This window comes from Camponotus vicinus, unplaced genomic scaffold (genome assembly GCF_025532165.1).
Source record: "Camponotus vicinus isolate PSW18456_S1 unplaced genomic scaffold, iyCamVici1.0 SCAF_8, whole genome shotgun sequence".
NCBI classification, from domain to species: domain Eukaryota; kingdom Metazoa; phylum Arthropoda; class Insecta; order Hymenoptera; family Formicidae; genus Camponotus; species Camponotus vicinus.
This window is the reverse complement of record NW_028141980.1, coordinates 664,677-736,765: the sequence shown is the minus strand read 5'-3', so window position 1 is coordinate 736,765 and position 72,089 is coordinate 664,677. Positions and strand designations below refer to the sequence as shown.

The 72,089-nt window shown below is 39.4% G+C and overlaps 2 protein-coding genes and 2 pseudogenes across 2 annotated transcripts; 1 reads left to right on the top strand and 3 right to left on the bottom strand.

The window, feature by feature from the left end:
* Nucleotides 1-20,165: 20,165 nt before the first annotated feature.
* LOC145975919 (uncharacterized) lies at nucleotides 20,166-21,166 on the bottom strand. Its single transcript, XM_083106689.1, has 3 exons — nucleotides 21,160-21,166; nucleotides 20,260-21,009; nucleotides 20,166-20,173 (listed from the first exon to the last, which is right to left on the bottom strand). The coding sequence occupies exons 1-3, from the start codon at nucleotides 21,164-21,166 to the stop codon at nucleotides 20,166-20,168; spliced, it is 765 nt and encodes a 254-aa protein (XP_082962815.1).
* A 3,660-nt stretch (nucleotides 21,167-24,826) lies between these two features.
* Nucleotides 24,827-25,556, top strand: LOC145975918 (uncharacterized). The gene is made up of 3 exons (XM_083106688.1): nucleotides 24,827-25,207; nucleotides 25,270-25,391; nucleotides 25,475-25,556. Exons 1-3 carry the CDS (start codon nucleotides 24,827-24,829, stop codon nucleotides 25,509-25,511), a joined length of 540 nt encoding a protein of 179 aa, XP_082962814.1. The 3' UTR covers nucleotides 25,512-25,556.
* Nucleotides 25,557-27,403: 1,847 nt separating this feature from the next.
* Nucleotides 27,404-55,143, bottom strand: LOC145975917 (uncharacterized; annotated as a pseudogene).
* A 5,112-nt stretch (nucleotides 55,144-60,255) lies between these two features.
* On the bottom strand, nucleotides 60,256-62,000 carry LOC145975728 (uncharacterized; annotated as a pseudogene).
* Between the last annotated feature and the right edge of the window lie 10,089 nt (nucleotides 62,001-72,089).

Sequence of the window (72,089 nt, the reverse complement as noted above, 5' to 3'; positions counted from 1 at the left end):
CCTTGCACACGACGCACTTAGAGGCGTCGGAAGTGTGCTTTGTTAAGTGCGACTTCGTTGACCGTGCGGCATCTTCGGACTTCGCGGCGGACCTTGGCTTGGCGGCATTCAAGGTGAGTATCCTCTTAGCGATAAAGTTTAGCAGGGCGTCATGGTCCGGCGGATCGAAGGAATCGCACGTGGAGGATTCCCATTCGAGTCGAGTGCGCGGATCGAATAGCTCGACAAGGTAGTTGAACAGGTCCATTCCGTGGGAGGCGATGGGCCTATCAATGCTCTCCTGAGCATTCACAGCGGTGGTGACGGCGTTGTAGACGCGGTTCAACTCCTCGGCGGTCTCGGACTTCATCCTCGGCACGACAGTGAACGCGGCGAAGTTGGAGCGGATGAGTTCTCGCTTATTTTCGTAATGTTTGCTCAAAAGTGTCCAAGCTCGCTCATAATTGTTTCCCGTGACTGATAATGGGCTAACCAATCTCTCCGCAGGTCCTTGGAGGCAGGAGCGGAGATAATGGAGCTTTTCGACAACTGATATGGACGAGTTGTCGCCGATTATCGACAAGAACAAGTCGCGGAACGCGAGCCAATCCTCGTACGCGCCCGAGAACGTCTGGAGTTTGATGCGCGGCAACGAGGTTCTTGGAGCCTGCTCTGGACCTGGCTCGCTTTTGGACGCGGTGGGCGCTTCGCCCTTGAGTGTTTCGGCATAACCGGCTAGCGTTGCGTCACGTATGTATTCTCCGCGACATCAATAAAATCGGATTTGGCGTACTCACTCTCATGGTACCTTTCTTTCAGAGCCGCTCGAATGAGCTCGTGCTGAGCCTCGATTTTCCCCCACAGGTTGTCGAGGATGGTGAGACGAGCCTGGATGGCGCCAAGGGTGATGTTGCTGACACCCATCTTCCGCAAATTGTCTACGGAGCGAGATATGCGACCGTGGATGTCGCTTTGCGCCTCCAACAACGTTTTCAAATCGGCACTCATTTTAACTGATTTCTTGTCTTTACAGGAAACTCACTGCACAAAACTAATCGGCACTGTGGATGTCACCCACGAAACTGCGGATGAAGATGATAAAATCCGGCTCGAAGGACCAAAAATGTTCGCGAACGGAATCCGACAGTGCGACGTTAGGAGCGGAAGATGTTAGAGTGAAAAAGTGCGCCACGTTTGACAAAACGAAAAGTGACATTTATTAAAGTCAAAGGTAAAAACAAGAGTGTTCAGTGCAGCGATTGAGTGAATCGCGGAACAGCGGTGTAACGGAGTAAGAGTTCCGCGATCTTCGCGAGCGGAATCGCGAGCGTTGCAGCGAGATAAGAGCTTTTCCGAAGTCGTAAGCGGTCGTATAATGCGGTTAATCAGCGGTTTAATAAAGAGATAGCGGAAGTCCGAGTGAGTAAGCGGTCGTTATAAGCGGTTTTACTATGCGGTTTAACAAAGCGGTTTAACAAAGCGGCGATATCGAAAGAACAGCGGACAGCGCTAACTTTTCGGCGGTCGGCCCCTTTATCGAGGGGTCCCATCGTTGCGAGGGCCAATTAATTTCGAAGATTAGCGGTGATCTCAGGGCGCCGTGTATGATAGGCGGCCGCTGAGGTCTGACGTGTGAAATTTTGCCGTGAGCATGCGTGAGTCAACTTTTGATCAGCTGATTCGCTCACAGCTGATCACGTCACGCGATTGCGCATGCTCAAGCGACGCAAGCGTTGGAATGGCGGTTGGCATTGTTTTGCCAAATTGTTTGGATGAGATGACAAAACACGAGTAGACAATGATGATACGTCCCTTTTTTTTGACGACTCGAATCGTCGAGAAAGTTCGAGCGATACGAAATTTAGATTTAGTTAATAATCTTTTTCTCGATTTCGAACAATTTTTCATATTATTAAATATATTGTTCAATATTAATAAATATTATTAAATATTATTAATATTGTTTGTTTAACTTTATTAATATTACTTATTTAATTTAATTATTATTATTAAATTTGTTTAATTTGATTAATATTATTTAATATTATTTTATTATTTATATTAATATTATATATTTAATTTTATTAATATTGTTTAATGTTATTAATGTTATATAATAAGTTAATTTAACTATAATATTAAATATTATTAAAATATATATTAATTTCTTTATTTTTTTGAACATTATAATATTAATATTCTTTTAAATGTTTTATTAAAAGTTATAGAAAAGACAAAAAAAAGAATTAGATAGAGAGATCTTATTTTGATTTTATTTAATATCTGGAATGGCGCGTGCGTAGCGCGCGCAATGTTATGTTCTAGTTGTTGTAAAAAGTACGTTTAAATTTTTGTTCCAAAACAGGCATGAAAGATGTAGAAATATATTTTCTTAACTTATCAAATTCTAGATCATTGAGATTATAATTACGTTGAAAATAATTATAAATTTTATTAACATCTCTTTCACTCCCTTCTAATACAACATCGCAGAGTACCCTGTTTTTTATGTTGATGTTCTCCATTCGTTCTCCGTTCTTTTTTTTATAAAATGTAACGAGACGATTACTGACTTAATTATCTAACATACACTAAACATACGGAGCTGCTTATAATCCACGCATGAAGTAGGCGTAAATAACACTGCATTTGGTATGTATCAGATGCATCAAACATAAGACGCTTGTGACATAAAGCAATCGCGATATCAATGTATATCAATAAATAATGCGATTCGAGCTGTCCGGACGCGTTCTCGTTTACGAATCATAATTGTATTATTAATCCGTTGTATAATTGTTCGTGTGTGTTCTGTGTTCGCATTAAAGTTCCTTGTTATCTTTAAAAGTGTTAATTTATTTAACGCGATCCGCGACAGCCGTTTTCTTAGTGCGCGTCTTCGATATATCTCGAAGTCTTCGCTCCGGGCGCAACATTTTGGGGGCTCGTCCGGGATCAACCGGATCAACCGGACTATGATTCTGTGCTTGGACGTGAATTTAAACGAGTAAAAAAAATGTCGACAAATAACGACCAACGAGATTTGGCAACGGGCGTCTCAACTCGGAAGAGGATCCGAGCGGCGACTCCGCTTCCGGCTGAGGCTTCGGGACCGACGTTGGAGTCGGCCACGTTTCAGGCGGCGCACAGTGGGACCAACACCCTGTTTGAGTGGACAAAACCTCTTCTTGGTCAAAAATTCGCCATCGCAAATGATTCTAACTTGTAAATTTGTCGAAACATTTTCTGACACTTTCGACAACCTTAGCAACCTATAAAAAAAATCTTTTTTAATATACAGACGCATCAAAAAGTTAAAATCAAAATGACTAAAATCATAACTTTTTTCCTCTTTGAATATATGAAATTTAGATTTTAAATATATTTTAAGAACTGTTTATAAGAATCTTGAACGATAAAAATTGTGCATGCTATTTATAATGATATCTAAATAAATATATACGAAAATATATAAAAGTTTATATCTTATGAACGATTGAGTTTTCGATTTATGCTTACTAAGACCTTTTTTACTCAATATTGTGCGCACTTTTTGTACTCAATATTCTGCATTATCATATAAATACTAAATGCTTTTTTTAACATCCTGTATATATATGTATATATATATATATATATGTGTGTGTGTGTGTGTGTGTGTGCGCGCGCGCGCGCGCGCGTGCGTGTGTATATATATATACAGGGTGTCCCAAAAGTCCCGGAACGGTCGAATATTTCATAAACTATGCACTTTAGGAAGAAATGTTTCAGACAAAAGTTGTATGGCTTGAAGGGGGCCATAAGATGGTGTCATTGGTTTGACCTTGAAAAGTCGTTTGAAGGTCACGTGAAGGTCACCTTCAATTTCTTAAATGAAACCCCTTATTTTTTGTTACTTATTCTTGTAGCTTATCTCGAAAGCTTTCCAAAACACTATAATAAAGTATTTCTTCATTGAGTACTTTTCGAGTTATGAGACTTGAAATAATTTCTTAATTTTACATAAAATATCTAATAAAATATTCATTTTTCGACTAACTTACCTTAATACTTTTATGTACAAAATAATGAGAGGAATCAATTGATGTAAAGAAAATACATAGTTATTTATAAGAAAAAATATGTAATTGTTAATTGCAGATATGTAAATTTCTACACACACACACACACACACACACACACACATATATATAGTGTGTGTGCAGAAATTTACATATTTGACTGCGCCACCATAATTATAGTTACATAGATATTTACTACATTTACCTGTGTAGACACAAATATAGTTACGCAGAAATATTCCCTACAGGTATAATTATATAGTGTCCCATTTTAACTTGGACAGTAAAATATCTCAAAAATTAAGCCCAGCAAACAAAAATGTTTCAGACAAAAGTTGTATGGTTTCGAGGGGGCCAAAAGACGGTACCATTGGTTTAACCTTGAAGAGTTATTTGAAGGTCATATGAAGGTCATCTTCAATTTCTTAAATGGAACGCCCTATATATTTTTGCATATTTTTATAGCTTATCTAGAGAGCTTTCCAAAACACTATAATTAAGTACCTTTTCGTTAAGTACTTTTTGAGTTATGAGGCTTGAAATAATTTCTTAATTTTACATAAACGGTAAAATATCTTGTAAAATATTCATTTTTCGATTATCTTACCTTAATACTTTTACGTACAAAATAATGAGAGGAATCAATTGGTGTAAAGAAAACACATAGTTGTTTTGAAGAAAAAATATGTAATTTGCAATTAACAATTCCATATTTTTTATTAAAAACAACTATGTGTTTTCTTTACACCAATTGATTCCTCTCATTATTTTGTACATAAAAATAAGTAGTAAGACTAAGCCGGTTCTAACGCAGGGGCTCCGAGGGGGGTGGGGGGCGAGGGGGAACCGTGAGCGGGGGGTGACGTCACGCGGGGGGTGACGTCACGCGGGGGGGAGGGGGGGTGATGACGTCACGCGGGGGTGACGTCACGCGGGGGGGGGGGGTGATGACGTCACGCGGGGATGATGACGTTACGCGGGGGATGATGACGTCACGCGGGGGATGATGACGTCACATGCGGGGAAGGGGGGATCGCGGCGCGACCGGTGGACGAGGGGGTCCGCGCGGGTAGGGGGATCCGCGGCGCGAACGATGGACGAGGGGGTCCGCGCGGATAGGGGGGATCCGCGGCGCGAGCGATGGACGAGGGGGTCCGCGCGGGTAGGGGGGATCCGCGGAAAGAAGACGGTGGTGTGAGAAGAATAGCGCTACGTGTGGGAAAAGGATAGCGTAAAGTGTTTGTGAAGAGGACAGTGCGACAAGGATGGCATCAACGTGCGACAAGGATGGCGTCAACGTGGGACAAGGATGATGCATTGTAAGATGCCACATAGGTGGGAGCAGGACGACGCAAAGGTAAGTGAGTGAGTGATAGCGGCGAGCTTGTGAATGAGAGAGAACGATAATAGCGCGAAGAGAACGCATACGAAAGAGAACTATAATATCGCGAGAACAACGTGTGCGAGAGAAAACGATAATAGCTAAGATAACGCGTGCGAGCGAGAACGAAGATATCGCGAGACTTACAACTAACGCGAGACTTATTGTTGGAACGATAGCGCGTACGAAAGAGAGAGAGAACGATATCGCTATACTTACAACTAGCGCAAGAGAGACGCAAGGGATGGGAACGCAAGGAGAGGCGCGTAAATAAATACATTTCTTTTCAATACTAAATATAACATTTATTTTAAAATGTGTGCGTGTATTATACAATTTGTGTTGTGTGTGTGTGTGTGTGTGTGTGTGTGTGTCTAATAAAATAATAATATAATAATATAAAATTTAAAATTTAAAAAATATAATAAAAATATAAAATTTAAAAAATATAATAAAAAATATATAAAACATATAAAATATAAAATTTAACGGTCATCGAACGGAAACGAACGACTGTCGAACGCAAACGAACGGTCATCGAACGGAAATGAACGGTCGTCGAACGGTAATTGAACGGTCATCGAACGCAAACGAACGCTCGTCGAACGGAATTGAACGGTCATCGAACGCCCGTCGAACGGAAACGAACGCTCGTTGAACGGTCGTCGAACGGTAATTGAACGATCATCGAACGGAAATGAACGGTCATCGAACGGAATTGAACGGTAATCGAACGGAATTGAACGGTAATTGAACACCCGTCGAACGGAAACGAACGCCCGTCGAACGGTAATCGAACGGAAACGAACGGTAATCGAACGGAATTGAACGGTAATTGAACGCCCGTCGAACGGAAACGAATGCCCGTTGAACGGTAATCGAACGGAAACGAACGCCCGTTGAACGGTCATCGAACGGTAATTGAACGGTAATCGAACGGAAACAAACGCTCGTCGAACGGTAATTGAACGGTAATCGAACGGAAACGAACGCCCGTCGAACGGAAACAAACGCTCGTCGAACGGGAATGAACGCTCGTCGAACGGTCATCGAACGTAAAACTATATTCAATTATCAAATATTTAAATGTTTTATCATGTACCACAATGTAGTATCGAAATACAATATCTGTGGCAGCTGTGTCGCGTACGGAAACACGATACTGCACACGTACATAGATAGAGATGAGGAAAGAAAGGAGAGAATAAGAAAGACGATAAAAATATATTGCATCATCAATTTATTATAAATATGGATTCGATGAATCATGATGTTTCAACCACCAATTATAAATCTTAAATACATTTTCTAAAGCGCAATTTTTTACATGATTTTCACAACGTACAGTATTCTTAACATCTAACTTATTTAAAGAAGCTACATCCTCATAATCTGCATCCAAAGTTTCGATAATCACATCGTTTCTTGCATCATTGTCCAGTATATCGGCTAGCCATTGCCGTTTTTCATGCCCTTTAACGTACACGAGAGGTGACGCATCATCATCCTCCCCCGTTGCACCCATTACCGCTGTCGTAATTAAACGTTTCGATTTCCAATATGAAACGTGTCCATCATTCCACGATAATCCATGGTGATTTTTCATCAACCATAAAACCTGACATCTCTCAGATTTTGTGAGCATGTGCCATGGTTCGGGACATGTAAAAATATAATGAGAAAGTACGGATCCCTTTCTCAGAACAGCAGCTTCCTTCACGACAAAATTTTTCCCAACGATAAATCCTTGTAGATCCACAAACGTTGGCACAGCCATGATGACAAGATCCGATCGCAGACTGATGTCGATCGTCAAACATCTCAATCTTTTATATTTTTTCATATGCAATGGAGGGGATATTTGCTGACTTATGTAATTTTGCGGACTACATTGGTCAATGGATTATATTCGACAATCCGATCGTGCAAGATGAGACAGTAGGCGGTAGTATTCGCCGGTATATTTTCCCTGCATTCAAACTCTATTCTCACGTCCACGGTAGCAGTTTTGACAGACTCGTTTTGTCGCGAGCAATCAATGACCGCGAGAGGACCGCAATGTAGAAACTTTGAAATGGTTAATAGCGTTGCATTATCATCGCATCCATAATAAGATTTGCGAAAACGAGAGTACATGTTGAATAGAACGGCGAATCTATTTTTTTCAAAATCTAAATTTAAATCATCATAGGGATAAAATTCCGAGTTTAAATAGAGTTTAACGTTGTTCAATTTGCAGTCATCGAATAATGTAACATCTTGTGACACTGAATTCTTTTTACCAGTTTGCAGTGCAAAGATCACATATCGTGGTTTCTCTAGCTGGGAGGCGGCTTTCACGGTCCATGAATGCTTAGTCGTGCTATGCAGCAGAGGAAATTCATATAGATACCAAGATCTGAAACTCATGTTCAAGTATCGTCCGCTTTCCAACATTCGCAACATCGACAATTTATTAATCTCGTTCAATATTACATGAGGCATACGCCACTGTATCTTGAGTAATTCAATCTCAGCTTCCGACGATGGGTGTCCGAATAGACAATTATTATCGTTGCGCGAACGTATCAAAATCAATTCGTGATGAGCGTTAATCACAACGCGTTTATAATCTTCGCAAAATCCCAGCAGCATGTTGAGCGGTACGCAATAGTTGAAATAATTTTTGTCACCATTGTACGTCAAATCCCACGCAGCGTTCTTCAAGTTTATACTTTTCTGGTGCGTTAGAGAGACATAATTTTTGAGCGTCGAAGTTATTCCAACATTTCTGTTGCGATCAATCTCTACTCTGTCGAGTTCGTATCGAAGCTCATCAAACATGAATGCGACGCAATTGTTTCCCAATACAACCTTCATTTCGTCATTCGCTTTACGCACATTAAACCTTCCCTCGATGTAAAGAAAACTTTCGCACGGTAACGTGTACAAATCCTGATGTTGTATAGGTATTCGTATCTCATCGCTGTATCCAAGCGTCGTATTGGCATACGGATTGTACGTATGAGTCTCAATCTTGACGATGCGATCGTCAAAGATTGGCTCACCTCCGATATTCAAAATATCAATCATTCTTTTCGTACGATGAATCCCAATGATTTTAAAAATTCACGATTCAACGCGCTCAGCTTCTTCTTAATGGCTATCTTATTATTGTCACCCGATACCGCAATAGTATTGTCCCTCGTAAAAGTGTTGTATCTCGCGTGCTCCGTTTCGTTCAGCACGAGCATACTATGTTTGTCGCCGCCGTATATGCAATCTTACGGTAATTTCCTCTCCTCGAAAATCGAGCAATCGACCTCTTTGAACCACAATACGTATCGTTAAATCCGTAATGCTCCGTACGATGATCGGCAGATAAATGATCTGTGCCGGCGTTTCCGATATCTTATATCCTGGCGGTACGCTCGGTGAAAATTCATGTATCGTGTGTACGCGCATGCCATTGCTGTACGCACCAGTAGTCACGTTACATTCTATACGAATAATATTTACGTTTATAATATTAACCGGTTCGTCCGATTCGTACCACTCGCGAGGTTGCAATATACGATTCGACGAGAATCCAAGCAAGGATCCTACATTGTCGGGTTTGGTAAAGTTTATTCTGTAGGCACATTTGATTTCGCTCTTTAGCGTGCTATGATTGGCGCGAAGCGCTATTGGATATTCCTCATCATAATCGTTTCCAACATCTCTGGAAAGGTGTTCATCTTGCAAAATTGCACGTTTGAGATAGCCATTTATAGCGTGCAATTCGTACGATCCTTCGGGAATCGTAATTTCCTTGTCGTCGTTGCCAAAGTAAAATTTATTATTCGAAAAATTTACGTTTGGAATCGTATGATAAGTTTCAAAATCCGTTAATCCAAGCTCGTAATCGGCATCAGTCAAATCTATAGCGGGAAAATAGCTTACAGCGAGAACGCTGCTTCTGCCAGTCAACGTAAGTGTCAGTGACATGTCGAACGAATACTGAGTCGTGACGATGGATTGTCAGGCTTTAAATTGATCGTCGACTGTTTGAAGAAATTTTAAACACAACTGTCCACAGATGCTCTGATTGTAACTTTGATAAGATGCATAATTGTATTCAATTTTCACTCGTCCGAAATATCGCACAAGTTCCTTGGGTGGTCGAAGGTTTCCAAAACTGTCGAAATATACGACACGATCTCCCCTCTTTGCGTACGCTACCCAATGAGTACCGGGACCATCAACGTCATCCAAATTGACGATACCGCTCTCGTTTCGTCGTACACCGCTTATTGGTAAATTATTGCGCATGAAAACACCTCTAAAGAACGGTATGTGCATACGTTTCGCCAATTTTTCCAATTGCACGTTAGTTGTCGCAACCGTAGGCATTTTTAATGTTTTTTCGACGTTTTTTTTTCTCTTAGACTTTGTTGAGAATCCCTGTCCACGCTTGTACGGAGCGAGATAAAGTCCGCGACCTTCCATAGCGCGATTGTGACGCTGCAACTCTTCCAGCTGACGTTGCGCCGCCTTGCTATCGTTTACCGCCTTTGCGATTCCCGCCGCACCGCCGGCCAAAGAACCGACAACTCCCAACAACGGTAAAAGTGGTAAAATACCACCGCGTTTCGCTACTGGAAGTATTCGTTTTTTCCTTCTCTTTGTCGTCGATGGCTTTTTCATCCCCATGCCGAGTTTTGTCTTTGCCTTCATTGCCGCCCAAACAGTTGTAGCGGCTGCTTTTTCGCCAAGAGTCGAATCCCTCGCGGTAATGCGTTCTCGCGCTCTTGCAGCTAGTATGCGATCCGCGACGTGTCGTTGACCGAGGTCGTTGCTTCGCGAGTAAGCAATGTCGTGCTCGCGACAAGCGGCGTCCAATGGATTGATGCCTCGATCGCCTCTAGCCAATCGTTTCTCTAATCGAGTTCCCGGGCCGCAAAACTGATAACCGGGAATATGTAATTCGATGGGAAGCGCGTTTATCGCACGATTTAAGAGACCGCTACCTCTTACGATTCTCGCTGACATTCGTAGCAATCTTTTATTAACGGTGGCGGACCATCGATGTGCGTTCGCTGCCACGGCTGATTGTAATGTCGCATGCACGAACGATATAGTCGAACCTCCGAATCAGCCTTTATATATTCTGGAAGCTTGTCCCACAATCGTTCCACGTAATCACCAAAATTTTGTAGTAAAACAATCTTTGGGATATACTGCAGTTGTTCAGCGGTAAGCCGGAAAATGTCTCTTTCATCCGACAGAAGGAGAAACATTTTGATACTGAACGGTTTCGAGTTGAGACACCTCTATAAATAGGTCTCCCCCCTCGTGATCATTAGCAAAATTGATTCGAAAGAGAAAACATGCGGTTCGTGCGACAAGCGCGGATAATCAAAGTATCAAATTTCGACGATAGACTAATATCGGAGAAAAAAGTACGCAAGCATGGAAACATGCTACCGACTACTGTACGCGGTATCGTTTGCGGCCCTTCAAACTGCGGTAAGACAAACGTGTTGATTAGTTTGATAGAAAGTCCGTACGGTGTACGTTTCGAGAACGCGTACGTATACTCGAAATCGCTTCAACAATCGAAATATAAATACTTGGAAAATTTACTAGCACCTATAGACGAAATTGGTTATTTTACATTCTCTAATAACTGCGATGTCATTACACCGAGCGAGGCGCTTCCGAATTCCATCTTTATCTTTGATGACGTGGCATGTGACAAGCAAGATGCGATAAGAGAGTACTTTGCAATGGGTCGACACTCGAGCGTCGACTGTTTCTATCTTTGTCAAACGTACGCCAAGATACCTAAGCATCTTATACGCGACAATGCGAATCTTTTGATTTTATTTAAACAAGACGGCACAAACTTGAAACATATGTACAACGATCATGTAAATACCGACATGTCTTACGATGATTTCCGCGCATTGTGTCAGAAATGTTGGCAACGCAAATATGGCTTCGTAGTCATTGATAAAGACAGCACGTTGATCAATGGACGATATAGAAGAGGATTTAATGATTTCGCGATACAGTAAAGCGATCAGTCGTCATCGACATATCGATCGAGCATCATGAACAGCGAGTGAAAAGATTGCGAGAGAGATTGCAAAAACGAGCGAATCAATTCGCAAGAAATATCGCGCTTTGAAAACTGGTAAAATGGAGGAAAACGTTGCATTGGAAAGACAATTTAAGCCAATTACCGAACTTTTAAAACAGCTTATCGAAAATACTGTGGAATCTAATGCGCCGAAAATCGAGCCATTGAGTTTGACGTTTGGAGAGAAGCACGAGGAAAAAATAAAAGAGTTAAAGCAAGGAATAAAGCGAGCACGGATAAATATGCCGATAAACGATTCGCCGATATATTCGACACCGAATCGATCAAAACGAAGGAAACAATTTTCTAATATGGCTACTGTTTCTACTCCGATAAAAGTACAACCGCGTCAAACAATGCCATCCCCATCCGTCGAAGAAATTTACGAGACCACGCCTGATTCGTTTGTAACATCGGTCCGACATGAATTAGAAACGTCCGAAGGTCAGAAAACGTTCCGAGATCATTTTGGTCCACTAGCGCAAAAATATATAGGAGCTATCATGAGTGTTGATAAAAATAAGAGTATGGATTACGTCTACGGTTAAATTTACCAGTGAAGGAATGATGCTCGGTGATAAACGTTTCGATGTGGACATGGAAGATAATATAATTATCGATGGAATAAAATATACGGGAACCGAAGGTATCTACGATTTGATTTTTAAAAATGTTCCCAATCATAAAAAATACACTCAAGACGATTTGTATAAATATCAAAGTATATTAAAAGCAACAAATGCGCATAAACGTGACAACAAAGTTAATAATCCTATTAAAAGTAATAAAGGATACAAGTACAAATATATAATTGCACCATTATTCCCCGATAGAAAGGTGGGAAGAGGTATAGACGCGCCGCGCACCATGACGCTAAGCGACAACATGATCGATTACGTGCATTGGAACGATCCCAACGAATTGGTAGATCGTTTGCGATTGCTGGACGCCTCGCGTCGAGCCGGCAACAATGCTCACGACAATGAAATCTTGTCAATTATCGAAGAACTTCGCGAGGCTGGCATTATTATAAATTAAACTATGCGTCGACGATACGTGTCATTCGGTCAAAGTTCTCGGTACCGAAATGTCGATTAATAAATTTGGATTATCGCTCGGAACGTCGAATAATTTGTACTATCAATGGAATGGATTATTGAGAAATTACGTTCGCGATAACGCTCTCTGCCAGACTACTACCGGCTTTGACGCAAGGTCGCGCAAGATTCAACATGTAGCGCAACCGGAAACTGATACTGACGCCGTCAACAAACGATACGTGGATAAACTTTTGAGAGATCGACAGGGAGAAATTGAGCAAAAAATTATCACGCTTGAAACACACGTGCAGGCGCTACGAATAATGATGGACGAGATAAAGAATGTGCTGAGATATGCAACATCTGACTCGACACAGTAAACGAGAGATACTAATATGGCAATATTAATTATGCCTCGATCAAACGTGCGAAAGAAGATAAACACCTCCGAAAAGCGACAACTTGTCGAGGAACTACATGCTCCGGCGAGAAGAAATTTTCCACGAAGACGCGTCATTGCACGCGGATACGACGATCTGTGGCAGGCGGACGTGGTCGACATGCGTTCGTATTCTCGACTCAACAAGGGTCATAAATACATACTCACAGTTATCGATGTGTTGAGCAAGTATGCGTGGGCCGTACCGCTCAAGAGTAAGAGCTGAAACGAAATGTCCGAAACGATTGCAAAGATTATTGGAGACGATAAAAGGTGTCCGAAAAATTTTCAAACCGACAGAGGAAAAGAATTTTACAACGCGAGTGTGCAGAAACTCATGAAGAAACACAACATTAATCATTACTCTACGTATTCCATTATGAAAGCCTCGGTCGTGGAACGATTCAACCGTACTTTGAAAAACAATATGTGGAAAATGTTTACGCTCAACGGAAATTACAAATGGATCGACGAGCTATCTTTAGACAAAATTTAAAGTAGGCGATTCGGTATGCGTAAGCAAATACAAGACCATCTTTGAAAAATGTTTCACACCTAATTGGACGACCGAAGTTTTTAAGATTGTCGAGGTGCAGAAAACTAATCCCGCGACATTCATACTCGAAGATTCGCGTGGAGATCCCGTCGCTGGAGGATTCTACGAATACGAATTACAATGCGTCGCTAATCCCGACGTATATCTCGTGGAAAAAATTTTGCGGGAAAAGGGTGATGACGTATATGTGAAATGGTTGGGAATGGATAAATCATACAACTCTTGGATACATAAAAATAGTGTATTATAAATATTTATTAAAATAATATACATATAAACTATATAAATAATTTAATATATAAATATTTAATAATATAAAAATATATAAAATGTATTAAATATAAAAATATATACATGGTTATGTACAAAATATACAATTAATAATAAATAAAATATACATTTATTTACAATGGTATTCTATAATGTCCCCATGGTAACGTATCGGTGGTTTCGATTACGATATACCGCTTATCGTCGTACGGACTCAGAGCAATTTTCGTCTCGCAGATCGTGTATACTTGGTGCAGTTTAGATCGTATACACGACTGCTGACGCGTCATTTCAATTTCTTCTTTCAAACACCGCGTGTAGTCGTCAAACGTTATCGTTCTCGCAACAATGTTACTCTTGACACCTTTAACTTTCTTCGTGTCCTTTTTTCCATTCACTCGTAACGCGTACATCTTTGCTCTGAGCCCGACGAATTCGGTCATTATGGTACCGTTGTTTTCGTCCTTCATCAGGCCCGGTACCTTTTTATTTACAAGCGGTATACCGTACGCATTATCCACTGCATAATCGCTCGTGTCGAATCTGATGATATCGCGCTTCATATTCTCATACACATCCGCGCACTCAATGTGATATATGAGACTATCCGTATCGGTGTACATTACCTGGCATTTGTCGCGATACATTGGCGTCATATACTCGTGATGAAACTCGCACAAACATGTCTTGGATATGTCGAGTATGCACATACCCACGTAAATCGGTTTGTAGAATTTCACCTCGAGTTTGCGCAATTCCACAGCGATTAAGTTTTCTGAAAAAACGCTTCTGCTGTGGAAATTTGGTTTCGCGATCATTGCCTCTGCGCCATACCGACCATCCCACTTTGTTAATAATTTAACATCGACACGATTGCGCACATTTTCCATCGTTTTACCAAACACTGCATTGTTCATTAATTTATATAAATTTTTTTCGAAATCATTTTTAGCCAATGTTCTAAAATGTGTATTTAATTCTATGTAATTTCGAAGCCACGGAGATTGTGAAAACTGTAAAATTCGATGTATTTTTGTTACGCGAAGACCGTGACGCGTACACTGCTGCAGGTTGCGATAGTGTATCACGTAACCCTTCTTATCGTATAGCGTTGCAAGCAGTTTGAATTCCCGCTTGCCAGGTGGTTTGTCGCGTGTCGGGCAAAACGGTAGGTCAGTGTGCGCATCGTGAAGATGTTGCTGGTACTCGAGGTCCACTTCGAGGACATAGCCTGTAGGCGAATCTAGCGTGATGGATGATACATCAAAATTGGTCACATCGTCGACCCATTGAAAATTGGCGTAAGGCAACGGTTGACACATTGCCCATCCGTACAAATTATTTACATCAAAGTACATCAAGTACGATGATGGTTTCGATGGATCGTACGACTCCATGTACTTGTTATTAGCGCGAGCGTATCTACCCGAACATTGACTCAGACCACCGCGTATACCACGTTCGATGAACATAACCATGTCGATGTCATTAAGCAGCTCGAACGTGATCTTGGTATGTTTCAACATGGCGTCCCACGTGTATCCGGGGAGAGTATAGTAATACGCGGGGTCGAGTCCGTAACTTTCGATACATTTATCTCGAAAGTTTTCGAAAATGTCGGCTAATAACAAGACATCAATTTTAAGATATAAATCGCTATATTCGCCTAGCGTTCGAATGGAGAATCGCGTCCAGATGTTCTCGGCGTGCGCGTAATCGCTCTCGGATACAGTGTCACCGGTCAAGGAACTGTAAAACGATTCGCGCGGTGGTAAACACGTATCTTGCAACCTCTCTACAGAGTCGATGTATTCGTACGGAAATACACCTTTTCGCGTTAACAAATTGAAATTTTCTGTTGATAAATTTTGAAATTCTGATTTTAAAATTTTGAGTTTATCTTTGTCCAAAAACGATGCCAATTTGTCGAGACTCGATGCGAGAAATTTGAATGAATCGATGAAACGTAATTTTACATGATTTTTTGATTCTTCATCCATACAAACATCTTTTGTAAACGAAATATATTTCTCTTTTGTTATCGGAAGTAACTCGATTTTCCCTTCGAACGATGTGGCTATTTCCTCGATAATGAAATGTGAATCATAACCGGATAAATTGTGAAAAACTATGGGAATACAAAAAGATTCTTTATAATTTAAATTGCAATTTGAGTGTGCTGGACCTCTGTACCGCCCGGTCAGATGGCAATGATCGCGAACGCGTGTATCGTCTTGCACGAACGGTTTTTCGCATATATGACATTGAGTGGCGCTATGGAATTTCTCCCACTCCTCGGACGTCAAATTTACCATGGGGACATTTGTTTTTAAAATATTTTTTACACGTAACGCTAAATTTTTGAGGTCTGCGGCGAACCATGCTATACAATCGGCGCTACGACGCGAATGGTACGCCGATAAAGATTCGTCGTATGAACAATGTACATAATAAGCTATACTAAATACTTGGTGATGTTGACGCAAATTTCGCTGTTCTTCATCCATCTTCGCCAGAACGCATTCCAGGTCGGCGTACACGACGAATGGGAGCCGCTCCTTCCGATTAAAGTTGTTGAACAATAACCACTTGTCCTTATCGCTCGGCAATCAGACAGCACAATCGTTCATCTTTCCGCAGTCGACCGTATGCGACTGCAACTTGGCGTCCGAATTAAAATAGTGCAGGCATCTGTAAAAGAAAAATTTTTTAAAGATTTATATAACAAAGTGTATATAACCTATAATTATTCAATATAAATTGTTAGATTGAACGAACTTACCTGAAGTGAAGTTCGATCATAATTATGCCCTTTGTCTCGTCCGGATGGAGACTATGTAGTCGTGCTTCCGCACGCCCTCTCGACAACAGATTTTAAAGTACCGCCAAAAAGAAAAGCTCGCGCCTCTGCGAGCGCGAGTTGCCGCGCGCGCCGGCGCAGCGCGCGCCACGCCACCTCATAAGTTCCAATCATTTCGGCAAATCACCCTTCCTGGGAGTGGGAAATAATTGATGGGTGGGTGTCCATCCGGACGAGACAAAGGGCATAATTATGATCGAACTTCACTTCAGGTAAGTAATCTAACAATTATGCCTCTGTATGTCTCGTCCGGATGGAGACTATGTAGCTGTTTATAGACTAGGGATTTGCCAGTGGGAGTAATATAAATATTATTATGAGAGACTGTGAGCGAGTACTGTATATTATCTAAGAATAATAGATAGATGTGTAAGTATAAAGTGTCTTATAGATCTAAGTATACAAAAAGTACGCTGTGGTCTTATAGAAAAATTAAAATTGCATGTTCTAAGAGCCATATAAACTTAAAATTAAAATAAACTTCTAAGACTAATGACAACATGGTCTTACGTAGCGATCTCATGGTAGAAGTAATTAGGGTTTTAAGATCGCATCGCTAAAATCCTCAGGGTTAATAAGAGGCCTATTGTAAAAATTTGCAAAGACCCTGGACTCGCCGGTCCAACCCGCCGCGCGTTTAATAATCTCGATAGAGACTCTCTTAGCGGCTGCTTGAGACGTTGAAGCGTGTCGCGTACTGTGTGCAGAGAAGAGGGAAGTATTTATGCCACATTCCTCCAAAGCCAGACGAATCCAGCGACCAATAGTTTGCGACGAAACCGCCCTATGGGGTTTAGAAAAAGAGATAAACAAAAAATCGCATGTAGAAGGGCGTAACTCCCTGGTAAGCTCTATATAATGTTCCATGAGGCGAACAACACAAAGATTTTCATGGTTTGCAAAGCGTGAAAAAAGGAAAAAGGGTTGAGAGCGACCCGGTGCTGAAGTTTTTATCCGATCTGGAACGCGAATCATCAATTTCTCTTCCAAAGAGATCTGCGACACTCTTATTAAACTAAGCGTTTGCGCTCTATGACCAGTAGCGAGAGCTAAGAGGAGTATCAGTTTTTTGGTGATATCTTTCAAAGAAACTCCTTCATATGGGTAAATAGAGGACAATTTAGCTATCACGGGGGCGGGGTCCCAGACAAAATCGTATCGCGGACGGGGCGGTTTGATTACCGAAACGCCTTTACAGAAACGTTTAACCATAGGATGATTGCCGATTTCGTTCTGCGAAATTAAGGAGATCGCTGATCTCATCGTATTCAGACATGAATAGGAAGAGATTTTGGGTAGCTCCTGGGCTAAAAATTGCAAGGTCTGAGCAGCCGACGGTGAGTAGAGCGGTGACCTATGACGCTGGCAAAATTTCCACCAGGCACGAAGTGGGTAGGAATATTGTTTGATAGTCGATTCCGATAGGGAGGCTAGTAAAGCTGGTATTGCTGTATCTGGTACTAAGCGAGCCTTGAATGCCTTCCTGATAACTTCGCGACCCCCAGGGAAAGTGACCTCCATGATGGGTGACAGGTCCTGAAAGGTGACGATAAGAGTGAATAATTAGGAGGTAAGATTAATGGTTCGGAAATCACAAGACGACTAAACAACGGGAACCAGGGCTGTGAGGGCCACCAAGGCACTACCAGTGTTCCCGTTGCTTCGTCGTCAATTATCTTTCTGAGAACACGTGGTAGTAAAATGAAAGGTGGGAAAGCATAGAAGTTTAGATTTTCCCACGAAAAAGTGAACGCGTCTACAGAGATTGATCCCGGGTCAGGATACCAGGAAGCGTACAAATCACATTTGTTATTTATTGAAGACGCGAACAAATCTATATCAAAGGGACCAAAGACCCTTGCCACTCGACGAAATGCTGTAACCGATAAAGACCATTCCGTATCAGGATCCGAAGTTCTAGATTCGGCATCCGCGATAGAGTTTTCTATAGATGAAATATAAGAGGCAAAAACGAATATGTTGCGATCCTCGCACCAACGCCAGATTTGTCTAGAAATTTCAGAGAGATGAGGAAATTGAATAGAGCCAAACTTATTGATGTAGGCTATAGCAGTAGTATTGTCAATGCGGAGTAAGATGTTGCAGTCGTGAAGATCTGCTGCAAAACAAAGCAGGCCGTTAAAGGCCGCTTTAAGCTCTAATGAGTTTATGTGAAGCGTCCTCTCACACTCAGACCACCAGCCATGAGTGCGCCTGTCGCGGCAAGAAGCCCCCCAGCCGTTCAAAGATGCATCCGTAAATATTTCTTGCACAAATCTGTCTGAGCGGATTTTGTTCGTCTGTTTGGGATTGGAAAAGATGTCGATCCACCATCTGAAGTCTTCCTGGAAGTGTGAAGAAATGTCCATTTCTGCTGAGTAATCCTCATTGTTATTGACAAGAGCTAAGAACTTTTCTCTTTCAAATCTCTTCGTATGAAGAAGTCCGTACTGAACTGCAGGGCAGACTGAAACGAGAGAACCGATAAGGCTGGCAAATTCTCGAATGGAACATCTTGTTCTGAGGGCCAACGATGTTGTTAAACTTAGTAACTTTGCTCTACGTGAAGGAGGGATCGTAATTGATTGCTCATTTGAATCGAAGATGAAACCTAAATACTTGCTTTTATTTGATGGCTCCAAATGCGATTTAGCGTAATTTACCACAAACCCCAAAGAGTGAAGAAGGTTAACTGAAGCGTTGACGTTAGCCCGACATTCTTCGTTGGACGAACCTAAGAGGAGAAAATCGTCCAGGTAAGTTATTGATTGATAGCCTTTTTTACGGAGATAGGTAAATACAGGTCTAAGAATCTTTGTGAATATGTAGGGAGCTGTGGACAAGCCAAAAGGCAGAGCCGTGAATTCAAAGGTCTTATTGCGCCATTGGAAACGAAGGAACTTTCTATGGCCCTCAAAAATTGGAACTAACAAGTAAGCATCTTCCAGATCGAGGGTTGCCATATGCGTTCCAGGAAGCATGAGGCGAACCACAGTACGCCAATCCTCTAATTTGAAGTGTGGAGGCTCGATGTATACGTTGAGGTCTCGCAGATTCAAAATAAAGCGTTTCCCTCCTGATGACTTATCTATCAAAAAGAAAGATGAGAGGAACTGGTCTTTGCTAGGTTCAACCTGTGCGATGGCTTCTTTTCGCTGTAGACGATCTATTTCCAAGTCACAGGCTAGCGCAGCAGATAACGACAAGTTGGGCTCAGAAAGATGAGCCCTTGATGGAGGCGAAATAGTGAAAGGAATGCGGTAGCCTCTTATGGCACTCAATACAACAGGGTCAGAGGTGATACTCGACCAAGATTCGTAGAATCTATGTAAGCGACCGGCCGAACTTACGTTGTCTAGTGACGGCGACGAGATCTGGTCTGAGACCGGGAGCGGTGGCGTTGGCTCTGGTGATAATGAGCCCCTGTTCGGCGAGCCGACGAAGGACGGGCAGGGGCCTTCGGGTTTCCCGAAATCCTAGACGCCTGTTGGTGAGATCGATATTGTGTTGACTGGCGGACCGGTTGTAACGTCTTTTTTCCTATCGGGGGAGCTGATTTGGAGACATCACGGGCAGTTTTTTCACAGACCTGAGCCGCCTTGAGCGTTTCGGCAAAATTTTGCCCGAATAAGAACTCGTCGATCGGAGCTGATTCTGCAGCATTTTTGCCAACGATATTGAGAGAAGGCTTGGCGAAAGCTCTTCTCGCCAGTGAGAGACGGTAGTGGTGGTCCGCTAGCAGATGAATGCCTTCTGAGAAATTTGTCAGAGCCGACCTTGCCTCATTCTTGAGATCTTGCAAGATCTCCGGCTTCAGCAAGAGCGACATGCCCGAGCCGAGGGCGTTGAGGGAAGCAGCCACCTGTGCCTGTGAAGATGACTGATATTCGTCCCGTTTAATGACCGACGGGGTCAGCGCTGCGATTAGCTCCTTATTCAGCTTTGGTGGAGCCAGCGATGATAGCTCCCCCTTAGGTTCATATTTAGACAGCAGGTTAGAACGCACCTCGTTATTGAGACCGCCTCGCGACTCCGTCTGGATTGCATTCAGAACCGTAGGATTCCAGGAGGATGACGTAGGGGGTGTCTGAGTTCTCCCGAACAAATCCTCAACCAAGGTATACGCCACGGGAACAACTTCCGGAACCTGGGATTCCGGAATGTCTGTGGCAAGAGGGGAGGCAAAGGATACGCTGCCAGTTGGCGTGGCACTCACCTCATTGACGCTAGGAATCGTCGGCGAATCTATGTATGGAAAGAAGGAGACAGAATAGAAATCACATCGGTTATGTCCTCCCTTTGCCAGTTGCAGAGGGGGGGCTGGGTCAACAGGAGGACATACCTGGTACAACGCCTCGGTCAGCTTGTGCGACCGTGTGTTCTATTATATTCTGCTCCACGGCGCCTGGTTGCTAAGGGCGATGCTGGGCCCTCATCCTGTGGCGGGATAACCTCTATAGGCGATCTAACCTGACATAAGTCTAGGTTATGTGAGCTGTTGCGGCGCACAAGAAAATCTCGAAAATCTCTGAGAATTTCGCTATAACTTTCCCTGGATCGGGAACGCCGTACCGAAGAATCCCTCGATGAGATGCTGTCCGATGAATGAGCATCCCTAGATCTTTCTCTCCTATGTCTCTCTCCTCGAGCACGTTCGCGCGATTTTTCCCTTGAGGAATGTTTACGGGACGCTCTTCTGTCCCTAGAATGCCTCGAGAAGGATCCCTTTTTTGCGCTTTTGTGCTTAGGCATTATTCTAATGGGTAGAGCCTGAAAAGAGACAAAAAAAATGAAAATAATAACTACGGTACACGTTGTCGACACGAGCGAACAAAACACAATGAGGTGGCGTGGCGCGCGCTGCGCCGGCGCGCGCGGCAACTCGCGCTCGCAGAGGCGCGAGCTTTTCTTTTTGGCGGTACTTTAAAATCTGTTGTCGAGAGGGCGTGCGGAAGCACGACTACATAGTCTCCATCCGGACGAGACATACAGAGGCATAATTAAACTTACCGGTCGCATATATATTTCTTGTGATCCTGTTTGCTCAGTTGTGAGCTCACGAGCCGGGATAAATTCTTAATCCAAGCGAAATGTCCGACGCTGTTGTCGTCTTCAATGTAAAGCAAGTTGATATGCTTGTCCTGCTTCTGCTGCGAAAGACGCATCGGGACAATGCTGTTCTTGTCTTCGATGTTGTAGACGTTGATCGAAATGTTATTGGCAAGTTCAAAATTTTTTATTTGGTTCACAGTCACTGGAAACTCAATGTTCTGGAGATTCAGCACTGTCGTGTAATGCGGGTACGATGATTCCCGATTCGTGTCTCTTTCGGCGGGGTATAGGGAGGCGACCACTGCCCACGCGAAACACGCATTGTCTTTAGATTGTACATTAATCACCGCTCTTTTCAACATAATCTCCCGCGGTAATTTGATGTGACTCCCCGCACGCATAGGATTATACTTATTTATATTTACAGTTAAATTTAGTATTCGCGACAAAGCCCACCCGCTATCGCGTTCCTGAAACTCTTCCAGAGACGCTAGGGTGGGTTCGATAACACGCCGTTCGTATCACTCGCGTAAATCGGATGTGCGAAAGAGTTCATAGTTTCGCGTATTGATACTTTTGTTGGCGCGTTTATCCCCAGCCACGAATTCACCGTTAAATATAGTGTTCACTTTCACATTACAGTGTTTTTTCATAACGTCCTGCACATGTTCTATCACTATGTCTTTGGCGTCATCGAGAAATTGGCGAGGTTCAATGTGATTATAGTTTATCACCGCACCAGTCGATACGCGACTCTCGAACGCCGTATCAATCTCGCGCCACACAAGTCTATTTTGACGCGCGCTACATCCGGCACCCGCGTGTACGAAACGTCCACGTACCGAATTTTTCAACCCTTCGAGGCGCGCGATCCGAGCAATCAGCGATTGTCGATTTCCGATCGATAATCGCGGTCGCTTGATGCGACTTTGCTCTTCCAACGACTCGATGTATTGGTCGCATCGTTGTTCCCACACAATGTAATCTTCCAGCGAATCAATCAATGTGGATTGCTCTCGCAAATTTTGTTCCTCCATATTGTAACACACTTGCGAAATGCGCTTCCCAATGATAGTTCCGGATGTACTTTAGCAAAATTACTGGCGGGGCGTGCCTCTTGATCATGATTTATATACTGTCTCGTGCATATCATCGAACATTCTAGAATGATTTCATCTTAAAAAATTCCCCGGAGTAGCGTCTGCAATTTAACCTTGATAATTTCGCGTTTTGTCACGTACATTTGAAAAATCTGATGTGGTTGCATCGGGAGCAGCCGTAAAACGGCGCTTGATTTTAGCACATTTAGCTAAATCTTTGTCTAGGGGTGATGTGCGTTTTAACCTTGGCGGTTAATCTTTGTTCCGATGCACATCTTAACCTTGAAAATTTCGTGTTTTGTCACGTACATTTGAAAAATCTGACGTGATTGCATCAGGAGCAGCCGTACATCGACGCTCCATTTTAGCGCATTCAGCTAAATCTTTGTTCTGATGCGCAATTTAACCTTGAAAATTTTACGTTTTGTCACGTACATTTGAAAAAATCTGACGTGGTTGCGTCGAGAGCAGCCGTACATCGGCGCACGATTTTAGCACATTCAGCTAAATCTTTGTCTAGGGGTGATGTGTGTTTTAACCTTGACGGCATGATTTATATACTGTCTCATGCATATCATCGAACATTCTAGAATGATTTCATCTTAAAAAATTCCCGGAGTAGCGTTTGCAATTTAACCTTGATAATTTCGCGTTTTGTCACATACATTTGAAAAATCTAACGTGGTTGCGTCGGGAGCAGCCGTACATCGGCGCTCGATTTTAGCGAATTCAGCTAAATCTTTGTTCTAGGGATGATGATGTCATCGCAGCCGTATATCGGCGCGACAAAATTTTAGAGGAAATTAAAATGTCGTGTCAGCAATAATCCCCTCTACATTGCAATTTGCGATACTATTTGAATTGATATTAATTCTAATACGATCAGTATTGCATCAATCGCGCGTGTGAAAGGTTCACTGAAGAAATCAACATGAATTTTTACGTTCCGATTCGAAACGGTGAAACTCCACCGTGTAAGAAGCAAAAATGTGACACGTAAGTTTCGATCTTTAAATATTTTATTTATTAATTTTTTAAATATTGATCTAATTTATATATTTTTATAGCATTCAGCCTCGTCGTGCGACTCGTATACTTGGAAGAAGATACGCTCTAACCCCAACGTCGTACAAGTATTTGGACATTGGAATAAGCGTTGGAGCTGTGTCGTAAGTGGAACTGATTCTCGGTGATAATCGAGGCAATCAAATAGTGTTGCCTTTTTCAACGTGGAATTTGTTGATGCAGAAGCAAGCAGACATTGAACAATTTCTACAATCGACTGCTCTCGCATTAAGGATTGGAGATTTATCGATCGAAATGTATCAATCGAAAATTGTAAAACTCACATTATGTGACAATTCTTTGTACATGAAACCACCGACATTATTACATTTATTTAATTTTGAAAATTGTATCGATCATATGCATAATTGGTTATGCGAGAATACGTATCTCGTGAATGAAAAGTTTAAACAATTTGAAACTGTTTTACGACGTAACAATATTACTACTGTATGCGATGCTGTAAAAACGATACGCGATAGTGATGTCTTTAACAGTGAATCATTAATCGATTGTGAATTATTAACATGCGCTGTAAATGATATTCTTTATGATGCTTGCAATAAATAATTATTTTTATTCCATCTATGATTTTAATTCTTTCCTTCCATACGAATAAGAATAGTTATATTTTTCTCAACACGCTTCGCTAAAGATGTAGAGAAATGCTGAAGTAGATGAGACGTGATGCTCTAGTTGGAATGAGACAAAAGATATTAAAAGATATATAATGAAGAGGAGTCTGCGACATTAGAATATTATTTCTTTCGTTGTTCTGTGTTTCGTTAGTCTTGTGTTACGTTAGTGCAATGGCTGAAGACGATGTTATTATCATCGATGACGATACGGATGATGATGATTATTGGATGGAAAGAGAGAGAGAAATGGATGAGATGGAGAGAGAGAGAGAGGAGAGAGAAATGGAGGAGGGATCATCCGATGGAAAACCTGATTTCCGTTTTCGGACTAGTGATGATGAAGAATTACTTCAATACGAGCGGGAACAACTTTCAAAGAAGAATCTAGAAACTTCAATCGTTCAGTTTATAAGACATCAAGAGCTCGGCTTGGAAAAACCTCGCACAAATTCGTTGAGGACATTTCTTCTAGCTCGAGAAATATGTGCGCGAGATTTTGCAAAATATCATGGATGTAAATGTTTCAATATAGAACCTAATCATTCTAAAGTAAATTGTATTGGAAACAAACTGCGTGAAAATCTCGAATTAATAGAAGATTTTGAAAAATTGAAAGAAGATGATCATGAGAATATACTACGGCGGAAATTGGAAACGTTGAAGGTAAAATATTTTTGTCGATGTGCAATAAATTTAAAACATAAAATTAATATGTTTGATTTTAGAGTTTACGCGATGATATGAATGGTCGACGAGAGGATAAACAGATATGTGAATCCAAACCTGCATCAAAATATAAATTGTGTGTATTGTATAACGGTGAATGGAAAATGCCATGGAAAGTATTGTAAGTAACTTTCAATTTATAATACATCAAAAGTTCTAAAATAAATTATTAAAAAACTATTCAAATGTCTTTTTCTGTTCCAGGAGCGGCTCCACTCAGCCCGGCACATCGACCCCTTAGCCTTCTAGGAGCGGCCTCCCTTTAGTCCGGTGCATCGCCCCCTCCCCATATATATATATATATATATATATATATTTTATATTTTTATATTTTTATTTTATTATTATATTACTATTCTTATTATTATTATATTTTTTAAATTTTAAATTTTATATTATTATATTATTATTTTATTAGACACACACACACACACACACACACACACACAAATTGTATAATACACGCACACAATAAATGTTATATTTAGTATTAAAAAGAAATGTATTTATTTACGCGCCTCTCCTTGCGTTCCCATCCCTTGCGTCTCTCTTGCGCTAGTTGTAAGTATAGCGATATCGTTCTCTCTCTCTCTCTTTCGTACGCGCTATCGTTCTAACAATAAGTCTCGCGTTAGTTGTAAGTCTCGCGATATCTTCGTTCTCGCTCGCACGCGTTATCTTAGCTATTATCGTTCTCTCTCGCACACGTTGTTCTCGCGATATTATAGTTCTCTTTCGTATGCGTTCTCTTCGCGCTATTATCGTTCTCTCTCATTCACAAGCTCGTCGCTATCACTCACTTACCTTTGCGTCGTCCTGCTCCCACCTATGTGGCATCTTATAATGCATCATCCTTGTCCCACGTTGACGCCATCCTTGTCACACGTTGATGATGTCACGTGTCATCCTTGTCGCACTGTCCTCTTCACACACTTTATGCTATCCTTTTCCCACACGTAGCGCTATTCTTCTCACACCACCGTCTTCTTTCCGCGGATCCCCCCTACCCGCGCGGACCCCCTCATCCATCGCTCGCGCCGCGGATCCCCCCTACCCGCGCGGACCCCCTCGTCCATCGCTCGCGCCGCGGATCCCCCCTACCCGCGCGGACCCCCTCGTCCATCGCTCGCGCCGCGGATCCCCCCTACCCGCGCGGACCCCTTCATCCATCGCGTGACGTCATCATCCCCCGCGTGACGTCATCATCTCCGCGTGACGTCATCATCCCCCGCACGTGATGTCATCATCCCCCGCACGTGACGTCATCATCCCCCGCACGTGACGTCATCATCCCCCGCACGTGACGTCATCATCCCCCGCACGTAACGTCATCATCCCCGCGTGACGTCATCACCCCCCCCCCCGCGTGACGTCACCCCCGCGCGACGTCATCACCCCCCTCCCGCGTGACGTCACCCCCTCGCCCGCGGTTCCCCCTCGCCCCTCACCCCCCCTCGGAGCCCCTGCGTTAGAACCGGCTTAGTCTTACTACTTGCGAAAATAAATAAAACTTTTACTTGTATTGCACATACATTCGTTTGTATTGCAGATCTTTGCACTCAATCCCTTCATGATACACTTATCTCATGAGAAGTTTTTTAGATCCGGTTGCACCAACGTCGCCCAATTTTAACTTTAATTTACTGGTTGTCTCTTTTTAACTGTTTTTAGAAAGAGACAAAGAGGAGAGTGAATTAAGATTAAAATTAAGCGACGTTGGCGCCGAGTCTTACAAAAGTAAACACAATATACTAAATATATATTATTATTAAATATACTAAAAAATATATATTATTATTAAATATACTAAAAAATATACTTAAAATGCAGCTAAACACTAATAATAGTAGCTAATATAATAGTGAAAAGAGACTGTTTTGTGTGATTTTTTTTAAGCCCTTCTTCAAGCTCAACATTCAATATTGTATTCTTACTTTAATTATTTTTTTATAATGCTAAAAAAAGAAATAAATGTTTTGATATTAACGTAGAAAAAATAAAATATATATTAGGTTCTCAAATATACATATTAATTTTCTTTATAGACTTTCTTTGTAACTTATAGCATTTAATAAATTTAATAATTTAGAACACGTACCTTTATAAAAATCTCTGAGATGAAATCTGTACGTTTTATCGAAAATTTTTATTTATTTTTAGAAGAAGTTGATGTTCCATTGTGTCATCATTAAGATGGCCTCTTTGTGGCGTTAGTATTAAGCCTCCACAACTAAATAATCGTTCTACTGATGCACTGCTTGGAAGTGGTGTATTATACTTAATAAAATTTAGTTTTAATTTTGAATAATTGTGTAACATTTCAATATTGCAGTCATTTGATTTTAAAAATTGTTGTAATTCTTCTTCATCAGAATGTACTTTTTGGCGAAAATAAAAAAAATCATCATAAAGATCAACAGTTTGTTTATTAGCATCTGGGGAATTTTCGTTTGATCGAATTCCCAATAAACCTTCTAAATAGTTTGTAGCAAGTATTTTGTTATTTCCGGTCAACCAATTTAATTCGAATTTTGGATGTAGACAGGCTGCAATTATTAATTCCTTTTTTTCGTACAGTGTACAGAATCTGAAATTAGTTACAAAAGATATAATATAGATGTAATAAGATATAATATATTAGTTCTTATTGTCATTTTATTATTGTTTGCTATTTATTTATAGTTATTTTTATATTTATAGCTATTTATATTTATATTTTGTTATTTTTTATTATTTATTATTTATTAAATGTAGAGAAATTAAGCCATATGCATCATTCTCGTTACGAAAATAACTTTAATTTACTATATTACTTGGAATTAATGTTTCACACAAGCATATTAAATGTATTTACATATGATGTATTTTATACGAAGTAAACATAATAAAAATTATCACAAAAGTTGAACTATAATGAAATAATGACCGAACCAACGAATCTCTTCCCCGGCTTTTTCTCTATCATCTATATAAAACCATAATGTGGCACCACAACCTCGCCACAAATATATATCATGTGTACAGATCACTAAAAATTATAGTAGACAGTAATTTCATCATAATTTTGGTATGGGCCAATATTACAACTTTCATGATAAATTTTACTATAATATTTTTTTCATATATATCATATTTCATTGAAGAAAACTCGGAAAATATGGATTGAAATATGTAACAAATAAAACTATAACTGACACCATCACCAGCGAATGTGGAGCGAGTCTTCATGATCTATGTATTTATATATTTATGTTTTTAATTATTATTGTTGGAGTGTTATATTAACTTTTTTGTAAAATTTATTATTTATTATGTTATCTCATACCTTTTAGTTAATCCTTGTTGAATGGAAGTAAGTAACGAATGGCATTCTGTAATAACTCCCTCCGCATTTAATTTTTCTAATTTGTCTCGTAAAGTGCTTAAAAGTAATAAAGGGTAATAAATATCCCATATACATGCCGTTTTTACTTTGCAAAATATCCAATGCGCGTGCCAAAGGTTCCATTATCTTAAAAATAAAATTAAAGATTTATATTTTATATTATTCATACACAAATAATGTATATAAAATAATTATAAATAATAATAAGTAATAAAATTTATATGTTATATTTTGTTCTTTTACCTGGCAATACTTTTGTAAAAATTTTATTTCACTATCGGTCAGTCGTTGCAAGCTACAATAATCAAGACACTGATTTATATTTTGTGGATGTTTTAAAAATTTTACGAGCTGCACTATAGAGTCAAACGTAGAATTCCATCTATTAAAATAAGAAATTAATGAAATAGGAACGTTATTTTATTATTTTTCAAGAATAATATTTATTGTATCTATAAAGAGATATAGAGCGACAGAGAAAATTTTTTCTTACCTTGTAATGACATTTTTCAAGTAAACATCACACATTTCTTTTATTTTATCAGCTATTTGCGTTGATTGATTTTGTTTGCTCCAAAGTTTCGTCAACTTTGCGAATATTGTTCTATATTTATTTTTGTATAATAAATCATTTTCTAAAGTCTTTTCTGAATCTTTTACAGCAATTAGATTTAGTAAATGACAGTAGATATGGGCCACTATGGTGCGTCAAAACAAACCCCCACCACTCGGCCCCTGGCGCCGTGGGCGTGGCCAGGTGAAGTGGAGGGAGGCGTTCTGATTGGTGGAAACAATGCCCCACCTCCCGAAGTCTCGATTTTGATTGGCTTGCACCATAGTGGCCCAGAGTTTGATTGGCTTGCACCATAGTGGTCCAGAGTTTGATTGGCTCGCACCATAGTGGCCCAGAGCTGCGATTGGTCGACGCCGGCTGTGTCGCCGATTTATCAAATTTTTATTTCCCTACCTCCGCGGTACTAGACTCGAAGAAGCAATCCTCCTCCCACTCCAGCCCTGGCCCACCTGTATAGGGTTCCGAGTCAAATTCCCGTTACCTAGCCCTTAGTCGCTCTCGCTACGTCTTGGCAGAACGAACCCCCCCACCTACCGACTTTCGGAGGGTAGCCGGCGGTATACCATATGTCTCGAGGAAACAATCCTTACCTCCCCACTCCGTCTCGGGGCCCGCTATGGAATATCGAAACAAGCCCCCTCCGCTCGAACGGTTCATGACGCACTTTATCGGAAAAAGAGACAAAGCATCTCAGTAGGAGACAATAATTATTATAATTATTATAATTATTATAATTAGACTACATTGCACTACAGAGGTAAAAAGATGAACATGCGAATGATTGAACGCGAGGCGGGGGTGTTATAAAGGAAGAAGGGAAAAGTTAAAAGTATTAAACACGAATTAAGATAAAAAATTTTCACATTTATTAATATACCCGCATACAATTCGTAGTACTTCGCAAAAATTTTTTTTATATCTTCTTACAATTAAACACGCTATTAATTAACATTATATTTTTCATGTTTTTTTTCGCGAAGAAAAATTTTATGAAATAATTCTACGATTAAATGATCGTTATATTTGCAATTTTCGGAAAAAAGACTAAGAAATCCATCGAGATCGTAACCGCTGCACATATAATATAAAAATACACAACTGTAGAGTCCGCAGGTTTGAGAGAAAAGCCCTTGTAGTTGTTCGGTATTCCATCGATAAATGTTGGAATTTCGCCGGAGACGTAGGAAAAAACCCGGATACAAGGGCGGTATTCCGTAGCTATCGAAGTATGTCCCTGTACCGTCTTCGTCGAGAAAGAAAGCGATCCAGTGTTCTCCAGGGCGATTATGATTGTCCGTATTAGCGACGATGGCCGTCGACCTCGTCCACGCCATCGGCAATCTGTCGGCAGGATAGACTCCCACATGTTTGACATCTAGCTGACGCAATGCTTGCAGAATTTCGCGAGAGTCCATTTGTTTGCAGTGAAGACGAGCGAACAAGCGGTATTATTTGAATAATTTCTTTTGGTGGCTTGTTTTCGGGTTGTACAGCTAACGGATTTTCTGTTTGCGCGGGGCGGTTAATAGCCGTACGTTCGATTTTTTGCAGATTTTTCTTCTCTATTTTATTATTTGATTGTGCTTTAATATTTTCATTTTCATCGTCGTCGTCGTCGTCGCTTACTATCAAAATTTCGGGAGAACTGCAAGTCGTTCGAGTAATGCTGTCTCCGTCGCTGCTGAAATTATTTTGCGCAACAATCCAGCTTTTTAATTTGTAAGCGTTGCGTAATGCACAATGAAAGATTCCGAATTTTCGAAATCCGTGATGTCCGCACTCTTCTTCTACCGTCAGATTTTTGAATGCCGGTGAGATGCCTTCCAAATTATATATATTTCTAGAAAGTAGATTCCTCAAATAACTCGCTTTCTCGTTTCCTCTAACATAAATGTGACGCACGCATCTTGTAATTTGCCGCAGTTGCGATGTAAAATATTTCGGATTAGTTTCGCCATCGAACCATTCAATGCCGTGATGATTTCGCGTGAGCCAGTTGTTTTCTTGTCTTATTTTTTCAGGTAATTCGGCAAACGAATGCGTCGGTATCATAATCCAATGATCGACGATTGGAGCGTCAATCGCTACAATAGCAACCTCCTTAGGGATAAACTTTTTCTTCGCATCGCGGAAACCCTGAATATCGACGACTATATCCATCTTACGAAAAAAACTTATGTGATTCGACGCGAGGCTCTATGTAAAACAACGACGCCGAGCGTGTCTCCAACGAAACTGAATATTTTTCGAAACGTTGCGCACTGATGTCGGAGTTTTGAGCGAAGTAGAGGGGGAACAATTTTAAGCGTCTATAAAAAATTTACCCCGAAAAATCGACGATGACCTGACGAGACGAGTCGATTTCTATGACATTATCGAATTCGGCATAGATAATACAATTAATCGTCTCGGAAAGTGCTCTTACGAATCGCACTTCTAATCGTAAACTACCATGTTTGACGAGATTCCAGTGTCCAGCGCAATTAGCGGATAGATCGGGAGTAAGATCAAAAGCGAATAAAGTATATCCTTTGAAATAGTCGTCTCTGCTTATAGAATTTCCCTCGTTCAAAAAATGAATACCTGTTCCCGAGAAAAGCGTTTGATAAGCTTCGATGTAAAGCGGTTCCTCCTCGGAGAAAGCTGGTTGCAAAGGCCTACTGGGGATTTGCGTGCCATCGACGTACAGCGAGAAGAAATTTATTCCGTAGTTCTTGAAATTAAACGGATTTAATTTTCTGTCACCGTTAAACGCTTTATTACTAACGAAACCGACTATTACTCGCTTCGGTAATTGACCGAGTATTACATTATCTAACGATTCACCCATAACGCCGCTATGAATCGTGAATGTTTTAACCTCGACTCTCGTGAGCGGATACTTGGCTGTAACTTTACTCATCATTCTAGCATGCGCGAGTAACAAACCCGAGCTTATTTTCGCCCTTCTAACGAGCAAGGTAGCGTCGAGAATGTGAATTTTCGATGTTCCGCTACTTTCCATGAGACAGAACGAATCTTTCGAACGAACGAATCTCAACCGTACTTCTACACCGTTAATTAAAAATTTGTCTTGATTGAAAACGTCGCAATGGAGATGTCCTACGAGATCTAACGCCTTTCCTCCGGAAATGTAACGAGCGCGTCTCGCGAGAGCGGGATTGCCGGGATTTGTTTCCAACAGATCGTCCATGTGTCCGGGTGCATCCATGTCCCATAGACAGGAAGTTAGATGGGAAGTTTTTGCGGGTGAAGAATAATTTAACAACGCCTCTATGTACGCTCGGTACGCGTAAGCGTTGTTTGGAGGCGACACGAGCTTTTGATTGAAATACACGTCGATTTGATTGAAGATAGAATGAAGCAAATGATTTACAGGGCCTACGGCTATTCTTTCGGCGCTTGTTCCTGAAGCCTGTCTCGCGGAATCGGCGTTTGTTTCTACACGTAGACGAAGACTCAGCATGGTGTGCGTGAGATCTAAATATATTCTTCTCCGTGTCCGGGGATGACGAATTCTATCGGCGAGTCGTCCGAGAGAGAGGTCACGGGTTTGTAATGAATCCATTGCGAATTTTCGATGCTAGTTTGCGTAGGTGATAGAGAGAAGAGATCTAGTTCGCTCTTTAAACACTCGCTCGAATGCGTGTGAAGAAAAGACATATTTCTTTATCGCAAATTGCTCGCTGTCGTCCGTCGCTCGCCATCGTCGTTAAATTAGAATGCTCCGAATATAACCGCTTAAGAAAATATATCGGATACGATACGTTTTTTACCGATTTTACGTCGTTTCGCAGACGTCTTAAGTCTTTTTTTCACAACCGTACGACTTTTCTTCTTCTTTTTATTTCTCTGCGCTTTTGTACTCGTTCTTTTTTTCCCAACCGCTTTGATTTTCTTACTCGTCCGTCGTCGCTTGCGAGCCGATGTTATTGCGGATCGTGCGATGTGATTATCAAGCCCGACAAAAGGGAACTGAGCTACATGCATTTTCGCATCAGACTTATATCCCGAACCCTTCATTAGACTACTTATTTTTTCTTTGGCTTTTCTCTTGAGTTTGTCTCGCGATTCTTCAAAACGGTGTTTGGCCGCTACCTTAAATGGCGTATTGTTTTCGACGTCTTCGATTACATTAACGCCAGCCCGTAAAGCTTCTTTTCCCACAGCTCGCGCGGCTTTACCTAAATATGGTAGTACGCGTCTGAATAATCCCCCGAGAAAACTGCCGATTCCGTGACCGCGCTGATAGGGCGATCCGACGAAAACTCGCGGGATTCCGCCGCCGCGACCGCCTCCGTTCTGTAATTCGTCGCGATATACCGAGTAATAGTCCATTAATAATAATAATAATAATGAACGGTCAAATGCGTTTTTCTCTTTCGCGGATTCCGTGTATTTTATAATATCTAATCGATACACCTAAAATGCAAAGTTACCGTCAACGTTCCGAATTCGAATGGTATGCTCTTCCCCAGCTGATCTCTTATATCTATTTCGATCGTACGGAAACTCGTTCGCCGCAGCGCGATGTATTGCGCGGGCGAAAAATGCTTTATCTGAGTGGATGCAAACGGATAATCGTTTCGTGCATCGTGCGCGACTATTCGAAGAAGAGGCGATTGTACATCGCCCGTAATATAAGGTTCGCAAATGTCGCAGTAGACGAAAAGTTTGTCTGGAATACCTCGCAACAAACTAGCTGGTATGTCGGCTATTATATAGTCGTCACCCGTGAGTACAAAAGGAAATTTTGGAAAAGCAATGCTCGAAGAAGGAGGAATGTCAGGATTGTAGTAGATCGGTAGTAGATCGTTCGAACTTCCACAGCGTGAATCAAAACCGAGCATACGACAAAGCTTGTCGGAAAAATGCACATGATGTTCCATATCGCATTTCCTCTCTTTGCAGGAAAGTCTCATAACAACTTTACCACCAGCTTTTAATTCCCAAACGACATGGGCTTTTACGGGTTTGCACGCGTCATTCATTGTCTCTATAATATCGCGTACGCTCGAATAAACGCCTGGTGATACTTCGACATCCGCATGAGAAAACGCATCGATGCTCTTATTAATATCGATAAATTTTATTGTTCCTTCTCCAGGGCGTATATGTAAAAAGCTACACGGAAACTGGATCTCCGTGAGCGCTACTTCCCAACGACCGCTTAAGTCTATACGTTGAGGTAATTCGGTGGTGAAACACGTTGTTTTATTTTCCGGAAAGTAGCGCATGCTACTATTACTCGGGAGGATTATGTGAAATTCTTCCCCTCTCATTTTGATATTAAACTCAAGGCTGATATCCAAGAATCGAATTTAGAAGGATATCCCCGTCAACTAACTAGTAATTGTTTATTGTCGCCCCGTCCCTTGGTTTTTATCACGTGGTCTACGATAAATTCTCCCTCTCGTAAGTCTTTAATAACTTGCGTTAATTCCTGCTCGTAAAAAATCCCGTCTATAACCTCGCCCTGTAAATCGCTTAGTTCATATACAGGAGGTCTTCTCCATTCGAGAACGCGATGAATTCGAAATATTTCTTCACTCCATCCCGCCTCGTATCCTTTCTCAAACGCTGCTTTTGCTCTACTAATGCGTACGAGCTCGCCCGCTCTGTATTTACACTTTTGTTTGCGCCCGCGATTTTTTCTTCCTTCAGCATCTTCGGCATTGATATTCCAACGTCGATTCATATTTTCTCGCGCGATACGCGCATTTTCCAACGTAACGATCGCTGGTTGCATTTTAATGCTAGAATGACGAGTATGATTGTAAGCGTGAACAATATCCTGCAAAATATCGATATAACGGCGAGTATTTTTATGTGTAAAATAGCGCCACATCCTCTCCTTAAGTGTTCTATTGAAACGTTCGACTATAGCTGCTTTGATATCGGGATTTCGCGCTACACGAAATCGGATGTTTTTTTCTTTTAAGAATTTTTGTACAGCGCTCGCGATAAATTCTTTACCTTTGTCGGTTTGTAGGTAAACGGGTAAACGTTTTTTGTTTCTCGAGAATATGTTCTGAAAGGCCTTTATCACGCACGCCGAAGTTTTATCGCGCAAAGGTTATACCCAAGCAAATTTGCTAAGTACATCGATAACCACCAGTAGATAGGAATATCCGTCGTTATAACTCTTAAGATTACGAAGATCGATTAAATCAGCCTCCCATAAATCATCGATATTTGTCACGTTATAATGTAAACGCGGAAATTTTCGTCGTACTGGACGATGCAGCGTGTACGCGTCTTGCGATTTAAGCCAGTCGACAACCTCGTTACGCGAGAAATTCGGCTTAGCCGCTCGTGATAAATTGACCGTCGCTGAATAACCCGCGTAGTGCGAAGGATCGTAATATAATTTTTCGAGTTCCATCTTATTAGAATTTGCTCCAACCGAATAAACCTCTTGCTTTCTTCGTCGGGGAATTCTCGTCCTTACTTGCTAATGTTTTATCGGCCTCATCCTCATCCTCATCGGCAGATATAAATACCGTATCTCCTTCGGATACAACCGTCTCGTTTAACCTGCTGCGTGAACGACGAGTTTTCGGAGTGGAAGTAACAGCTGCTAATTCGCTGCTTTTAATACGACGAGCTATTTTGCCTACGTGTAAAAAACTACGATTTCCTATGAGACTGGAAGGTGTGTTTATGTCCTGCAGTAATCGCGCAAACTGAACTCTTCCGATTGCTTTTACTGTTTTTCTCTCGCGTATCGCGTCATTTATGAGATCGCTAATATTCGAACCCGTTACAACCGCACCGTTTATAGTCACGAGTCCTTGTCTATCCCAACCGATCTTTGACGACGGAGCATCGAGTAAATATTTCAATAGCGTGTGAGCTTTGTAGCGATAAGTTTTCGGCACACTTTCGATCATATTTTTAATCATTTCCGCCGATTGATCGCGCTTTTTTCCGAAACTATTAGCGTCACCTCCTCCTCCATCTTCAACGCTACTAATTAAAGTACGCGTAAATTCTTCGGTATCGTCATCTTCCAAGTACATGTCCTCGTCTTGCTCAGTTTTATCATCGGCGTCGCCGTTTAAAGCCCCACGCGAATCTTTGCGAAAACGCTTTTTTGCATCCCGAACAAAGTAAAGATAACGTTGAAGTACTTCTTTATACATTTTCCATCTTTCACCCTCGTCGGCGGGAGTCGAGAGATTGAGAATACGACACATCTCCGCATCGAGTCGCGATAAAGGGGTTCCCGGTGTCCGTACAGATTTATTATTATCATTTTCCGTATTATTAACATTTTCCGACTGTTGATTTTGCTGCTGCTGCTGCTGCATTCGTTGCATTTTTTCGAGATTTTCCGTAGAAATTAAAACCATTTTTTTAGCCTTTTCCATTTTTAATACTTTTCCAAATATTATTATTTTTCCTCACAAAGAATATAAAGAACTGTATTTCTTTTCACTCGCCGATAATCCGTGATAATAAAGCTCCGAGTATAGGACCGATAATATAGGGTAAAAATCCTCCACGTTGTACCAATAGTTTTCTTTTAGTCTTCAAATTACCCCACTTTGCCGCGATGCGCCGTAAAGTCGTTTTATGCTTGGACAAGCGCTTTTTTTCGCTAGATTCAAGCGGTACGTTACCTTCGAGCGTATTGAAAATACACTCCTGAATACACTTTACAAATTTATTGTCGGCATCGCGTAAGAACGCCGCTCTTTGATTTTTTTTCAAATAGCATAGAGTTTTTAAGAGACACAGGTTCCTCTCTCCGATGCAACGTTTTGCAGTCTTTATTGCGCTATTCGGTAAATTCCTCGCTGTCGCTGTCGATGATGTTTTGTTAGGGTCTGCTTTTTTCACCATTGCGTCGTAATCGCACAACTACAACTCGCGGCTGCGAATACCTTTCTTTTATACGCTTCCGGCTCTAATGACAGATTTACGTGGTATGTAGACGTAATGTAGAGTATCCTCCGGAAAGATACACGTGCGAAATCGGTATTCGTCTGGAGTCGATTGTTTCAAATCGAGCAATAAATATCCATGCGGCTTCGAGGTAGCGTCGTAGTACGCTTCTTCCATAAATTTTGGATCGTCGGGATATACCTGACGCGCTAAATGACGAATTTGCGCACGATCGCGCGGATTTTTGAAAACTACTATATAATTCGCGTTGAGAGATATGTCGCGCTGTCCACGTCCCTGATGGAAAAGATTTTGCGAAATGAGTATAATGCTGAGATTCTTATGATGACTTCCTTTCGTAAATAGATCCACGATAGCGTCGCACGAAGACGATTCCCTCATAAGATCGTCGATTATCACCAATTTCGGAGAAAGCGCATCGTTAGAATAATCCTCCGGACGCGGTAACCCTTCGCGAAATTCGATTATATTTTTCCTCGATTTTATTAAAGCATTATCGCTATATTTGCTCTCGCTTTTCTCTTCTTCTCTCTCTCCCGTGTCGCAATGTAAGCACTGATACGCATCTTGCCACTCGGCGTAATAAAATAAAATTCTCTCGAATCGGACATCGGACATGCGGGATAAATGTCGAAGAAATGTTTTCACGAAAATTGTTTGCCCGCATCCCGTAGGACCGCAGACGATCCAAGGATGTTTCCAGCGCACGTCCATTACACAAAATAATCGATTTCGTGTTTAGGAACAATCTCATAAATAAAAAAGTAAACGACGATATTTAACAACAATAATCTAAGAAAGAAAAAAATGCGCATGCTCCTCGAATATTATACAGGAATGTAAGAAGAAAATAAGCTTATTCGCGTGGGGCCCCATCCGCGCCGGCCACGTGCTCGCGCTAGCGTTCTCTGTTACGCGTGCGAGCGGAAAGCACCGCTGATTAGATGATACACGACGCGCGACCGCGAGTAAGCGTATTCGCGCGAGGGTAGGCTCGCATCGGCGACTTTCGCGAGCACCAACGCTAATGAGCTTATAATTGATTCTCCATATACGCTTATAGTAAAAATAAAATGCTTAAATTCTGGAAAATATATTTTAAATCGATGTATCGCCTAAATTACAAAATACCTGTACATACTCGTATTTTATGAATCAACCGATAGCTGACTCAGACAAACACTATCCCCCCGTGATATAATAATAATATCTAGAGATTCTTAAAACCCTAAACACACGTTAAAAAACTAGAGACATTCAATAAAATAATCTCATCTTAAGATAACCGTCAATGGTTTTCATTTTAAAATAACCCCGCTATATTTGCAATAGTGATTAAGAAAACAATTCTGTTTCCAAATAACTTAGGAAGATATGGAAAATCTTTCTCACCTTGAATCTACCCTAGCGAAACCCTCATCCTAAATCCTCAACCTATTTTTTTTCTCATGCTGAAACAGCATATATACCGTATCGACTAAGAAATCTGATAAGATTTCACATTTTTTTTAAATTAAACATTCAGATATACCCCCGCCCGTAATATTTATAAATTTATCATTCGAATCTTCCTTAATAAAACATCCCCTAAATATTTTTCCCGTGGTGAATCACTCGAGATATAGCTTAGAGAAAATTTTTAGAAGTTTCTAGAAACGTTTATAGAAGTTTCTCGGTATTTTTCTTTGATTATTGTAAAATATTTTGTTTGAATACGCATTTATGCTCACTTCTGCCCATATTATTTCCCCCCACTCTTTTTGCTTAGATTTTTTTTTAGGTGGGAGAAGCAGTAATATAAGCGCGAGGACAAACCGTGTATTCATTCGAATTTCGTCGTTAACAGAAGTTAAGTCTCGAGCGAAGAAGAAAAATTCTACGCAAATACGCTAACGTTGTTGTTGTGATTATTTTTTGCACAGTACATTTTTCGAGTTTGTTTCGAGTGGTTAATAGTAATGGCTGGAACGACCGAAATAGCCAGTTTTGTGAAATCCTCGCATGTTTGCGATATTAAGGAGCCGGGAAATGGAGACAATAAAATCGGCAACGGTGGAAGAAACCGACATTTGTTGCTATCAACAACATACGGACTTAATTCATCCTTCACTAAGAAGATACAAGTGGGATTGCAATCGACGAAGGAAGACTGTTTTGTTCCAATTGTTAAATTAACGAGCAATAATGCCGATGGGATTTGTCTCGACTCCGACACGTGGCAGCAATTTCAATCCTGCATGGAACATATGAGACAGTATTTGAACGACGATCAAAAAAGAACGGGAGGAATAAATCCGATTATTATTAACAATATCACCATCAACTTTACCAGCGCTTATGGCTCGAGGGCTATTCTAGTGGCATACAAGGAAACCAACGAATATTCCGCGAGTAATGTCGAGAAGGAAGAACAACCTCCATCGAAGAAACGAAAAACTTATAACACCGCTATCGTGATGCAGAAAGTTACTTTCCTCGGCTTGGAAAATATTATAAAATGCATAGATACGCATTTGTCGCAATTAATTAATATCGTTGATACTGTCAATACATGTGCTAACTATATAATAAACGAAATAGAATTAAAACTTCCCTCATCGTACATAGATTGCGAAATTATAAAACTCACAATTAAAGGAAATTATGAACAAATCGAACAAAGTGTTCGAACTCAAATTAATAATTTAACATTTTTAGATGTATATTTCAGCATTATATTTGTAGAGATACTTTCGCTTAAATTTAATGAAATTTCTCGTGCGATTTTACAAAAACGAAAATTTTATGAAAACCAATAAATAAATGTACATCGATAAAATATAATAAATAACATAACAAGTTTTTCTTAAAAAAAAAATTCACAGAGTACTTTTTACTACGTTTTCAACATATTTCCCGATATCTCCTTCTGTCCTTTACTGCGAACACGCAGCAACACGTCGTGTATTATTATTATTATTAGCATTAAACGTGTATTTTTTCTTATAAAGAAACAAATAATTTTAAAAATTTATTATATTCGAGCAATAGCTATGGTCGACGCAAAATAAAAATCTTTGACAAATAAAATAATTACAAATTTTTTTTTATTACGCCTAGTTTTTAAGAAATCATATGCGTAAACCATTACTTAATTAAGGTAATTAGCAAAATGTTTAGCGTCAGTTGCTTTCTCGAAAAACAAAATAAGAAATGAAATAGATTATTCGCGCTACGGTGAAAAATATAATTACAATACGGTATATACGACTACAAGAAGTTTCAAACTTCTACATTTTTTATGGACTTCTCCGTGCGCTGATAAAGGTTTGTTTGATTTTCCTTTTTGAGTGGGGAGGAAAATATATAAAATGGACAACGCTTAACCGAATATAAGCATTTTCGAGATTTTCTTTGCCCGAGGAAACTTGTACGATTTTCACTCGCGTGTTATTCCTTTAAGAAAAAAAAAAATGGCGTGTAATAAAAATTTTATATCGAGTTGTGCAAAGTTGGCTGCGAGTTTATTTCCAAAGATAAATTCCGCGAGCTACATTTCCAAATTAACGGAAACAAGTGAACATAATTACAGCGTATTTTCGAATTTCGCGTGTGCCTGCTCCGATACATTGCTTGCAATTTTATATAAATTGGGGCATTTCGGCGGCGACGCGAAATTACTAAATATTGCCGGCGAAATAATTAGTGCATGAAGAGCCTTGAGCGAAGATGAAAAATATGAAGAAGAGGAAGATGTAGGTGGACATATAACCTACCTACTTCAAAACTACAGTAGGATCCAGTCGACGGGTAATTATTTTACTTATTTTATTTATTTTTGCTTTCAAAGAAAAAATACGAAAAATCGCGATTATAAAGTTAAATATTTAATTACTAATTAATCACAGGAAACAATAATCTCGCGAGAACAGCGATAGTGCGACCTTCACGTAGACGCCGCGCAGAGGAAGAACCCGAGGCAGGTCCTTCGCGTAAGTTTTGCACGTAATGAAAACGAGTGCTAATTTTTCTCGGATAGAATGTTCGGTAGTAATAAAAATAATCAATACTAATAAAAAATATTCTACATTTCAGGAAGACCGCGATTACTCGAGGAAAATCCGGCGATTCCCGTTGTCGTTCTTGACGACGACGACGACGACGAGGAAAACATGAACGCTGACGACATCACATATGCAATCAGTAGCCCTGATAGCGAAGTGTTCTCGCCGGGTAAAGATGATGATTATGTAAAAAATAGGCTAAAACGAAAATTCAAATATAAAAATAATTTTAGAACTGTTTTAAATTTTGTTTCTATAATATTAAATATTCGAATCTTGAAATATTATTAGAATTTCCGCGAGAGATGGAGGAGCGCGTGAGAGTGGAGATTAACGAAGAAGAGCCAGAAGAGAGTGGGGAAGAAGAAGAAGAAGTGCAGGAAGAGGAAGAAGTGATAGTGCTGGAAGAAGAAGAAGAAGAAGAAGAAGAAGAGACTGTGAGAGAGGAAGAAGAGGAAAATATATACGCTCCCTCCAGAGAAGGTAACTTTAATAATTTATTTCTCGATATATTTTTATGCTCGAATTTAATCCAAATTCTTAATTTTTCTTTAGAAACTCGTCGCTGGGGGATTAGCTATTCCCCAGAATATTAGTAGCGGAATAAAAAACAACAAATATTGCTAAAAAGGTGAGATTATTTCGTTGTATTATAATATTTATAGTACGGATTACATTCGAGTATAAAAATATTAAAATAATAAAAATAACAAAAATAGTATTTATAATTTATACGGTTTTTTAACAGTACAATACGGAGGTGGTGTTGACGGCCAACAAAATTCTGCGCTCTCCCACACCAATGAGGAAGAAGAAGCGGAAGAGGATGAGACTGAGGGGGAGGTAGCCGAGTTACCCCGCTCGGAAAATATTTCATCCGAGACCGAGGAGGGTGAAGAGGACGAGGAGGAGGAGCATGAGTACCAGCAGCAACAGCAACAACAACAACAGCAACAACAACAGCAACATCAGCAGCAGCAGCAACAACTTCACCAACAGGTCGGAAATAATAATTTTAATTTTGTAAATTTAATATCGGAAAATGCGCGACAATTTAGAAGATTCCGGGTAATCGGTAGAGAAGCGAGTTTCGCGATACGTCCGTTGACTGAAGGCAACGATATATATCACTCGTTAGAAAACGCGTTTCGCGAAATTCACGCGTATGCGTTAAATTCATGTGAACCGGGCGATTACGTAGGATTATCGTTTGATTCGCCGAATTTATCGCATGGTCCTGCGGGTATATCTTTTCGTCCGGCGCGTGATTTGAGTTACGAGGACATTTGGAGACTTGTGAGTTCGTTAGCACAGAGCGCCGGTGGTCTCGATATCGCCGACCAATTTAACATACGGGTTTATAATGTCTCGATGCCTTCGGGTCGCGGTCGCGTGACGTTAACACGGGAGGATGTCGCGAAACGTTCGATAGTCGAAATTAATAATTCCGATAACCTGTGCTTCCCTCGAGCTCTCGTAGTAGCTCAAACTTATTATAGCGAGCGCGGTAATATCCGTACGGGTGAGCTGCATGAGAAATGGAACGCGATAAGATATCAGCATTCTTCGTTACAACGCAAATGTGCATTGCAATTAACGAGAAATGCCGGTGTCGCAATACCGGAAGAGGGTTGTGGAATTCGTGAAATCGAACGTTTCCAGCGTTATTTCGCCGCCGACAATATCGCAATTATTGTGTATAATTTTAATACTTTCGGTCGCGGCGAAAAACCGATGTATGACGGTGCCGAAATACTCGCTTCTCTCGGACGCGAGTCCTCGCGGCGATTAAATATCATGTATTACGAGGATTCGCGACATTATAATCCTATTTTAAATTTAAAAGCCGCCGCTGGTACTCGCGATTATTGCGTAGCGTGGAATGTAGGCTTCCGAAACGATAGACCCAATAGTCACCGGTGCTTAAATAAATGCCCGCGATGCTTATCCGCACCACCGTGCGATTCCACTTACGCCGAAATAAAATGCGACGCGTGCAATCGGCTATTTTACGGTGCAAGGTGTTTCGAGCGTCATCGTAGCGAGAAATCGTACGACGGTAGAACACGCGCTAATGTTTGTAGCATCGTGCGATTTTGCGATAGTTGCGGGCGTATCGTTAAATCGAATTTAAAACACGAATGCGGCGTTTCTTATTGCAAATTATGCCGTTCACAACAACCGCGCAATCATATGTGTTATATGCAACCTCTTCGACAACGTGTCGATATTTCCTCTGCCGGGCCATCTTCATCAGCGATGGTATCGGATGAGGTAGATATATCTAGCACGAGAGAAGAAGAAGCACGGAACATATGTGATAACGCGGAAAAGAACGAACGTGCATATGAACGCGGAAAGGGACGTGTGGCTTTCGTATTTTACGATTTCGAAACGCGGCAGGACGAGACGGTCGAAGGAACGGGAAATATAAAAAAACATATTCCGACGCTATGCATCGCGCAACAGATTTGTGAAGCATGCGTGGGGGAAAATAACATGCCCGTGTGGTGCCGTTGGTGCGGAGTGCGAGAGTTCGTATTTCAACGCGATCCGGTTAAACAGTTTGTAGATTTCGTTACGCGTCCGGTAAAATATTTTAAACACATAATTTGTATAGCGCATAATGCGAAAGCGTTCGACGCGCAATTTATTTTGAAATATATCGTGGAAAATTGTAGGGATATTGAACCGAAAGTAATTTTAAACGACACAAAAATTATTCTTTTAACCGCGGGACATACAAAATTCATCGATAGCGTTAATTATATGCCGATGCGCTTATCCGAATTACCTAAGGCTTTCGGGCTAAAGGATACTGAGGATAAGGGCATTTTTCCGCATTTATTTAATACTATCGAAAATCAAACGTACGTCGGACCGTTACTCGATGTACAATATTATTCTCCGGATAACATGAAATCGCAAGAGCGCGAACGCTTTCTCACATGGCATACCGAAATGAGGGAAAAAAATACCGTGTTCGACTTCCAACACGAGATAGTGCGCTATTGTCGTAACGATGTTGATATTCTTCGACGAGCGTGCGTAGCGTTTAGAAAAATTTTCCTAGATCGCGGAAATGTATGCCCGTTCGAGGAATGTACAACTATTGCTTCGACCTGCATGACGGTTTTCCGGAAAAACTTTTTGCAAGCCGATACGATAGGCATTATTCCTACGGGGGGATACAGATGCGCGAGCAATCATTCGCGTAAAGCCTTACAATGGCTGATATGGATGGAGCGCGAACTCGACCGCCGTATAAATCACGCGGGGCGTGCGCGGGAATATCGCACGATCGAGGGTACGCTCGTCGATGGTTATTTCGAAACGTCTGTTGCGGGAAAGACGCAGCGTCACGTGTTGCAATTTCACGGTTGCTTTTGGCACGGATGTCCAACTTGTTTCCCTGTAAATCGCGATAAAGCGCTTTCGTCGGGGGAGGATCGCGGAGATACATTAAATTCGCGATATGAACGAACTCTCGCAGTTTCATGGCGCCTTCGTCAGCGGGGATACATAGTGTCGGAAAAGTGGGAGTGCGCCTTCGACCAAGAAATGCGCGACAATCGCGTAATGTATGATTTTCTCGCGAACCATCCGATGGTAGAAACACCACCGCTCGATCCTCGCGACGCGTTTTTCGGTGGGCGTACGGGAAATATCGCAACTCAATACGAAGTCACAGGTACGGAGAAAATACGCTACGTCGACGTATGCTCATTATACCCGTTTGTATTGAAGACGGGCGCTTTTCCGATCGGTCATCCGGAAATTTACGTCGGCGATGAATGTAGCACGTTAGTCGGAAGGTCACCGAATTATAATTTCGACTCGCTCGAAGGCCTCATACGCTGTAGAGTACTCCCTCCTCGTGATTTATTTCACCCCGTACTTCCGCATCGCGTACGAGGAAAATTACTCTTCGCGTTATGTCGTAGTTGCTGCGAAACATTTTCTCAGACACCGTGCACTCATAATGATAGCGAGCATGAATTCGAGGGTACCTGGGTAACCTGCGAATTATGCAAGGCCGTCGAGAAAGGTTATCTCGTAACGTCGGTAAGCGAAATTTGGCAATATAGAGTTAGCCAATACGATCGCGCGTCGCGGCAAGGTGGAATGTTCGCTGAATATATTAATACGTTTTTACAGCTTAAACAGGAAGCCAGTGGTTGGCCGTGCGAATGCGGGGAAAACGACGATGAGGCAAAAGAGCGATACTTGAGGGAATATGAAAAAACTGAGGGTATCGTTCTTGATAAGCGAAACATCGCGCGGAATCCTGGTTTACGCTCGGTTGCGAAACTATGCTTAAATTCATTCTGGGGAAAATTCGGCCAACGATCCAATTTGCCGACTACCGAAATCGTAAAAACACAACAACGTTTCGCGACATTACTAACGAGCGCCGAATACGAGATAACCGACATATTACCCGTGAATGACGAGGTAATGTATGTTTCGTGGCGACTGCGACAAGAGGCTTTCGTTCCCTCGCCGATAACAAACGTCGTGATAGCAGCGTATACGACTGCACTAGCGCGTTTAAAATTGTACGAGTACCTAGAACGTTTAGATCGTCGTGTATTATATTACGATACGGATTCGTGTATTTTTATAAGCACCGGTGATTCGAACGAATACATGCCGCCTACGGGAAATTTTCTAGGCGACATGACGGATGAACTCGAAAGCTACGGCCGCGGTAGCTATATCGAGGCGTTCGTGTCCGGGGGCCCGAAATTTTACGCCTACATCGTGCGAACACCGGAGGGTAATACTCACGAAACTTGTAAAGTTAAGGGTATTACTCTCAATTACGAGAACTCGCGACGAATTAATTTTAATGCTATAAAAAAGCTACTATTAGCGAGAGAAAAAGACACACAGGAAAACGAAGAAGAAGAAAATAACGAAACTTCGATAAATCTACGCTTTAATGCGATTCGACGTACGGCGTTTCATGAAATTGTTACGCGAAGTGAAACAAAAATACGTGCGCCGGTATTAGTAAAGCGTAGATTTATCAATAGCAGATATTCGCTACCATACGGATATGTGTCGGTATAACAATATTCTTATTTCTTGGGTGACTTTTTCTTTTTTAAATAAAAGTCGCGCATTTTCCGATTTTATTTTAAAAAATAGAATTATAAATATTGTAAGTAGCATAAGAAAAATGTAAAATTTATAACAATATAAATATAATTCTTCTTTGTATATATTTCTGTATATTAATAATAAGCAAAAATTTTATTAAAAAATGGCTGGTTTTGAAAAATATTAATAAATGTAAAAATTTTTTATCTTAATTCGAGTTTAATACTTTTAACTTTTCCCTTCTTCCTTTATAACACCCCCGCCTCGCGTTCAATCATTCGCATGTTCATCTTTTTACCTCTGTAGTGCAATGTAGTCTAATTATAATAATTATAATAATTATAATAATTATTGTCTCCTACTGAGATGCTTTGTCTCTTTTTCCGATAAAGTGCGTCATGAACCGTTCGAGCGGAGGGAGCTTGTTTCGATATTCCATAGCGGGCCCCGAGACGGAGTGGGGAGGTAAGGATTGTTTCCTCGAGACATATACCGCCGGCTATCCTCCGAAAGTCGGTAGGTGGGGGGGTTCGTTCTGCCAAGACGTAGCGAGAGCGACTAAGGGCTAGGTAACGGGAATTTGACTCGGAACCCTATACAGGTGGGCCAGGGCTGGAGTGGGAGGAGGATTGCTTCTTCGAGTCTAGTACCGCGGAGGTAGGGAAATAAAAATTTGATAAATCGGCGACACAGCCGGCGTCGACCAATCGCAGCTCTGGGCCACTATGGTGCGAGCCAATCAAACTCTGGACCACTATGGTGCAAGCCAATCAAACTCTGGGCCACTATGGTGCAAGCCAATCAAAATCGAGACTTCGGGAGGTGGGGCATTGTTTCCACCAATCAGAACGCCTCCCTCCACTTCACCTGGCCACGCCCACGGCGCCAGGGGCCGAGTGGTGGGGGTTTGTTTTGACGCACCATAGTGGCCCATATCTACTAATGACTAACACATCTGTGATGTGCGTGAAGAGTGATCACATCTTCTGTATCTATACTACTATGTTCTTCGTCCACAGTTAATAAATCGCTTAGATTGTGAAATTCTATAGATTCTTCGCTATCATCTTTCTCGAAAATTCTAAAAATAATTGATATTGATTTATATTAGTACATCAAAAACAAACATTTTTTCTATAAACATATATTAAGTAAAAAAATATTGAAATATTGAAATATTGAAATATGTGTGTATATATATCGAATTTCATAAAATATTATCGAAACGCTTTGATCCACTCTCAGTAGTGATACAGCCAATCTTATTTTGAATGTGATATTTTACGAAGATAGAGTTAATAGTTTTAGCTAAAACGTCATAAGTATGCTTTCCTTTTATTCTCCGACAAGCCAACGCAGCGGATTCTCTTTTTAAAGTTGTATTATTAATCCAATGCACTGTTATTCCTAAATAGCTCCTATAATAACATTCAAATAAATAAATAAATTAATGAATCCTCAAAAAGTGAAACTACATTTTTCAACATCATGTAATATATGAATATTAAAATATGAATATATATGTTATGAAATTTTCATAAATTAAATATCAGAAATATCAGAAAAGTTTCATATAATTTTCCTACTTTTATTTTAAATATAACGCGAGCGTTACTATCTTCAATTTTATTAAATATATATAAAATTATATATATAACCTTTTCATTTTACTCCATAGATCTGCTGTAGTTGATACTACTTCCACTTGAGCTAATTTTTTTTCTAGTTATTTTCATTTCACAAAATGCTTGTTGAAGTTTTTTTTTACTGTTGTTACGTCCAGACCCTGGAATGGATGGGCCGTATGGAAGAACGTAACTTACTTACCCCGTGACACACTTTATTCGGGCGTGTGTATGGATCGGGTCGAGCGCACTGTCAAGGGCCTGGCACAGGTCAGTGACCGGAATGGTCCCTTTAACTCTGTGAGTGTCCCAGGCCGTTACGCTCGTCGGTCCCCTTTCGGTAAGAGAATCGAATCTTTTTTACTCGGGACGGGACTCTGTGCGATTTCGGGATTCAGGGAATGAGAGCGGGTAAAAAGAAAATAAAAATTTTACCATAAATTATAATTTATTTAATAATTAGTTGCGTGAAATATGAACATTTTTACAGTTATATAAAAGTTTGTTTTTGCAAAAATATAATTACATTTTTTTGTGTGTGTCGTAGTGCGTGTGGGTGGGGATTTCGCGGGTGTTACATAGGTTCGGGGGTCGTCAGCCAGGATAAATAGTGGGGAATCTAACCTTAATTAATTAATCCTGGCTGGATTATTACAAATTTATTTCCTTTTATTTCAAATTTTGCTATCTAATCATGCGCATTATAAAGCGAAATGGGAGAAGATGAAGGGTCAAGGGTTTTCGAATTGGATAGTGGACGGAGGGAATTTTTTCCACAGAGCTTGGATTGGAACTCCTAGTGGAAATCGGGAACCTGGGAGGTACCAGGGGATGATTGAGTTGGAAGGGGCGGTGGTTAGGTAATGCAATAGTTCTTCGTGGTCCACTAGACCAGGGCCTACGGAGAAGGCTCCTTCTGATAGGGGGAGATCGAGGAGGGGGAATTGAGATAGGAAATAATTCAATGGATCGGGATCGGTGGATTCAGGGGTTTCGCGAAGGTAAGAGGGGTCAGCGGAATTAGAGGAGGGCTCGGAATTACACGAATCTTCGCCTAAATCGGGGAGATCTCTCGCGAAATCTTCGAGAGCCTCACCAATTTCGGAAGAATTCGAATGATCATGAACTGAAGGAGAGGGGGAATCGGAGTCGAGGGTGATAACTGGTATGGGAGGGGTACGCTCCCGGACAGGAGGTGAGGGAGAACGAGGGGGTTCGGGAGAGGAGACCGGAGAATAGCTAGGAGGTGGAGGTGTATCTTGTAGGTCAGGATTTTGTAAATTATTATTACTAGTATTACTATTGTTACTATTATTACTATTATCACTATTAGTGTGTGGGGTAGAAGGGGAGTCCGTTACATTATCTGTTTCTACGTTATTATTCGGGGTTTGGTTCTCAACGGGGGGTGTGATTCCCGTAGTCAATTTCTTTTTTAGCGCCCGATTCCAACGATTCCGACGCCGCAACGCTGCTCGGCGTTTACCGTGCCTCGGCACTAATAATGATTTAACGGTGAATGAGGGGGTTTAAAATATGGTTAAGGGGTTGTCGCTAACTAATTACCGTTAACTCTATTACCGTTGTCATCGGGAAAAGATACTTGAATCTTAGACGGGATAATAGCCCGTTTATATTCTTAAATTTAACTGATTTTAATTTGTTGATTATTGATAATGAAATTATATAGGTGAAGGGATGGTTAAGAGAAAAGGGGAAATGAAAGGAAATAACGTAGTTTGGAAATTCAAAGAAAAGGTTTCAAATTTAGGAGGGTTCAATCGGGAATCGGTTTCCGGAGATTTGAGCTGGATTAGAAATCGTTCGCGAACTGCCTTGCGGAGATTCTAGGCGAACTGGGAATCGTTCACGAACCGCCTTGCAGAGATTCTAGGCGAACTGGGAATAGTTCGCGAACCGCCTTGCAGAGATTCTAGGCGAACGAGGAGGAATGAGGAAGATGATTAGGAAGAGGAAAGAGACAAGGAGTAATTAACGATTATTAAATTATTGAAATTTATTGTCCAGAAAATGGATGTTGATAAATTCTTTAATTTATCTATCGATTAAAGTAGCGATTGGAGATTAATTGGTCAAGGATCATTCCCGATGACAATCAGTTAACAAATGGGGGGGGAGAGAGAATAAAATTAAATCGGACTTACTACTTATAGAGAGCGTTGATATGATAGAGAAAAAAAAACAATTTAGCCGGGACGGATCTTGAATCACGGTCGGAGAGTCGGGTGGTTCCGATGCTGGAGAACAGGTGACTCAGTTGATTCAGAATGGTTGCACTTCGCTCACACTTCGCGTTTCGATCAGTTAATTAACCCGAAGAGAAAATTTCCTTATTGTCAAACGGACAACTTTTAATACGGCAGAGAAAACTATGTGTCGTTAGAAGAAATTTGATACGGAATTGTGTCTCGCGTCTTGCGCTCGAGTTTTTAAAATTATTGCTCATCCTCTTTTCTGGATAGTGGGAATCCTTTTTGGGCGAATGAGATAATTTAATTAAGTTACTCCCTTCTTAAGGGCAAGAAGGCTGATTTTGGAGGGGGAGGCGTTTCTAAAATTTTAATAGGATGGTCCTTTTGGTTCAAGATTTGGCTCTATCCAGCAGAGAGTGGGAGCTTAGCGAACAGATTTATGAATCGCGAGAGTCTTTTCGCGTTTCGGCTAGCACTTAAGGGTGGCCAGGCGAATTGTTCAGTTTCCCTTTTTTTTGATAGCCTGCCTAGGATACTGCAGGCCTGAAGAGTTTCTGATTTCATAGCTCCACGTGTGGATCGCTATAAAAAAATTTTATTGCGGCTCTGGTTCCGATTTTTGTTTGAAATTTCTAAGTTCCAACGACTGGCCATCCCTAGCTCTAACTTTCTTGTTTATTTATTGCTTCGAGTCTCTCGGTCTCAGATATCCGCTGCAAGGATTAGATATATATATGTTTATTATTGGCGCGATTCTTAAGAAGGATCGCTTTGTTTCTAGAGTTCCAATGGTTCTAACGGACGTCCCAACTGTAAACATATGCGAGTTCGATTTTATTACAGCTCTTTATTTTAGTGGAATTTCTTATTTATAACGACAGGCTATCCGCGTAGTCTAGGCTTATTTACTATTTTTCATTTCCTTGGTTCAGATATCGCCGAGAGTTACTCGCGCACATGGTTATCGTATAGTTTTTGTACAGTTTCGGGGAAAGAAAGGAATCACGACGTCCATCGGACGTAACATCCCCCGCCTTAGACAAATGTTGGGGGGTACACAACATTTGCAAATAATAGAAATATTCGATTCTTTTCTTTCTGAGAAAAAGGGGAATTGTATGCATTATTATATATTTAAAGTAATGTGTAAGAATATAGTATAAGTGTATAAAGTAATTATAATAGTATATGTTAGTTCTCCTTTCTTCTTTTTCTTAAAAGAAGGAGGAAAGAAAAGGCGACTTCCATAACCCCTTCCTTTTATTCTTTCGTCCTTCCTGCACAAGATTTCCCCTCTTTTTTTTACCAATAATAATGATTAAAATATGATTAAAATATGAAGGTAACTTAACAAGAGAAGAATATATAGATAGTAAAAAAAAAATAATTGGTAATTGATATTTTAGTGCAGTTATACAGGGTGATTCAAAATAACCTAATTGTCCTTAAAATGACACATTCTTGAGTCAATTCTAAGACGATTTTTCCTTTGGCAAAATTTCGTCCGACGCTTTGTTTTTGAATTATTAAAAGAAGTAATTAACTTATGACGGGTCGGATACAAAAGGCAGGCAAGGGTGGCGCGATTCACCGTCAGACGCGGGTGCTTACGCGGGGCGCCTGCTGCGATCACCTGATTGCTACAGACATACACACACATGCGAATACATACATTCTCATTCTCTCTCTCTCTCGCTCTCATTTGCTTACTCACTTTAAGTCATTATTATTCTTACTTAAATTATTATTTACTTTCTATTATTATACGTTTTCGCTTTAATTATTATTTTTTTAAATTGGTTTTTTTTTAAGAGAGAGAGGAAAATGCATTTTCTGCATACTCACCGGGCGGTCCGGTGAGTTATGTGGGACTCGAGTACCAAATCAAATTACCAACTCGGTACTCCCTACCCACTAAAAACCCCTCTCTTTCGCGAATTTTCTCTAACACTGTTTATTTGACATCCCGAAATCTGTTTTCACACAACACCAAAGAATAGTTATTTTACCTTGTTCGATGTATTGCTGTAATTCCTTGAGAAATGAATTTTTCGATAGATCGTACTTTCACTCAAATTGAACGTAGATATCACGTTCTAAAGGACAGAGATCCATACTAAATAATTAATCGAAAATTCTTTTTTCTTTTATAAACTGTATTTTTTTATAAACTTCAACATAATCACATTCAATCACTCACTCGATAAGACGAGAAATTTACCAATAACTATCACTAATCACTATCAATCACTGTCGAATAATCACTGTTGGCAATTAAAAACCACTCGATTAAAGAAAGACACGCGCATACGTTATTACACGAAGCGACGATGCGACAACGCGACGATATTTACCCGGCGACAGCAAACAGTTTTTGGTTACGGTAGGTTAAGGTACTAACAGCGCTGTCGAACGTGAACATGTGTTTGATTGAAGACGCGACAATTTAGCGTATAATATTATTATCATATGATATTTATACATTGTATATTTGTTTTAAAATTAGTTAGAATAAATAAATGTTCAATACTTTCACTATTAATGTTAAATATTATTTATTATTAATACTAAATATTATTATTGAATATTCTTAAATATTATTATTAATATTAAATATTTATTTATTATTATTAAATAGTATTATTAATATTAAATATCTTTTATTATTATTAAATATTATTATTAATATTAAATATTTATTTATTATTACTAAATATTATTATTAATATTAAATATATTTATTTATTATTATTAAATATTTATTAAACTATTATCTGATTGAAAATCGATAATCATATGAAAATAATATGAAAAAATATCATTAAATTCTGGCGTTTCAATCTCTCTTGGTTTTTTCTTATGGTTTTAAAAACGAAATCATAGCGACCAATAATGTTGAACATTTGGAACATTTTCTTTCGTTTTTAAAACCATAAGAAAAAAGAGAGATTGAAACGCCAAAATTTAATAATATTTTTTCATATTATTTTCATATGATTATCGATTTTCAATCAGATAATAGTTTAATAAATATTTAATAATAATAAATAAATATATTTAATATTAATGATAGTATTTAATAATAATAAATAAATATTTAATATTAATAATAATATTTAATAATAATAAATAAATATTTAATATTAATAATAAATAATATTTAACATTAATAGTGAAAGTATTGAACATTTATTTATTCTAATTAATTTTAAAACAAATATACGATGTATAAATATCACATGATAATAATATTATACGCTAAATTGTCGCGTCTTCAATCAAACACATGTTCACGTTCGACAGCGCTGTTAGTACCTTAACCTACCGTAACCTACCATAACCAAAAACTGTTTGCTGCTGCCGGGTAAATATCGTCGCGTTGTCGCGTCGTCGCGTCGTGTAATAACGTATGTGCGCGTGTCTTTCTTTAATCGAGTGGTTTTTAATTGAAGAAAAAAGAACTTTCGATTAATTATTTAGTGTGGATCTCTGTCCTTTAGAACGTGATATCTACGTTCAATTTGAGTGAAAGTACGATCTATCAGAAAATTCATTTCTCAAAGAATTACAGCAATACATCGAACAAGGTAATAATAACTATTCTTTAGTGTTGTGTGAAAACAGATTTCGGGATGTCAAATAAACAGTGTTAAAGAAAATTCGCGAAAGAGTGGGGTTTTTAGTGGATATGGAGTACCGAGTTGGTAATTCGACTTGGTACTCAAGTCCCACATAACTCACCGGACCGCCCGGTGAGTATGCATAAAATGCATTTTCCCCTATCTCGTAAAAAAAAACTAATTTAAAAAAATAATTATTATTATTAAAGCGAAAACGTATAATAATAAAAAGTAAATAATAATTTAAGTAAGAATAATAATGACAAAGTGAGTAAGCAAATGAGAGAGTGAGAGAGAGAGAGAGAGAGAGAGTGATGGAGGAAGAGAGAGGCAGAGAGAGAGAGAGAGAATGAGAATGTATGTATTCGCATGTGTGTGTATGTCTGTAGCGATCAGGTGATCGCAGCAGGCGCCCCGCGTAAGCACCCGCGTCTGACGGTGAATCGCGCCACCCTTGCCTGCCTCTTGTATCCGATCCGTCATAAGTTAATTACTTCTTTTAATAATTTAAAAACTAAGCATCGGATGAAATTTTGCCAAAGGAAAAATCGTCTTAGAATTGACTCAAGAATGTGTCATTTTAAAGACAATTAGGTTATTTTGAATCACCCTGTATAGTAGCGCGAAAGAGAAGACTGGAGCGAAGAAAGAGCAGAAAAGGAGAGAGATATGGACATATTGTCTTTGCCAGGGTCGATATCAGATGTGCGTATGTGAGAGAAACCAGCTTCCTCCTTTGTCCTTCGCTGTTACTCCTTTTTTCCTTTGGAGAAGGACAGGCACTCTCCACGCTCGATCTAAATAAGTGTCGATGGTTTTTTTTACTTTCGCCAAGTAATCGGGTGTTTTGGAATGGATTCATGATCTCGTTCTGCTGCTAGATCTAATCTGAATTTCCTTTCCATGAGTCTCGGAGTTCCAGGAAAACCATGGTCTTTCTGCCATCTTAAGCTGTAGTTGATGGTTAATCCTTCAAGAATTAACTGTAAATACTTAGAATACAAGATTATGCGTTTTTTATTTTATATACAGGGTGGACCAATAACTCTGTCCACCTGGAATATCTCCGTTATTTTTAGAGATACAAAAATTTTGTACTTATAAAAGTTGCACGGTACCAAGAGGGCCGTAATATGCTACTAATAATTTTTTTGTAGGTGGAGGCGCTTCAGAGATTTCAAGGTCATCTCCATTTTTTTAAATGGCATGCTATACTTTTTTATTCTTAGTGTAATAGCGGATGTTTAGACGATTTCAACGACCTATAATAAGGTCATTCGGCATTAAATAAAAGTGTAAAACAATGATTCTTACCTTGCTTATAAGAGATGCTCGAAGTGATGTCCGTTTGCATCGATGCAACACTGAAATCTTTGAATTGCTGAAGCACGTACATTTTTTAACGTTTCTGGACTGATTGTCGCACATGCTGCAATAATTCATTGTTTCATATTTTCCGCTGTGGTCGGTATTTCTTGGTATACAATGTTCTTTATTGTTCCCCAAAGAAAAAAATCGAGCAATGTTATGTCGGAAAGCTAAACTAAATAGACTGATCACTTTCTGAAAGCTCTACTAATACTAAAGTCTAAGACCTCTTAGTTTCTCTAGACCTCTGAAACTTATTATAGTAAAAAATGTAAATATTTACATTTCTTTGTGTAATCTAGCGATATAGTACAAAGAACATTGTATACCAAGAAATATCGACCACAGCGGAAAATATGAAACAACGAATTATTGCAGCATGTGCGACAATCAGTCCAGAAACGTTAAGAAATGTATGTGCTTCAGCAATTCAAAGATTTCAGTGTTGCATCGATGCAAACGGACATCACTTCGAGCATCTCTTATAAACAAGGTAAGAATCATTGTTTTACACTTTTATTTAATGCCGAATGACTTTATTATAAGTCGTTGAAATCGTCTAAACATCCGCTATTACACTAAGAATAAAAAAGTATAGCATGTCATTTAAAAAAATGGAGATGACCTTGAAATCTCTGAAGCGCCTCCACCTACAAAAAAATTATTAGTAGCATATTACGGCCCTCTTGGTACCGTACAACTTTTATAAGTACAAAATTTTTGTATCTCTAAAAATAACGGAGATATTCCAGGTGGACAGAGTTATTGGTCCACCCTGTATATATATATTTATTTTTTTGGAAGGAAAAGGAGAAAATAATGCGGAGACAAGCGACGCCACATGGTTATGGTCAGAGAGGACCCGGTGTTGAAAGTGGTGGGGGGAAAGGGAGAAAAGGTTTCTTTTTCACTATTATGTTTCTTCCCATCGTGCGAAGACAGGCGCTCCCCATCCTTCATTGAGATATGCTTCATCGGTGGTTAAGTATTCTTCGATGCATCCTCTACATTCGTCAGCTGGTTTGATTTTTATTATTATCTTGTAGCACTGTGTGCAGTTGGTTTGGTTTTCTGCCGAAGTTCTGTGTATTAAATTATGATGGCACCATTGCGTATTCTTGTTGGTATTCTTCCGGGACCTTGTAGAAGCATGAATTGTAAATTTTATAGCCGTCTGAAATTCGTTGGTAAATTTTGCCTTCGAATGACACAACACCACTAAATTCAGATAGGTAGCCGTAGGTTTCAGGATGATCGCTTGGTCTTACGCCGTCGATCAATCCATAGTCTTCCTCTCGATTTTCAGGAGTCTGTAAGTGGTGATGTCCAGGCATTTCAATACTGTAAGCGATTGTCAAGTGTTCAGGGATGACTCTTGTTGTTTATAAACAAAAATTTAGATAAAATAGCAGTTATCCTATATGTTTTATTATATATATTTTTATTATTATTATTATTTGTTTTCTATATATCTTTTAAGAAAATATATATATTTTTTAAGAAAATATATATATTTTTAAAAATTTTTTTTTAGACTGCAGGGGAAACATGCTCCATAATGTTCTTGCTGTGACGAGCTATTCCTAATTTAATTAGTGCTTCTTTAAAATCGAATGACGCATCGAAGTTTATTGCTTGTAGTCGGAGATTAACTAAAGCAGCTCCTTTCCAAAGAGGCTGTACTACATTTATCCATCCTTTATTACCCTCAGCGACTATGCGAGTAAGATTTTTAGTAGCTTCTGGCCAGGTGGAAGTAGGGGTTTCTGGTCCTGTGTAAGCTAAAGCACAAGCGATGGCTTGCCACGGTAATTTTTTGAACTCATCGTCAAGTTCGTACAGTTCATTGTGAGGCAAACTTAATTTTCGGCCAATGTCCTTTAGAGAGATTTCAGCTGCTCCTATTATTCTGCTGACTCTGGTTACTATACCTCTGTGCCAGAGCTTGTTGTGCATTACGCTGACGGCTTGATCTTCTTGTATATTCGTCATGAGTTTCTTATTAGCGGTCATTTTAACTTGTAATCTACACTCGTCAAAAAAATTATCGCAACACGCAATTAATATTAAAATTTCACCTAAATTCAAATAAGCGTATCTCCGCGAAAAATTATCGCATTTGAAAAATTTTTTTTTTGTTTTAAAGGGTAAAGTCTCCACTTTAAGAAACTTTCGTTAAATTTTGATTTCATTCTCTCTCCCTCTCTTCATCCCTTTAAAAGTAAGGACGTGTTTTTTTTTTCAAAAAATTGCAAAGTTTGACGAACTCTACGGGGTATACTAAATTTTTTTCGTCAATATCATCATAACTATCATAAAATATGGACTTTTCTTTACAAGTTTAAAAAAAAATTGAAGCCCGTGCGATTTTCTTTCGCGGAGTTACGGCGTATCAAAATTATCTATGCATTTTTGTGCAACCGCCAACATTTGTATTAACCGATGGGCACCACGGGGAGGTTGTTGATCGGATTTTGCCCATCATGTGTGTGTGTGTGTGTGTGTGTGTGTGTGTGTATGTGTGTGTGTGTGTGTTGGAAAAGGGATGTATGTTGTATGTATTTAAAAATGTGTATTTCCGCCTCGTCTTCGGATGACCTCTTGCAGGCGCTCACGCATATTAATGCAAGCTCTAATTGTGGCCTGCGGAATTTCGAACCAAATTCGCTGTAGAGTTGCTTCCAATTGCTGGAGATTGGTTGGCTGCCTCTCCAAATCACGCAGCCTTCTTGCCATTATATCCCACAGATGTTCGATGGGATTTAAATCCGGGCTCATCGCTGGATGTGGTAACACCTCGATGTTGTTTTCTTCGAAGAAGTCAACTGTAATCCTGGCAATGTGTGGGCGAGCATTATCTTGCATTAGAATGAAATTGCGCCCCATTTGACGACGCATCGGAATTATGTGAGGACGCAAAATTTCCTCCACATAGCGTATCGCTGTCATTCCGGGAGGTGGTACAATTACGAGATTTGTGCGTCTATGTGTGGATATTCCACCCCATACCATAATTGAACCACCACCAAATGCTCGAACAGGTTCGACGCAATTCTCTTCAAAACGGTGTCCCTGACGACGCCAAACACGAACTCTTCTGTCAGAACCGAAGAGGCAAAATCGCGACTCGTCAGTGAACAATACGTTGTTCCATTGTCTTGCAGTCCAGTTCTGATGACTGCGTGCATATTGTAAACGATTACGTCGATGAGCCACAGACAACATTAGTACTTGAGCACGAACTCGCGAACTGAAGTTTCTTTCGTGCAGACGATTCCTGATTGTTTGATCGCTTATTCGTCTGTACGGCAGAATGTCATTAGCGATTTGTCGCGCAATTATTACTGGATTTTGTATTGCCGCGTTTACGATGAGACGATCTTCTCGAGCTGATGTTGCTCGTCTTCGACCTTGTCCTCTTCTCCGACGAAATCCGCCTGTTTCTTCATAACGAGCCCAAACTCGAGAGATTGAGGCCCGATGCACACCCATTCGCCTTGCAACATATGCCTGACTTGCCCCTTCTTCCAAAAGAGCAATAATTTGCGCACATTGATTTTCGTTTAAACGAGGCATTTTTGTTTCCCGAATGAACAACACAGTGTTTTTAATACTATGAAGTTTTGTACGTACTGAAGTAAGTACAGTACATAACTTCACAGTGTATACTGTGTGAACTTCAGTATTGTGAAGTTATGTACTGTAAGAACTTCAGTACTGTGAAATTATGTACTGTAAGTACTTACTTCAGTACGTACGAAACTTCACAGTATTAAAAATACTGTTGTTCATTCGGAAAACAAAAATTCTTCGTTTAAACGAAAATTAGGGGTGGAATATCCACATATAAACGCACAAATCCCGTAATTTTATTACCTCCCGGAATGACAGCGATACGCTATGTGGAGTGGTCCCCGTGGTGCCCATCGGTTAATACAAATGTTGGCGGTTGCACAAAAATGCATAGATAATTTTGATACGCCGTAACTCCGCGAAAGAAAATCGCACGGGCTTCAATTTTTTTTTAAACTTGTAAAGAAAAGTCCATATTTTATGATAGTTATGATGATATTGACGAAAAAAATTTAGTACACCCCGTAGAGTTCGTCAAACTTTGCAATTTTTTGAAAAAAAAACACGTCCTTACTTTTAAAGGGATGAAGAGAGGGAGAGAGAATGAAATCAAAATTTAACGAAAGTTTCTTAAAGTGGAGACTTTACCCTTTAAAACAAAAAAAAATTTTTCAAATGCGATAATTTTTCGCGGAGATACGCTTATTTGAATTTAGGTGAAATTTTAATATTAATTGCGTGTTGCGATAATTTTTTTTGACGAGTGTATTTTGTAGTTTTTCGAAGACTTTTTCGTTATTTCGGAATTGTACCCAGAAGAGTAACGGCGATTCCACGCATACAACTCTTACTTCTTGATGCCCTGAGCATAATTGTGTGGTGTCGATGGATTCGATTTCCAGTCTCTATAAGAAGGAATAACGTCGTTGAGAAGATATTTCTTCCAGTGTTCTAAGGGCTTATTCCCGGCTTATGCCCCAAAAAGAAGGCTTTTTTTATGATTTTTTTGCAAAGACATTTGAGATGAATGGTATACAAATAATATATCATTGGATTAAGCAACTCTTGAAGTAAAAAAAAAAAATATTTTATTGGCATTTTTTTACAAAATGGCGGCTGTAGAGTAGTTAACGTAGACCACTATTTCAAAAAGGCCTTCCGCGGCCGGCAGTAGAAGTCTCGTCCAACTCAACCTAAAACAAAAAAAAAATTTTTTTATTATCTACATGAGTTTCGCTACTGAAGTACACATGATTATATTTTTAGAATTTTTTTTCGCGAAATGGCGATTGTTTTAACAAAAAATCTTTTTTTTGACGAAAAAAATCGACCTAAATTGTTTATAACTTTTTTTCCTGTTAAACAATCGCTAAAATCGTGTGTACTTCAGTAGATAATCAAACGATGAAGCTACAGTTCAAATTTCAAGTCAATCGGATGAAAACTTTTCGAGTTCTACTGCCGGCCGATTTTGAAAACACGATTTCGAGAAAAACGCGTTTAAAGTTTCAAAATGCTATAAATCTTAAGTATCGTAAAAATATGGTACATAATAATTTTTTTACCTTCAGTCTGCTATCCCTGCACCATACAATTGTCCTTCTAGGGCCTTATTTTGCTCTTCTTCATCTTTTTTTGCCGATGTAATGCTGCGTCTGGCCTCTTTCGCAATATCGGACATATTGTGCTCAGCGGTTTGGATCCGATTGGCGTCTGTTTCCAAGCAGAATTCATGCATATTTGGCCCAACAGTTAATCCAAGGGCATCATAGACGGCAAACAGACTTGACAAGCCGTCATTAAATGTAATTACAGCTATGTCAGTCGCAATGTCAAGCACAGTCTTACAGCTTGACACTGTCTTTGGAGCAATCGACCACACGACTGCGTTGAATGACTCATTGTTATTTTGGGTATATCCACCCAAGCAGCGTGAAAGAAGATCGTCGGAGCTGAGTTCTTCGTAAATTGGTTTGACTGCATCGAAAACATCTTTATGCATTGGATTCTTATGCTCATATGTGGAAAGAGTACCAAGCACTTTACTGCGCTGCCAAGTACACCAAGAGTCAACTCCGACGGGACACTTATCGTGTTGCGGATTTTCGTTCGTCGACAATTTATGATATAATGTTGCCCAAATATCATTCCGCATTTGCTCAATGGAATCGGGATTTCTTCTAATAGCAAGCCCGTAAAAAATTGTGAGCTCATCGATAAGTTTTCCGGTCAATTTCCCTCGACCGCCGAGACCTTTGGTATTTTTTTTTAAGTTGCGCAGACGAGTCCCCATACGCTTTTGCACGTGTCCGATGCATTCTTTCTTCTCAACGACAACATCTTCATACGGTCTTGCGTCAACAATACCTTTATAGGTTTTCAAGTCGCCGTCGTCAATGTATTTCAAGTACTTGTTGTTATGAAGTTCTTCAGAGCGCTTAAACATTTCGATAACTGCGTCGACTTCCATTTTCCCGGCAGATCCTTCATGGTTGGCATCGCAGTGCTCTTTGTGTAAAGGGTATACCTCTTCGTATTCGGCAGTGCCTTCTTTTTTTTCCAATATTCACACATTTTGCAATATTTTGATTTTACACACACATCCAACACCTTGCCAGTATACCAACCAATCAAAGTTACCAAACCGAAAAGAGACGAAAAACCTCTCTTTCGCCAAGATCCGTCGCCTGACACCGTGAGGCCGTCATTTTCATCGCGTTCAATAAAAAGTTCTTTCTCTTTAACAGCTGCTTTTTTCATAGATAGTGCTCGAACAGATGAAGTAGCAGTGACGATATTAGAGATAATTATGTAGTAAGTTGTTTTAAAAACGGGCTTTGCGAGATCCATCATAGCGCAAAACTTTTTTATACCGTTGATTCCTATGCCTATGACGCGCATAGCAAAAATAATGCGACAGTTTATCTCATAAGCACGCTCATTAATTAAAGGACAGCTGTTAATAGAAGATTCTCCACAGTTTGCACAAGACACAATAATTTTGAAGCCTAGTCCACGTTTGTTCGACTCCAAAAATCGCACGTCACCTTGACATTGTTTGCATACTACTAATTGAGAAAGAGCAGTGAACACAGTGAAAAAATTGATAAAAGAGTAGCCAAAATTATTGTCAACATCACGGTCACGGTCTAGGTCAGCCATTTTCAATTTCTTGGCCGAAGTACTAACGTGTTCCGAATCGCCTTCGAACGAGTGGCGGTTAGGCGGACGTCGATTACTAATTTTACTCCGTTTATGACTTGAACTGCTTGTTTTACTGCCTTTGTGGCCACTATACACCTTTTCACTCATAGTTAAGTACTTGTAAATATAATTCAAAGTCAAAATGCAAAGCAAAACTCGAAATAACAACGTGAAATGACGAGAACAACTGATCGACTAAACACAGGGCGAGTGTGAGTAAACACATACTATATAGACGATATTACCTTCGTAATTTGATGCAGCGACCTCTATACTTCAAATTTGAACTACGATATCGATCGTAGGTAACTTCTACTGATTTCCAAAGCCGCGAAATTCAAAAAAGCGAGCGTCGCTAAAATGGGCAAAAATTGTGATTTTGGAGCATCAAAGTTGCTTCGGAAAAATTGATTTTAAGAAATTTTGAATTTAGATCGGTACTTGGGCGTTGTAGATTTTGATTCTAGGGATGTTTTGGCATGATTTAAGCCAATAAAAAAAAATGGACCAAAAAAAAAATTAAGCCGGGAATAAGCCCTTAATTAAAGGATGAAACAGTGCGATTGCTTTTATCGCTATTATTATTATTACTAATATTTCGTTAAAGGGTATAATTAATAATTTATGTATAAAATTTTAGGGAAGTACAACGTACAATTTATAAAAGAATAGTGTATATGTATAATGAGGGAGAGGGGAAGGAAGAAAGAGAGAAAGAAAAATAATTTTGCCAATCTAATGTCTGATGTAGGTATATTGTATAAATTTTCTTACATAAATTAGTTTGTTATATGTATGCATATTTTTACACCGAATGTGGCGATATAGCAACACTAATATATGGCGGTGTTGGTGTGTATAACATTATGAATTAATCTAAGAGATATATGTTGTATATGTGTATATACCAATATTATATGTGTGTGGGTATATACAGGGTGATTCTAAATAACTTTATGTTTTTGCAAAAACATAATCTTGACCGAATTCTAAGACGATTTTTCCTTTGGCAAAATTTCGTGCAAAGCACGAATAGTTTTTGAATTATTAAGAGAAATATTTCACTTATTACGGGTCGGATACAAGAGGCAGGCAAGGGCGGCGCAAGTGACCGTCAGACGCGAGCGCTTACGTGGAGCGCCTTCGGCGATCAGCTGGTCGCTATACTATGCACGGACATACATGCGAATACATACATTCTCTTTCTCTCTTCTCTCTCTCTCTCTCTCTTATTCGCTCACTTACCCGTGTTTTTTTTTTTTTTTTTTTTTACGAGGGGAAAATGCATTTTATGCATACTTACCGGTCGGTCCGGTGAGTTATGTGGGACTCGAGTACCAAGTTTAATTACCAACTCGGTACTCCCTACCCACTAAAAACCCCTCTCTTTTTACGAATTTCCTCTGGGACACTATCTGACTTCTCAAGCTCTGTTTTGACACAACGCCAAAGAATAATTATTGTTACCTTGTTCGATGACTTCTGCTAATTATTGCTGTAGTTTCTTGAAAAATAAATATTCCGATAGATCGCACTTTCACTCAAATTTAACGTAGATATCACACGTTACAAAAGACAGAGACATCCACACTAAATAATTAATCGAAAGTTTTTCTTTTTATAAACTGTACTCTTTTGTAAACTTCAACGTAACCACATTTATTCACTCACTCGATAAAACGAAAATTTACTATCACTATCTCTATCACTAATCACTATCAATCACTGCCGAATAATCACCGTTAGCAATTAAAAATCCCTCGATGAAAGAAATACACGCGGACACACACGTTATTACACGACACAACAACGCGACAACGCGACGATATTTATTCGGCGGTAGCAAACAGCTGTAGTTATGTTAGATTACGGTAGGTTAAGGTACTAACAGCGCTGCCGAACGTAATCATGTGTTTGACCGAAGAACGTGGCCAACATACAATATTAAACATTTAACGCGCGTATAATATTATTATTATCATACGATATACATACATCATATGATATTCAAAATTAATTAGAATGAATGAATGTTTTTAAAATATTGAATATTTTACTATTAATATTAAATATTAATAGTAATGAATAAATATTTTACTATTATTATTAATATTAAATATTTATTTATTTAATATCAATAATATTTAATTTATTTATAAATAAATATAGTTATTATTAAATATTTATTTAGCTATTGGAAAATCAATATAAAAAAATATGGAAAATCAATATAAAAAAATATTAATTAATTGCAGCGCGTCTTGATCCTTCTCTTGGCTTTTTCTTACGCTTTTTTGAAAACGAAAGAAGATTCCACGTTTAAGAATGTTGGTCGCTCTGAAAAGAGCGGATTATTTTGATCGCCTTAAAAAGGGCGGATTGTTTTCGACATTTTACAGTAAATGTTCGAAATGGCCTCCATCCATCCGAACGCAAGCTCTCATGCGTTTCATTAAATTTCTTTGGACATTTGCAAGTACATCTTCTTCAACAGACCATATGGCATATCTCAATCTTGTTTCCAAATCCTCCATGTCTTCAGGGAGCGTTTTATAAGTTATTTCCTTGCAGTATCCCCAAAGGAAAAAATCCAGTGGATTGAGATCCGGAGATCTTGGAGGCCAACGTATCGGACCATATTGACCTATCCAGCGTCCAGGAAACTCGTTATTTAAATAATTTGTCACAATTCTGGCATTGTGAGGGCCAGCATCGTCTTGTTGGAATATAATTTTGTTTCTATCCAATAACGGCACGTCTTCCAAAAAATCTGGTAGATCGTTTTTTAATAAGTCAATGTATGCTGCGCTGGTTAAAATGTCCAGGAGAATGATTGGGCCTAGTATTTCAGTCCCCATGATTCCAGCCCAGATGTTGAGCTTCCAACGAATCTGGAAATTCCCTACTCGTGTAACTCTGGGATTTTCATCGCTCCACAAATGCATGTTATGCGAATTAAATATTCTTTCTCGCGTAAATAGCGATTCATCGCTAAATATTATACGAGAAAGGAATCTGGGATCTCTATCTATCCTTCTCAGAAAATTTTCGCAAAATCTTCTTCTTACAGGATAATCTTCTGGTCGTAAATGTTGCACGCGAGTATAGTGAAATACGTGCAATTTTTCTTCTCGTAATATTTTCTGTACCGTTGAATACGATAAATTGTGCTCTCGAGCGATAGTCCGAATACTTGTTTCGGGTTCTTGCTCGATAGCGCGAATAACCGTTTCAATATTTCGCAAATTTCTTGCGTTACGATTTCTCCCAACATCATGTCTGTTTGGGAGAACATTGCCCGTCTCGTATAATCTTTGAGCTGCTCCAAGTATACCAGCAATTAACAATTACATTTTTTCTTCGAAACAATTATGTGTTTTCTTTATACCAATTGATTCCTCTCATTATTTTGTACGTAAAAGTATTAAGGTAAGATAATCGAAAAATGAATATTTTACAAGATATTTTACGGTTTATGTAAAATTAAGAAATTATTTCAAGCCTCATAACTCGGAAAGTACTTAATGAAAACTAACTTAATTATCGATTAAGATAATTATTAAGATAATCGAAAAATGAATATTTTACTAGATATTTTATGGTTTATGTAAAATTAAGAAATTATTTCAAGCCTTTTAACTCGAAAAGTACTTGATGAAAAAATACTTTATTATAGTGTTTTGGAAAGCTCTCGACATAAGCTATAAGAATATGCAATAAAAAATAGGTGGTTCCATTTAAGAAATTAAAGGTGTCCTTGACCTTACCTTAACGATGCCATCCAAGATCAAACCAATGACAACATCTTATGTTCCCCTCAAAATCATACAATTTTTGTCGAAAACGTTTTTCTCTAAAATGCTTAGTTTTTAAAAGAAAAGGGGTGTACGGGTGGTCTAGGACACCCTGTATATACAGGGTGTCCCTGAATGGTCTGTACAAACTTTGTGAATAAGTTCCAGGGACCTAAACAAGCAGAAAATGTCCCATAAACATGGGGTCGGAAACGCTTGCTTCTGGAGTTACGATGGTTCGAAGTTTTCCTGCAATAGCTGGAGAAATTATCACGTCAAATCGCATAGGTGTTACAAAACTGTGTTTAAAAACATGAATGAATCAAATTATTCATTTGATGAACTGGCGGATATCCATCTGGTGTATGGCCGTGCCGGTAGAAATGGACGGTTCGCCAGACAATGCGGCGACGTGCGCAGGCTTGGAATCTAACGGAGGCCATTTCCAGCATTTGCTATAGCAAGTGTACTGTCCTGTTATGTCCGTGGCAAAACCGAGGAAGTAAATAAACACAGTTTTGTAACATCTATGCGATTTGACGTGATAATTTCTCCAGCTATTGCAAAAAAACTTCGAACCGTCGTAACTCCAGAAGCAAGCGTTTCCGACCCCATGTTTATGGGACATTTTCTGCTTGTTTAGGTCCCTGGAACTTATTCACAAAGTTTGTACAGACAATTCAGGGACACCCTGTATATATATATAATTGAGATATGCGTTTATTTTATTTTATTTTATTATATTTTTGTGTTCTCCGTGTTTTTTTTATACAGCGGGGAATACATCTCTTATTACTTGAGTGCTCAATTCCATGTGTCCTAGTTTAATCAACATGTCTCTAAAATTGTAGGTTCCCCTGTTATTTTCGCCCTGTATTGTCAGCTTGACGAAGTCTAATCCTCTTCCCAAGGACAATACGATATTAATCCAGCCAGTGTGACCTTCAGCCAAGAGTCGGCAAAGTTCTCGGGTTTTTTCTGGCCATGTCGTTGCATTATTGGGTGATCCAGTGTAGACAAGCCCGCACGCAAAAGCTTGCCATGGTAGTTCTCGAAATCTATCTTCTAGATGATAGACTTCGTACATCGGTCGCTAGGTTGACCAGCCATGATCTCCTAGGCGTACTCTAACCATGCCCGATGCCCGGCTGATTTTCTCTACCCATCATCGTCGCCAACCATCACCTTCCTTGACAACGACGTCCATATCTAATTTTATATTTTCTGGGTAGCAGATTAAAAATTTGCTCCTTCGTGACATACGGAGAGCAAGTTCTTCTTCCATCTCTTGTAGGTCCTGGTCGCCATTTTTTAATCGGACCCAAAATAATAGAGGAGACACGAGCCGGAGGATAAAGACTTCCAGGCGGGAATGCGTAAGGCTTTCGGTGTTAATGGGCGCTGGTTCCATTTTTTCTATAAAAGAAGTTAGTTTATCCAATCAATTGTAAGTTTGTCCTTATTTAATTGAGTTTGAAAGAGAATGAAACGGTGGCAGAAGATTGAAGAGAGAGAGTGGGAAGAGGTTTCTAGCGGTATGGTTAAACCTTCACTACCTGAGTTGTAACGTAAAATTACAATTCTCCTTCTGAGAGAGAGATGGGTAAACGCGGTCAGAGGGCTCTATATGAGCTTCGGTATCAGCGGGATGTTTATTTTTGTGTGAATCTTCGGCAGCCGGTGCGGTTGGCTGGTTAGTATACGATGGTTGTTTCAGTTTCAGATGTAATAAGAGTTGAGTAAGGGAATCCCAGATGGCCCCTAGCAGGTATATGGACCATCCGTATACTGTGTGTAAGGCATAGCCGTGCACTAACGTATCCAATATTAATTTGAAAATTCTCGCGGCTAAATATATTCCCATGATTCCGGCGCTAATATTTCCAAAGATTAGAAACCTTTTCCAGAATTTTTCCCATGTGGAAACGGCTATTTTCTCTATTGCATTTTTGTCTAGCAGATTAGAGATTGAGCCTCATTGCAAGGACGTGGGTCTCCCCATTACTCCCCTTGCAATGGTGTTGAGCACCGCAGGCCTTTCGGCAGGAAATATAATGTGGTCTTTAAGATCCTCAAGATCGTTCTCGGTGTATATCCTACTGATGGCGAGTGATCCGGGGCTAACATATTTCCAAGTTGGTTTAGTTAAAGGTTTCATAATGGTGGGCGGTACTGTATCTATTGGTTTTGGCATAAGTTTATACCACGAGTCTCCTAGCAGATACATGGCAGGTGTGAATGCGTTACATGCAATTTGTGTTCCTTGTCGCAGTAACACGTGCGTTTGTGGCGTTAAGAAATACGTTTGATTTCCCCTCAGTACAGGGAGTTGGTTGTAGCAGTACTCTGTTTGGGCGAGTCTCACCTCGACAGGTACGCATTTCACGATGTGAGTTACTTCGCCGGCTAATAATGCCATGTATCCCGGTCCTTTCATTAGATAGTATGCAAATATGTCAGGTGATTGAGTAGCTATAGCTAATGCGTTTTGCAATAATTGTTGCTCTAGATTACATTGTTGCAATAATATGTATATTTCGATATAACTCGTTTATTTGTGTGCGTATATGTCTTTCTACATACACAAATTTAGAATTCATGTATGTGAAGATATCAAGGATCGATACTTTTGACTGTTTTTTAAAAATTTCGACGCCATGTGAAGCTTCAAAGATTATTAATTTTGGATGTTCGGTACGAGTAAGAGTGTATCCACAGGTAATGTATTTTCCTCTACTGGTTAATGCGAATATAGTATTTTGAGTTGTTAACGAATAAGCTACTTGCGACTGTTGATTCATACTATCGATTATCTTATCGGCGTATCCCTCGCATAATATGCCATAACTAGAAGATTTGCAAGTATCGGCAGGGACGGGATCCCAGAAGGTGTCTCCTCCTTCTATATCTGAACACCTTGTAGCGCTAAGTTCACACGCTACTCTGGATCTAAGATGTACTTTGTTAGTATTTATTCTTACGTCGGCTATATAATCTTGGAGGGTTATTTTAATACTGCCCAATACAACGACATCCGCCCATGTTCTATATGGGTCTGAGTACGCGCTTCCGGAGCATGATCCATCTGAATCGACATGACCGGCTAATGTTATTGGGCGAGTCATGATTTGATTCGATTTTAATCCAGTTATATAAGTTTCTGTTAATTGGAACGTTCCATAAGTATGCATACGGCGGCATGCCTCGCGGGTTACTTCTTGTATAAATGAATATTTGCCGTTAAATACGTCCATAGAATGTGAAAACATTCCGCATTTTCTGATTAGTCGATCGATTTCAACTTTGCATTGAATTACTTTTACGGAATAAAATTCGTTAATTTGGAGTAGTTGAATATAAACTCGGCTTGAGTTTACGTTTTGCTTTGGAATATCGCATTCCTCGATGTTTAGTAACGATAGTGTGGTGATATTAGCGGATGCTGAGCCACAATCATAGCCTATTATTCCGTAAGTAGATTGTAATTCCACAAATAAAAATATTAACGTGACTATTCGCTTGGGATCCATCTGAAAATTTTTCTTATGTATATATAATGATATAATTAACGCATCTATTTGTTATTCATTTACTTCGTTAGTGTAATTATTATATCTATTGTTTGATTGCTATTTAATGATAACGGAAATATTATGTGTATACGTGCATTAACGTTACTAATGTTAGTATTGTTAACATTATTACCATATTTTTTTTATTATTATTATTATTATTATGATTATTATTATTATTATGATTATTATTATTATTATTATTATTATTATTATTATTATTATTATTATGATTATTACTATTATTATGATTATTATGATTATTATGATTATTATTATTATGATTATTATTATGATTATTACTATTATTATGATTATTATTACTATGATTATTATTATTATTATGATTATTACTATTATTATGATTATTATTATTATTATTATTATTATGATTATTATTATGATTATGATTATGATTATGATTATGATTATGATTATGATTATGATTATGATTATGATTATTATTATGATTATGATTATTAATATGATTATGATTATAATTATGATTATGATTATTATTATGATTATTATGATTATGATTATGATTATGATTATGATTATTATTATGATTATTATTATGATTATGATTATTATTATGATTATGATTATTATTATTTTTATTATTATTATTATTATTATTATTATGATTATGATTATTATTATGATTATGATTATTATGATTATTATGATTATTATGATTATTATTATTATGATTATTATTATTATGATTATTATTATTATGATTATGATTATGATTATTATTGTGATTGTGATTGTGATTATGATTGTGATTATTATTGTGATTGCGATTGCGATTGCGATTGCGATTGCGATTGCGATTGCGATTGCGATTGCGATTGCGATTGCGATTGCGATTGCGATTGCGATTGCGATTGCGATTGCGATTGCGATTGCGATTGCGATTGCGATTGCGATTGCGATTGCGATTGCGATTGCGATTGCGATTGCGATTGCGATTGCGATTGTTATTGTTATTGTTATTGTTATTGTTATTGTTATTGTTATTGTTATTATTATTGTTATTGTTAATTTTTATAATAACTATAAGAAATTAGGCTCTGTATATTAAAATATAAACTTAAATTTAAACAGGCCATCTCAGAGCTAAACCGCGGATGGTAGTGCGTAAGATCAACGAGAATTAAGTTTTCGTTGAAATTTATTTGTGTGCACAGGGCACAAAATTTTCTTGGTACGATACCAAGCAATTTTTTTTTTTTTAATAATTCTCAATTCGAGAAATTATTTAATTATTATCCCTCTATTTCCCCCCTGTAGTGTTGTAGGCGAGAAAAATATCGGGCTGAAAGTCGCTGAATCGGGAATCGAACCCGAGTCTTTCGCTTGCCGGGCGACTACTCTTATCACTGAGCTATTCAGATCCTCCAACTCGATACTTCTCGGTCGCCTACAAATATATATTATATTAAAGTATAACGCCATCTTCCGCTGGCGTGAATTAAAATTATTTTAATATACAGATCCTAATTTCTTATAGTTATTTTAATTAAAAGAAAACATACAGTTGTTTTTAAGAAAAAATATGGAATTGTTAATTGCAAATTACATATTTTTTCTTAAAAACAACTATGTTTTTTCTTTACACCAATTGATTCCTCTCATTATTTTGTACATAAAAGTATTAAGGTAAGATAATCGAAAAATGAATATTTTACTAGATATTTTATAGTTTATGTAAAATTAAGAAATGATTTCAAGCCTCATAACTCGGAAAGTACTTAATGAAAACTAACTTAATTATAGTGTTTTGGAAAGCTCTCGAGATAAGCTACAAGAATATGCAAAAGCATATAGGGTGTCCCATTTAAAAAGTTGGAGGTGACCTTCACATAACCTTGACAACGCTATTCGAGGTCATAATAATGTTGCTGTGTAATGCGCCACATAAAACCCTATAACTTTTGTATGAAACATTTTTTTTTTAAATGCGTATTTTTCGAAATATTAAGGGGTTTCCACACTTTTGCTAAACCCTGTATATCAAAATAATCAAATGTAAGTAATGCTATGTATATCTTACTCGCTATGCTATACAGCTTACAACTATCCGTCCGTATATCATTGCTGTCGCCCCGCACGTGCATTCCAAGTAATCTCCCGCGTGTAACGCTAAATCCGGGACCTTCGTCAGAGACGTACCACGGTTGCTCTGCATCCAACGACTGCCTGACGGTTCTACGGTCTGGAATATTTTTACCTGCGTAAAATAAATGTATTCTATGCGTTTCGCCGTTCGCAACGCGCGTCTTATTGTACCTCGTCCAACTGTCAGCTGTTTGCTCGGTCCGCACCACTCTAAGGATATGTTCACATACTTGGCCTGCACTCATCGCGTTGTATGCTTCGCGATTCAGCACTCATACAGACTCTATCACTAAATGCTTAAAAACTAATTGTCTATTGTTTCCACGAGTGTCTCGACGGTGTCTGCGTCTCCGTCTTGGGATCTCACGTGGGCCTAGTTGATGGTCCTGGCTCTGCTGTGTCATCCGACGGGCCCCCGCCCGTGCTTGCGGCTGTCGGTCGCAAGGTTAGAGAACGAACACGCGGAACGTAATTGTAAAAACGGCCAAAATGTCTATGCATTTCACACCAGTAGAGAGGTTGTCAAAGGACAATTATAATACATGGAGAATGCAGATGCAAGCGGTTCTCGTACGTAATGAACGATGGTTATATGTAAATGGCATGAAGGCTCGCCCGCAGAATGAACCTGACATTCCGGCATGGGAATTGGCGGACCAAAACTACTAAAAACGGGAAAAAGAGGGAGACCCCGGAAAATTTAT

Excerpts from the sequence above, each read along its gene's own strand:
- LOC145975918 (XM_083106688.1), top strand. The coding sequence starts at position 24,827 with ATGGAGGAGGGATCATCCGATGGAAAACCTGATTTCCGTTTTCGGACT. Across the intron at positions 25,208-25,269 it reads GGAAATTGGAAACGTTGAAG|AGTTTACGCGATGATATGAA; the intron begins GTAAAATATTTT and ends GTTTGATTTTAG. Across the intron at positions 25,392-25,474 it reads AAAATGCCATGGAAAGTATT|GAGCGGCTCCACTCAGCCCG; the intron begins GTAAGTAACTTT and ends TTTCTGTTCCAG.